The sequence below is a fragment of the Hyaena hyaena genome, unplaced genomic scaffold (genome assembly GCF_003009895.1).
Source record: "Hyaena hyaena isolate Hyena2069 unplaced genomic scaffold, ASM300989v1 scaffold_1691, whole genome shotgun sequence".
Taxonomy (NCBI): domain Eukaryota; kingdom Metazoa; phylum Chordata; class Mammalia; order Carnivora; family Hyaenidae; genus Hyaena; species Hyaena hyaena.
In genome coordinates, this window is record NW_024082325.1 from 9,143 (window position 1) to 81,231 (window position 72,089).

The 72,089-nt window shown below is 37.5% G+C and overlaps 1 protein-coding gene across 2 annotated transcripts; it reads right to left on the reverse strand.

The window, feature by feature from the left end:
• Nucleotides 1–17,452: 17,452 nt before the first annotated feature.
• On the reverse strand, nt 17,453–34,152 carry PEX2 (peroxisomal biogenesis factor 2). Of its 2 annotated transcripts, XM_039224612.1 has the most exons (3): nt 34,034–34,123; nt 31,610–31,640; nt 17,453–19,285 (listed from the first exon to the last, which is right to left on the reverse strand). In XM_039224612.1, the coding sequence occupies exon 3, from the start codon at nt 19,266–19,268 to the stop codon at nt 18,351–18,353; it is 918 nt and encodes a 305-aa protein (XP_039080543.1). In that variant the 5' UTR covers nt 19,269–19,285; nt 31,610–31,640; nt 34,034–34,123; the 3' UTR covers nt 17,453–18,350. The 2 variants fall into 2 exon arrangements, with proteins under 2 accessions (XP_039080543.1, XP_039080544.1); XM_039224613.1 differs by lacking the exon at nt 31,610–31,640 and having other exon boundaries at nt 34,034–34,152.
• Between the last annotated feature and the right edge of the window lie 37,937 nt (nt 34,153–72,089).

Here is a 72,089-nt window from a genome sequence, read left to right on the forward strand (position 1 = left end):
ATGAGACAATATGATCACTGATCAGAGAAAGATTTATCTTGAAAATAATATTATGGGTTATTACTAATATTTTTAACGTGCTTTTTATAGCCAATATGGCTGGCTGTGGGTTGCATTCAACCCAAAATGACTCATAAATATTTTATGGCCTTATGCTTTGACGACAGTCAATCTAATTTAAATAAAGCACTTGTTTTAACATGGCATATTTAAAACTTCAGCTACAAGGTTTTCTTTCAGCATTAGAATGGCATTATGCTCTCTTTAGGGAAGCTAATTGCACCAGGAAACAAATATGAATCATTCTTAATTTTATTAATCTATTTATATTTGCTGCCTGTCTGAATCATCAAAATATGATGATGATCAGGCTTTTCAGAAGCCTGATGTTTTGCTCTTCTTTGTTTTGCAATAGTTTAGTAAATTAATATTATATATTACTTGGGAGTGCCTACTATGAGTGGGAAAAGTAATTAAAGACTTGTGATGGCAAACATTTCTGAGCCTGATAATATGAAACCAATGGATTTAAGCAATTTAACAAAGGATTTAATTTGTTATTTTGTAGTAATAAATATGATGAAAAAGAGAATCAGATTAATTTTAAAAGGAAAGCAGAACAAATTTGTTTATAACTAATTAAATTGATTCATTAGCTATGCTATTATAACTAGTCCACTAAGGAAAGCATTGTTAAATAATTAAATATAGAGTCACTCAATATTATAATATTGCATTGTTTTAATCAAGGTGTCAAGTCCAATAATGTAGATAGATGACAATGGGTTAAGGACCTAGGACACAGAAAGCTGATAGGATTGAAGGGGCAGCGATGGTGGAAAAGCAGAGAAGTAAGTAATGATTCAGTGGGGAAAGTGAAGCTGGAATCAAGTCCATAAGTTTGGTAAGGATACAGGAAAAGGGATGATGGGAGGGTTGTAAATGAACATTAAATGAAAATGTGCCTTGGAAATTAACATACATTGCAAATCTTAATTCAACTGACCGCTTACAGCAAGAACTCGGGGTAATACCAGAGCTGTTTTCTTGTTTGCAAAATGGAATTAATGTTTGCCTCTTATAATTATTTCATGTTTACCCACCATTAGGCATTATCTTTGGACTGATCTTTCTTCTCCAGGAACATGCATTTTAGTAGATGAGAGAAGGTGTGCACAATTAGTAATGATAGAGTGTGATGTAGGCAGTGTGTATGCAAGCTCCTCTAGCAACAAAAAGATGGGAGGAATGGACTCAGCTTGGATAGGTGAGGGGAAACTGCACAGAGGAGACACTTGACACTTATGTGCCATTATTGACTATCCAAGATTGGCACCTGTTTTAGTCTGTTTGGGTGGCCATAAGCATAGCATAGACTAAGTGGCTTAAGCAACATAAATGCCTTTTCTTACAGTTCTGGGAGCTGGAAGTTCTAGATGAGGGTGCCAGCTTGGTCAGGGTCTGGTGAGAGCTCTCCTCCTAGCTCAAAGACTGTTTTTTTCCCCCTGTGTGCTCCCATGGTCTTTCCTTTATATGTACTTGCTGAGGGACAATGCTCCCTGGTGTCTCTTCCTTTTTTAATAAGGGCACCAGTCTTATTGAATTAGGGCCCCACCCTTATGACCTCATTTAATCTTAATTGCTTCCTAAAATCCCTATCTCCAAATACAGTCACATTGGGGGTTAGGACTTCAACATATGAATTGGAGGTGGGGAGTGGACCAATTCAGTCCATAGCAGCACCTAATTAGAGGTAGGTACCAAGGCTGTGAAGACTAACGGACAGTGGATAAAGAGTCCACAGAGGTTGAGCATAAGGGATATAAAGCTCAGGCAAGTTCTCTCTAGTGCAACAGGAATTCTTTACCAGAAAAAATAAAATCACAATAAGGTGATAATTTTTCTCTGACTAGGAACTTTTGTGCATTTCCATTTTTTTAGGGCAAAAGACTTCTTTGCTCCTGGAGGCAACACCCTAACTTGGAGACCACATGCCGCATATTTGGAAGCCCTAAGACAGAGGAGGCTCATTTAACCTAAGCTGGCTTTGTATGAGGGATAGGGAAGTCTTCTATTGTGTTAAAGGCACTTAGATATGACTATAGGTTATCTTATCCTGACTAATACATTGCCGTTTCCATGTGTGAGGCAAGTTGTTTTCCATTCTTCTTAATATTATCTGATTTTAGTTTTCAAAAATATGGGTCCCAAGCTATTAAACTGATTTAATGACCCCCTAATGGGTCTTCATCTGTAGTTTGAAAAGCACTCATTGAAAGAATGTAAGAGTTCAGACAAGGTAATGGGATGCTTGCATTAAAATGATTGAATCGCATGCTTAAAGACTTAGACTTTGGGGCTATGGTTCAGATTAATCACAATTGGGTGGTTCCATTGTCTTCCTAGGTAGCTAAAAGCCTACCCCAGACTTCTCATCGATTGGTAACAATGGAAACCAACTCTAGAGAATTGTCTTTTTCAAAATAATGCAAATACTATAAAAACATCATAAATATTAATGAGATACTCCGTAGAAAGGACAAAGAAAATGAGATACCAATTTTGAAATGATTGTACTGTTTTCTTCTTAATCTGTGATGGCTCAGACTGCCTTACCAGGTTCTATTTCCAAGCATGGTCTTCTTCAATCTAGGGTTCTCAGCCTTTCACTTCGTATTTCCAGATTTCTGGAGCAGTCTGGCTGTGACCCATCCCTAGGAGTTAACCTGTCCAGCAGCTTTTCCTCCTTGAGGCTTGACTCCTTCAGAATAAACAGGAAGCCAGTTAGGTGCTAATCTTTTGATTAACCCAAATACTATAGTTCTCTCTAAGAAAGTTTCCTCACTCTTGAGATAATCTGTCACTGTGTAGCAAAAGCTTTTCTCCCTATGTTCATGGAACTCACCATGAAACTGTTTTCATGAAACCTTGAAACTGCTCTCAAAGACAGCATTGACATGTTGTCAATGTACACCTTCACCCCCTTTTGGTTGTTTCGATTCTTTGTTTATTTTTAAGTACTATGTTGATCAAGCAAGGGGGTATTGGGCTTAGAGAGGGCAGATCCCCATCCCTTCTGAAAAATGTAGGAAGCTTGGACATTCTTGTGTTTTCTAGGTTTGGATCTGACTCAGCCCACCCTCCTAACTGTGGGGTTCAAATTATTTTAAACCCTAAAGAGATTTTTTTGTTTATCCTCTATCTACTTCAACTGTCAGGAAGGTTTGATGACAAGGAGCCAAGTAAGCTTTCTGCTGATAAGAACTTTTTTTAAAAAATTGTTTTCATTAAGCTATCTCAATATTTCAAAATAACATATTAGGAGCAAATTTAAAACAGATTCTGGCCTAACTTCTTCACAGGTTAAAATCCTCTGAAGTTACTTAGTTTGGGGGTTGGAGGGAAATGATTAATAACTATTTTTGCTGACATAGTTAAAAGCATGTGGTCCTGCTGGTTTTTTTTTTTTTAATGTTTATTTATTTATTTTGAGAGAGAGTGTGCATGTGAGCATGGACATGGGCGTGGGGAGCAGAGAAGAGAGAGAGAGAGGAGAGAGAGAGAGAGAGAGAGAGAGAGAGAGAGAGAGAGAATCCCAAGCAGGCTCCACACTGTCAGCACAGAGCCCAATGAAGAGCTCAAACTAATGACCACGACATCATGACTTGAGCCAAAATCAAGAGTCCAACTCTTAAGCAACAGAACCACCCAGCCCTCCTCTCCCCCCGCCCCTGCAACGTGAAGGTTTCATATTCTGTGGATTTGCAGTGAAGGAAGAGAAATGTAAGAAAAATATATGAAAGTATATAAAAAATCACAAAATGAAAGATAACAAGTAATGGTACAAATAACTAATATTCAAATATGACATTACCATTTATAACAAGGCACAGTCTACTAAGAGTGGAAGTAATAGATTTATACCAGACATTTAAGGACAGAATAACAGTAGAAAACATGTCAAAATCTTACATGTCATTCTGAGGGGATTTATTCTCATCACAATAAATTAATCCCTACTATTAATTCCTAATTTGATTATTAAGAACAATTATTATTTAAGGCTGCTGCTAACTGGCATGCACTAGAACAAAGATAATCAGACTCTTGTAGCCTTGATGGCTGCTGGCATTTGTGAAGAATTAGGAAGCACTAGTAATTAAGGAGAGCTGGAATTATTTGAAGTGCACAACCATGGAAGTTGATGGTGCTTCCATAGTGGGCAGCAAATGCGGGATAGAATCAAAGATTCTTCAATGCAGTGCCAAATTAATTATTTTTCCTTTTACAAAAAAGAAAAACCATCAAAGCCTTGAAAGCAGTGTGGAGGCCTGATGAATTTGAAATTTGGATACAATCCTCATTGTAAAGGCTGAATTGGATGACTGGAGGGAAGAAAATCAGAGAGAACAATCTAAACTCAAGGAGGGAATAGAAAAGGTAGTGGGTAGAAAGGACTTGTAAGAAGGCAAAAGTAGAATTCCCCCAGCCTAGGGAGCCTATTGAATGTGAGAGTGAAGGAGGAGCAGAAATGGAGAGAGATCCCAAGCTTCTTTTTCTGGTGTCTGGATAGATGGTGATACAGTGAAAAGAACATAGTAAAGAAGTGGGTTTTTAGGATAATGATAGTTCAGTTTTGAACCTGTCAGAGTTAAATTTTCAAATTAGACCCAATTTATGATGGTCTTTGAAGAGCAGGTCAAAGAGTTCAAGTTTGATGCAGTAATTAGACAAGAGCTAGTGAAGAGCTAAATTATGGAATACTAAAGAGGATGTTAAAGTACAATTTACTGTATATACATACCTAACTTTAAAGAAGAAAAAATAGATTAAGAAAAATCCATCTTGGAGAAGCTGGTGATATAGTCATGATGATAGCAACAGAAATATTTGGCAATAGAAAAATCTTTCACAGCGGGGAGATTTGATGTCATGTCATATAAGGAACACAGATGCCCCAACTACACATCTGTGTCTGAAGAAGAAGGTAACTTCTGCAGACAAACTAAGTTCTGAAAGTGGCTTGACCGGTGAACCTGATAGTGGTGTCTTTGTAAAAATTATAAAAGGCACCCCTCCTATGGGAGGCTACAGCCCCATGTTTGGGGTTCAACACTTAGTACTGAGAGGGTGGCCTGAACTTTGGCTCCCATTTATACCTTTTGACTCAGCTTCCCTTTGCAGTGTGGGTGTGTTGGTGCCAGAAGGAGGGTAGATAAGCCTAGAGGCATCTGACTAGATAAGAGAAAAAGAAGGGAGCCATGTTTTGTTTTTACTTTAAGGAGATAAATGATTTTCTTGGGGAAAGAAGATTAGACTTTTTCTAATGATTTTAGAAGGCGGAATTCTGACCAGCAGGCACCTATTTCAAGATAGCAGGTAAATTTTTTAAGCAAATAAAACTGCCCCAAAGCATGATTGGTACTTTCCTGGGAGACAGTGAGCCCAATCATTGGAAGAAACAAAATGGAGTCTAGCTATCTGACTGATAAAAGTTTTATGAGGGGGGCGCCTGGGTGGCTTAGTCGGTTAAGCGTCCGACTTTCGCCTAGGTCATGATCTCGCGGTTCGTGGGTTCGAGCCCCGCGTCGGGCTCTGTGCTGACTGCCAGCTCAGAGCCTGGAGCCTGTTTCAGTCTGTGACTCCCTCTCTCTCTGACCCTTCCCTGCTCACGCTGTCTCTCTCTCTCTCCTAGAAATAAATAAAACATTAAAAAAAAAAGTTTTATGAGGAATTCTTGCAAAACTTTTTCAAGCCTGTGATGTGATGATTACTTGCCAAATGAGCATTATGGCCAGTAAACCTATGACTGGAATGGGGCAGGCAGGACTTGATTTGGTTCTTATAACAGGAATATTTTCTCAAATAAAAAGATTTGGAAAAATATAAAAGCCTCAGAGAACACTTAACTTTTAATTTTTGCATGGCCGTATAATATTTGCTTTGCAATTGACTATGATTCTGCTAAATGTACCAGATCTACTTTGGCCTTAAAGTCCTACCTGAATGGAGTGATTACTCCAGCACAAGTTGTGGTAGATGAAGCCCTGATTTAACTTTGGCTAGATTATTTGTCTGTATCCCCCAACTTTTCTAACGTAAATAATTGGATACCTGGTGTTTGTTGTTTGTGTTTCTGAATTCAGTTGCTTTGATTTGATATACTTTTCACCTCCAACATCAATTTTATCTCAAAATGGAGGTGTTTGGTATGCTGAAAGAGGACTTCAGCTGCCTCTCTTTTGACCTCAAACTTTCTAGGTGGGTTCTTCTGAACCAGCTTATCTTTCCATTCAAGCAGAAGACCCAAAGGGCAAAGCATTCCCTAATGGGAACCCAAACTACTCTCTCAGTCAGGATTGCCCTGAGCCAGCAAGACCCCACACTTGAATGACTCCAAGACAATGATCCATTTAATCTTCACAGTCTACCCACTCACATTTGCCCCACATTTTCCTTATGTAAATCTGGAAGTATTTTCAACACTTCGGAGACAGTCTTTCAGACACTAGTCTATTGTGTGTTCCCAGTGTTGCCTCACTGAAAGAAATTCCTTTCTTGTTTCACCACCACTCATTTCTCTGTCTTTGGATTTTGTCAGCAGCAGGTGACCCAACCTGGTCTGTTCTGGACCCCTTGGAACCAGGTGCTCTTGATCCCCTGTACCCTGGCCACATGGCCTGACTGTAAATAAGTATTGGGGTATATGAAAGTAACGAAACTAAATATCAAAGATCTTGTTTTAATTTAATGTTAAATTAATCAATCCAACAAATTTAAGGAAAATAAACTTTGTTTGAAAAAGAATGTAAGCTGATAAAAATCAAGTTTCTTTTCAAAGACTTTTGCAGTGGAGAAAGTTGAAAGAAAATGAAGAAAGTATAACAGCTTACTAAGAGAGACAAGAGGAAGTTGAGCCAGCAGGTTAGTTACACAGCTAATGTGACTTCTGCCTTTTCAAAGGATAAATGGAAGGTCAAGGAGATAAAAATCCAGTTTCCTGGTTCAGGAAGTTGCTGCTCATCTTGGAACATATTCTATCTCCCTGCTAATTAGTCTTCATTGGAGACTAGAAACACATTCTAACAGATAGGAGTGTCTAGGAGTTAATGTTTTCAGCAAAGTAAAATATTGGGTCTGCAATTTCATAAAGCAATACAGGTTGCTCTGCTATCTGGAAGTAGAGCATTCCCATGAAATCCTTCATAAGCCAAAATGGCATAACATGAAGATATTGTTACCATTAATTTATATGGAAAAATTTTTGAGCCTTCCCAGACCCCCAAAATAACCTCTCTTAGGCTTTTCTGAGACTTTAGGACATATCTTGCTAGAAAATCCACAACATAAATCAAGATAAAACATAGATACTCACAGGCACACTTCAAAGCTATGGTTGGCTGGATGCTGAGATGCAGCAGGTAGTTAGTTCCCAGCCAGGTAAGGAGCTTGGCGGTGCCACCCTTGTTTGAGGTGCACGATGCCTTCACACTGGTTTGCTTCAAAACAAATGCTGAATGCTATTTTTTTCATCTTTTTCTCATAAGAGCAAAAACTATCTTTGGATTTATCGAGCTTAGCAAAAACAGGTACTAATGGAGTTCTTTCCCAAAAGCAACTGAAATGGGCGTCATGTGAACTTTAGAAAATCCAGGAATGCCTTAGACTTATTTTTAATGATAGCTGTGTAATCAGCATTATAATAAAGGACAATACATATTCAAAAGATCAGTGGCCAACTACCCCGTGAACTCAGTGAAACTCAATACTTTATCATTTAAACAAATGAATTCTTATTTAATTTATGGGAAACCCATTCACCCATATTCAGTTATAGAATGCCTACCATGTGACAGGTACTCAAGATGGAAACAGCAATAGCAGCAAGAACAACCACCCAATGCCTTTTTTCTCTTAAATCAGTCATTGTCATTAATTTGATGTAACAAGCTAACTGCTTAAAACAATATTTCAATCCAAGCAGCTTTAAGTGACTAGAAACATGCATCTTTATGGTGTACCATATATTACTGAATTTAGGATACTATCACTGCTACTTAATTAAAAGTATCTTATTTCAACAGGCAGAAGAAAAATCAAATATTTACTCTGTCTTATGTGGCAACCTTTCATAGTTTATTGCCATTTGGCATGAGTATAGTATAAAATCAGGTTCAGAATTGTAAAGTATTATTGTATTAGTTATCTATACTGTGTAACAAATTACTGCTTGAAGATTGGGCCTGGAGGGCCAGTTCCCAGAGCTGCAAATGCCTGAGGTGACAAAACTGTGTCTATTCTTTAAGTATTCATTGTATCAGACCATTGTTATGTTTTCCTTAATGACTAGAAAAAAAGCCCCTCTCAGAGACACATTGCTCTCGTGCCTATGTCTAATGAGGATCCTCCAAAGAACATTTCCTTGATCTTCTGCTGACAGCCCCTCCATCAGGAGAATGTGTTTGTTAAAAATATGTGTCAACTTGGCTGGCACCATGGGGTGCTCAGATATTTGGTGAAAGACTATCACCTAGTGAGGGTGTTTGGATGAGATTGGCAGACTGTGAGTAAAGCAGACTGTCCTCCATTCTGTGGCTGGGCCTCATCTGATCACTTAAAGGCCTGAGTAGAACAAAAAGACAAGCCTCCTCCAAGCAAGAGAGAACTCACCAGTCTGCTGGCCTTCAGACTGGAACTGAAGCTTTGAGTCTCCTGGGTCTCCAGACCAATGGCCTACTTTGTGGATTTAGGATTTTCCAGCCTTTATAATCATGTAAGCCAATTCCTCATAATAAATTTCCATCTCTCTTTGTCTCTTTTTCTCTCTCTCTCTCTCGCTCTCCACACATACAAGCATGCATGTGCACACACACACACACATATTTCTCATGAAAAAGGAGGCATATTTTAAAGCTTTTGATACATAAAACCGATCTGTTCCCCAAAACAATTTACAATGCTACAGTAATATAAGAAGATGCTCATTTCTCTATACTCCCAACAATACTTGGTATGATTATTAAAAAGAGCACCACGGGAAAATGACTTTGACAATTTGTAGGTTAAAATAAACATCTGTGATGCTTTATCTTTTGACATTTATTCTTCTATTTATTGAAATAATTATTGATTACCACCAGGCACAATGTGGAGCTCTGAGAAAACAGTAATAACCCCTCCTTCCTGAATCATCTCCATTTCTTGGGTGAAAAGAGATTCTTGACATAGGCTTCTTGAGATTCAGTACCCAAGTATCTCAGGAATACATTGTACCTTCTCTATTTCTAAATTACAGTATGGTTATTCAAATAGGACATTCTAACCAGTGTCTGCTCTATGAAGGCCAATACTCTAAAGGGTAGTTTGATCTGAGTAATATTTTTTTTCTTTCTGATACATTCCTGATTTTTGTTGAGATTGAAGGAATGCAGAAAGTATGGACAAGCCAGTTGTACAATGAGCCTCTGGGAGCAATTGTGAAATAAAACTGAAAAGAGTTTGATATTGTAGAAAGGGGTGGGTTTTGTAGTCAGAATGATCTCAGGTCTCACACTTGCACAGCAACCTGGGACAAATTACTGAGTTTCTTCTTTTGTGAAGTGTGACTTATACAACACTTTTCTCACTGAATAAAAATTTCCAGAAGAGTATGAGCCACTGAGCAGAGCTTAAGATTTTGGGGTTCAGTCAAACCTACTCAGTCTATCTCCTGTCACCAATCTTATCTCTCATTTTGCCACTTCTGTCTTCACAGGCATCCTTAGCTTTCCTGCCAGCCCTGGAAAACATGGCTCTCCACTTGAGATGACCAATGTGTGCTTTCTTTTTGAAATGATGCCTTATGTTATGAACCTGTCTTCACCCTGCCTATGTACAAACCCTTCCTCTGACCAGACTTTATTTTCCACAGTGGTAACTAATTTTCAGGAGAACTGTGAGCTCCTTATTTTCAGGAAAACTGTGAGCTCCTTCTAAGCAGAAAACATATCCTCTGGTTTATCTCTCTTTCCATCCACAGTGCTTACCTGGCAGTGTCATGTACTCTGTAGCTCTTTGATGATCATCTATTGAATGACTATTCATCTGAACTTGGATTTAAGAATTCATGTGTTAACTCACAAGAGTGCTTTGTTTTGTTACATTTCAATGCTCTTCTTCTGTTTCACCTGAAGATGTCTTGTGTTCCTATCAAGGCTTTCTATAGGTCCCCCATGGAATAAACTATTCACATCTCAAGGTTCTCCAGGCATTTTGTCTACTCACTCTTAGCATCATCTCCTTTGGTAGACCCTGATCTCTTACTTATCTTTGGATTCCTAGTGCTCAACATACTAGAGAAAATGTTCAAATATCATTTTTCTGAATTGAATGGAGGGGAAGGCTATGTTAATCATTCCCATCAATTTAAATTTCAGTTTGTATAAAGGAGAAGCCAGTTTAAAATGTACTTGAAGAAGAGTAAGTAAAAGATGAAATGTGAATTGAGGAGTTCAGGGGATGAGAAGACAGAACTGGGTTTTTTGTTTTTAATGTTTTATTTATTATTTTTGACAGTCAGAGAGAGACACAGCATGAGTAGGGAAAGGACAGAGAGAGAGGGAGACAGAGAATCTGAAGCAGGCTCCAGGCTTTGAGCTGTCAGCACAGAGCCCAACACAGGGCTTGAACTCACCAACTGTGAGATCATGATCGGAGCCGAAGAAGTCACTCAACCAACTGAGACACCTAGGCGCCCCAAGACAGAATAGGTTTTAACTGATGTCTCCATAGTTTATGGTTGCATGTATAGTGGCCAGCTTTGCCCTTTCTCTGGCTAACTCTAGTCTCTGCTTGGTGCCAGCAGGAAACGCACTAGAGGTGGCAGAACATTCCATGTGATTTAGTGTATTAGATATTAGGGATGATGCTCTTCCCTTATAACACACTACTCTCCATTGCTGATGGCGTTCTAGGGACCATGGCAGACTCATGGGCAGATATTTATGCTTTGCAAAACACAAAACACACTCAGCGGCCTCTGCAGAAAATGGCCCCGCTGAGACAAGTCCATGGGCCTTCCTTATGTAACTCATTAAAAGAACTATGTGGGTAACCAAAGCTGCAGTGCAAGCAGAGAGGTGAATAAGGATCAGCTTCAGAATCTAATTGGTAGTTTTGAAAATCAGTCGCTTCACCCTTGCAATACCTTATCACTTTGTGTTGTTAGTAAATTTAATTATTATGCTTTTGATTCCAACTCTCAACTTAAAGAATGAGGTGTTTTTAAAAAGACTGCACTTTAATTTTCTAAGCCTCTTAGAAAATATTTAACCTTTTCCTTGTCAGCATTTCTGAGAAATTTTTACTTATCGTATATGGCCTTAGACTATCATGGAATCTATAGGCATATCTTCCCTCTCAACTCCCTATTTAATATTTGAATGCCCATTTTCTGTTTATCAACTTTGAAATACTGGACCGAACTAAACTCAAGCGAATCTTGGTGGAGTGTAATTTTCCCAAGGATATCTCTTAGGGGTTGTATTGTTAATAGAAAGGTGGACATATCCTCAGTTTTTCATAGCCCTTGCGTTTCTCATTCACTATGGGCTTGAAAGAAAAAAAGTAAACATCGAGAAAAACAAGAGAATTTAGACTTGGGAAAAATTTTGTTCCTTGTATATTTCTAGTTTGACTTTGGGATCAGGAGTGAATGTTACTGTTTTCAGACATTAAGTCATTTGGGGGTTTTGGGTCTTCTTCCAGGTATCCATCCATGTGTGGAATCAACATAGGCAAGAAAGGAAAGAATAGGGGGCCTGATTACTTAATTTTTAAAAATAAAACTGATGAGACAGCAAATGATATTCAATCCTATTAAAGAGGCTAAGCACAGACCTTAAAAAAAAATCTTTACATCCCTTGCATTGGGATTGTGTGATATGGTTCCACAATTCAGGGAGATTGGAAATTACAGAACATCTGCAATGAAATTGGTTTTCTGTGGAAAACTGATGAATCACTTACTGCCAATGACTAGAAGGAAAAGCACTTGTTTATGCCCTTATGTAATGAATTTTTATGAGGTGAAGTTTGCTGTTTATAAAAAATACACTTTAAGCTGCTGTAGATGTAAAATAATAGAATTCAGAATTCAGAGCAATGCATTACTGCAAAGACAGTCACTAGCAGAATATTATCTGCTTACAAAACACCAAAACAGGGCTATTACTTCTATAATGGAATTAAAAAAAATCTCATCTACCCAGTTGGATTCTAGAAGAAAAAGTATTTAAAGAGACATAGCTGAAATTGACAGCTCCAAAATTGCATGTATTTTCAATGAAAAGTTATTAATTCTCTTATTGTGCTCCTGAGTTCCAACTGTGTTTTCCCTCAAAGCAGGAATGCCACAGAACATTTTAAATTAAAATGGCACTCCTAAGATACACGACAAAAGACAAACTGGGAGTGCTGTCCTCTCTACACTGTTAAAGAAGTGCTTGTGGAAATTTTCCCACAATAATCCATCAGTGGCTCTGCTCGATATTTGGGAGGGGCTTCATGATCAAACTCCCAAACCTCTTGCCTTCTTCACTTACTAAGCAACTGGATTGTGTTAGTCACTGTTTTTGGTTGCCCTGTCAGGAAAGAGAGAGAAGAGATGAGAGGTGGGGGAGGGGGGCATAGAAAGAGGCAGAGAGAGAGAGAGAGAGAGAGAGAGAGAGAGAGAGTCTGTCCTTACTGAGCTCATAGTCAATTCTGCTGTGTGAGAAAAGAGTTATCTAGTTGAAACTAAAGAATATTCTAGTAGGTTTGAGAAGGGCACTAAGAAATATCACATGCAATATTGGTTTAGGGGTGCTTGCTCTCAAAGAATATATTTGTTCTTTGTATTTGGTCTGGAGCAAAGCATTTTTAAAGCAATTGACTATACTGTAGTGTTTTATAATTTTTGTTGAATTCAAAGGCACTCTTAGAATTTGATGTGGATTTAAAACAATAGAGGCTGTCAGGACAGGCATACTATTTCCTGAATGCTTAGTGAGAGATGGTTGGTTATGAAGGAACCCTCCTGGACATTTCTCAGAACAGTAAAGTCTCTGGTTCCACTAATTCAGAATTTTGACTATTAAGTCTCAGCTGAAGTTCAAGTTTGCAATGTCTTAACAATCAACCTCTAAAAATACCTCAGAAGTATCAGCATTTTTGTGTCCATGTCTGGAAGGAATATAGAATCTTGGGTCAGATCCTGGGTCTTGACTCTTAGTTGAGGAAATATAGGCATCTTACAGGCTTAGGCAAATTAATATATTCATGTCAATTGTTTTGATCCAGTATGTGAGTTCTAGATATTTTAAGATAAGTAAACTACACTTATTTAAAAATGCCATATATTTATATAAAAATACCAAATGCTTCTGGAAAAGGGGGTGAGCACTTGTTACCTTTTTCTTGCCTATATACTTCTACCTGTTTAAGAAATGTATGCATTATATGGAATCAAGTTTAATATTTAATTTAAAATGTATGAAATAATTCAGACTCTTTCAACAGTTATGGTTGGCCAAAAAGGCAGGATTTTATTGTCATGCAAAAAAAAAATGGGTACTCTCAGGTTTTTTAGGATCTTTTATCTCCTAAATTCACATTTACTTGTTTACTAGCTGTGCAGATGTCTTACCTTTGAATTGAATGAAATGAAACTGGCCATGAGATTTTAAAGAAATAACTGGTTTTGGTGTGCCTGGGTGGCTCAGTCGGTTAAGCATCCAACTCTTGATTTTGGCTCAGGCCATGATCTCACTGTTTCTGACTTCAAGCCCCTCATCGGGCTCTATTCTAACCATGAGAACCCTGCTTGAGATTCTCTCTCCCTCCCTCCCTCTCTCTCAAAAATAAATAAATAAACCTAAAAAAAAAAAATAACTGGTTTTGGTGTGATCAAGAAATATTATATGCTCAATGTAGAAAAAAAAGTTTTTTTTCTATTTAGGAAATAAAAGAAAATGTAAAGAAGATTAAAGTTGAATTACCCAAAGACATTTACTGCCAAAGACATTACACATATTTGCCTGCTTAGCTCATGGTAAGTGCCTGTTTGTCTCATTTCAAGATACAGATGTGGCTGTTGAGATCATATTGTATTTAATATCTAACTTTCATTTTAATATTATATTGTGTTTACTTTTCCCATTCACTATATATTTGCACAAAATTTTTCATGGTATTTATATATAACATGGAGTCATTAAACAGATATGCTATTTTATTTATTTCCCTATTATTAAGCATTTGTGTTGCTTCACATTTTTATTATGAATAGTGCTATAGTTATATTCATTTCAATAAATCTATATCCAAATTCTTATCATTTCCTTGGGATAAATTCTAAGGTCAATGCATATAAACATGTCCACACCCATTTGATTTTAAAATCAGTTTCACATAACTAAACAGATTTAGATTTTAATGGCTCTGGAATATTATCAATAAATGGGTTGAATTTGTTAGTGAGGAAAAATTACTCCTAATGAGAAGGAAAGTGAACTACCTATTGAATACCATGCTTTTGGATGTTCTGGCCTCAGGAGTGACTTGTATTAATCTTGTCTGAATTGTCCTAACATCCAGAAAACAACTCAAGGCAGTATTCGATGACGGCCAGTGGACAAAATGATAATGATGCTTACTTTTAAGAAAAATATATTTTAAAATCATCAGCTTTTTCTTGCAAATATAAAGAGAAAATAAGTGACTACTTGGGAACATGAAAACGTATTGTCTTATTTCATGATTTAATGCTTTTTGAAGGAATACAAACCCCAGACATACCAGCGAAATACTGGTCAACTGACTTGTGATGAATATAAATGTGTTCTATCTACTAGTTTTAGCTGCCGAGAACCATGGAGCATCAGTTCTATAGATACTATGGCCAACTGGTTTGGCTAAAAAATGTGTTGGGAATTGTTCCGTTGCTGAAAAGATCTTAATTCAGTAACACTTCACTTGTTAAGTGCCTGCTAGGAGAAAATAGCTTTTTGTTAAAAGCAAATGTTCTGAGTGAATTAAATTTTTGCCTGTAGGTGCCAACATAATTTGAAGGCGTCCTCCAATATAATAATACTAATGCCCCTGCCTTCTTAACCAAATTATACAGAACATAAGGTAAACTTTATTGATGATCCAAGGTCATTTTTTAAGACTATTTGAATTATTCATTCGGTCCTCAGAGCCTATGTGTCCCTGCTCTGTCACCAGATTGTAGGGTTTTTTTGTTGTTGTTGTTCATTGTTCAAGAATTTTTTTTATTATTTATTACTGTAAACATGCTCGCTTTCATCAGTTTTCTCCCTCCCTTTTAACTGTTATTTTCAGTCATTTGTTGGAAGTTCACTAGGATTCTATTCAAAATAAAGCAGCTTCTACGTGGGGACTCAAGGAAGTATGTTGAGTAGAGCTCTGCTGTGTGGAATCCATGAAAATCTATTTTGGTTTCCTACAGCTTTGTTAACTTCCAGGTTCCTGACCATTTCAGAGTGACACAGTTACTGTACCACAAACCTAATGGAAATAATAATAACTATTGTTCATACCAAATGATTATTTGCTATAAGACTTTTGATGAGGTTTTCTGGCTTTTACTCATATGTTAAATCACAGGGATCCTTTAAAAATCTGAACTTGTAGCTCCTCTACTTAAAATCTTTCAGTGACTTCCTTGTACTTAGAATACATACAGACCTTCATGGTCTGTCCCTGGGTCCCCTCACCCCACTCATCTCCTACCTCTCTCTCTTGTCACTCTATTTCTTACTGTTCCTCAACCAGGAATGGACTCTCATCTAGGAGCTGGGGCACCTGCCATATCTTTTTCCTGGCACTTCTCCTCCACTTGACTTTTTCTCTCAGCTCATTCCAATGTCTTTCCAAACTTCAACCCCTCAGAGAGGCCTTACATGAGTATTCAGTTTAAAACAGCATCCCTTGTCACTCTCCGTTCCCTTAGCCTGCTTCCTTTTATTCTTCAGAGTACTTCCAACAACTGAAATGATCTTCCATATGTATTTATTGTCTATTATTCCTCCATGAATGTAAACTCTATGAGAGCAGGAGTTTTTATTTATGAGTAAATTTCTGAGTATAGAAGAATGCCCATAGGGGTTTAATAAGTAATTTTTAAAAGAATGATCTTATTTAATTCCCAGCATAGTCCTAAAAGGTAGATACTACTGAATGTCCATTTCACAGGGTGATCAAGCTGAATCTTAGGACTTAAAGAGCTGAGTTCTGAGGTGGGGCTGTTGGGAGCAAGGGAGCAGGACATGCCATGGGTTAGCTTTGACTGGTATGTATTTTACATATGATCACTGAAGCAACTGGATACATTATATACAGAAGGAGCAACTATGATTTGACAACAAGTTACATGGGGGAGGAAAAACAATGTTAGCATAAAAGTTTTTATTTTTCCAGAGGGAAGATACTCACAGCTGATAGTTAGGTTCTTGAGGCTAAAGCAGAAATATATCACGCCGCTAAATATGACCCAGTTATACTGGGTGCAGTTATACTGTACCATGAGCCTTGAGACCGCCGGGGAGCAGGAAGAGAAATGTTAAAGCAAGTCTCGTGGCAGTGCACAGCGAGGCAGGGACTGAATGGGGTCTGGGACTGTCACAGCAGCTTAGCCAGCAGGCTTAGGTCTCTGCGGTGAGCTGGAGTTCCCTGAAGCAGCGCTGGAGTACACAAGTCAGTCATAAACCCAATGGTTTTAAGTTGAACACTGCTAGTGTGATGTCTGTATGCTTGCAAGCAAGAAAAACAAAAACGAAAACTATAAGGAAAAACAATGGAGAGACAGTGTTAGATGCGGTGAACACTAGGCTGGATGCCCAGCTCCTCCTAGGATGATCTGTTGCCCTGCTGGGGGGTGGGGTCAGCAGGCTACCTGCAGGAGTCAGCTCCGTTAGGGTCTGCCTCACCTAAAGAGAGGCGCCATGCCCCAGGTCACACCATTCCCAGAGAAGCCCATGGCCAGTGACTGAGAGGTGCAGGTAAGATGGCCTGACTACTTTGGCCCGGATCGGGCTACTTAAAAACCCTTGCAGCATCTGCTTCTGCAAAACCCAATCTGTGATTATTAGGTGTGGCTGTTCAACTAACAGAATGTCTCTACTGGCACACTGGCACTAGGAGAGGAAGGTTCTGGGTATCCAGTGATGAGCAAAATGGTCATACTCTCTGACCTCATGTGGGTAATCACTTAGTGAGGTGGAAGATGTTAAAGAACAATAAAAAAATTAAATAAATTGTACTGCCTTTAGTGTCTGTGGAAAAACATAAAACCCCCATAATATTGACAACTCTATTAGTTAGCATATATGTAAAATACTATTTTCATGTTAAAATTACGATAGTATGGGCATCTACTCAGAATGCACTTTACCAAAATAACACTGCAACAAAATTGTTGATAACAAAATGTGTTGACTTTATTTATTTAATCCTCTCAAATCAGCAGTCTAGTAAGTTAATCATTCAGTTATATCCTTATCAACTTAGATCGCTGGTAAAATTAAAGACTGCATGCAGGCTTTTGGTAAAAAAGGCAAATGTAGACTCTAATAGGGATCTGTTGTTTTTACCTACCCAACATCCACTATTCTTTCAAAGGCACCTCAGTTTCCTGTGGTGAACTGCCTACTCTCCTACTATGGGTCCGTGTGGCACACATGAGGTTGTCACCTACATCTGAGTAATCAAGAGCAGTAGTTTTCCTTCCTGGTTCACAAATGTGGACATAGTCCCAGGCAGACCAAGGACTGTGAGTCCTAGACTTAGCCAGAACTATTAGGCAGGAAACTCTTACTCCAGCCAGATCAGAACACCAAGCAAACCCCTTACAATCAGGTTTTAGTGAAAAGCTTAAAATTACAACAGGGGCATCAGATCTTAAGGTTTAAAACAACAGGGCTTTATCTTTGTAAGATTAAGATGTTACAATGCCATCTCTGAAAATAAATACACACTCACCCCAGAGTCTCCAAAATTATTTTAGAATCTAACCTCTTTCCAGGAAGGAGCAAAATGAAAGCCTTTTTAGTACTCTGACAAAAACTGCCCATTCCTCTCAACATTAAAAATTGAAGGCAATGGTTTAAAGAAAGTAATACATTACTGTTTACATAATATATTTAGAATCATGTGGTTTCTAGTGATTAGAATTTAGTCGTGCCTGGAAAGGAAGAGATGACGGTGGCTGAGAAGCACCTCCCCTCATAAAAATACCTAAATGGTATGCTTAGCATGACTAATATTAAGGACTTAAACACAATACAGTTTTCCTCAGAGGACAGTCTTAGTTTCTAAAGAGCATTCACTTCTGACATCTCAATTCCAGATTTCAGTGGCTGCAGACTGTGTACCTCTGTGCCGCACTTAGGGCACGTAAAGTACATGTCAAATAAGAAACTACTCTTAACACAGTAGTAACAGAAGATATGCTCACATCCTATGGTGTGAGGCATGGTGGGCCACTCTCCGCACAGTGAACACTGTTTGCCGCTGGTGGCTAAAGTACCGTCACTGCTAGGCGTGCCAGTCAGAGGAATATGCCATGAGGATAACTTAGCTTTCAACTTCTGGATATTAATAAGTGGTAAGAGAAAAATCAGAAACTCCGCAAAACCATGCCAGAGAAGTTCCCTATTCATATACTCAAAGCCAACCTCACGTACGTTTTGGGGCTTGCAAAATACAGAATGAATGCCTAGGAGGCGTTCTGTCAAGGTTGCAAACTTGCCCCTCTGAAGGAAAATCAGGAAATTGATCAGCCCACCTAATTTCAAAAGTCCAACCATGATGTTCACACACTGCCTGGCTTTCCCAAATGACGCCAGATGGCGGTTTCGAAACAGGTCGTAGCAGCGCTCCTCCAACCACGTGCCGCCGATTGTACACACAGCATACCACAGCTTCTGATTCTTGCTTGGCGGCTGGTACCGCAGCTTTGGGGAAAAATCATTTTTGTATTGTATATTCAAAACGGATTGTCCCACGGTGGCGTTTTTAGAGTAGATGGTGAAGCGCCACAAGAAGAGCCACAGGAATGCTTTCGCCTCTGGTTCAAAGTGGGCTAACAGCCCTGGCTTAAATCCATGAAAGCACTGAGTAAACTGGGACCAAACCAGCTGCTCCAGGGCCTTGTTCAGTTCAAGTGCATCCAACTGACTTATTCTTAGCACTCTGTTTGTCCTCTTCGTGTTCTCTTCTCCGGAAGCCATGTCTTCTCTGAAGGTCTCTAGGGTAAAGTACAATTAGGGAACATCAGATGTTTGCAAACTCATACCATATCCTCAACTTGCACGTCTGCAGGTGCGGTATACCAAGGACCCAGGGTATGTAGATGGGCTGGCCGGTGTCAAACGGCAGTGAGCGATCACCTCTTACTGCAACTTTCTTCCCTCTCTCCTTTCTTTTACTTTCTCCTTTTATTCTTTTCCTCGCTATTTCTTTTCTTTTTTTTTTTCTTTTTGGACCCTCCTCATCAAAGGAATACCTGATGTAGCAAGTTGCACCTTTTCTCCACAAATTATCTCCAAGTATTCTCCTTGGTCAGATATTTTAGGAGGGAGATCATAAAATCCTGCTAACAGTGATGAAGCTAGATAATAACATGAGTAATGGAGAAATACATGAACTTAATAAATACAGTGAATTCTATGGAATATTCCAACAGACTGTAAGTCAAGACCTCCATTTAACTGCCAGCACTTCTACCTCCAAAGGTCTATTTTTTACAAAGTCATTTAATCTTTCTGAAATATGTTTTATATCCATAAAGGAAGTTAGGAGACAAAATTAAACGCACAATCAAGGCTTATTATGCTACCAGACTATTGTAGAAAATAAATACTAGCACAAAGCAACATAAATGCAAAGATGCTGGTAAGATATTAAGAAGGTACACATCATACCATTTTTTTTAACATTTATTTTTGAGAGAGAGAGAAAGAGAGAGTGTGCGAGCAGGGGAGGGGTAGAGAGAAAGGGGGAAGAGGATCGGAAGCAGGTTCTGCTGAAAGTAGTGAGCCTAATGTGGGGTTCTAAATCATGAACCATGAGATCATGCCCTGAGCCAAAGTCCGACCCTCAACCAACTGAGCCACCCAGGCACCCCCATACAGGTTACTAAGAAAACTATGATGTAAAAATATATACTAGGACCATTTTACAAATACACTAAAGAATATATAGGTGCTAAGGGGTCAAAAATCCCTTAAAGAAACAGAAAAAGATGATTAGTAGTTAGCTAGGTATGACTGACTTATTAAATGACTATTATGTACAAGCCACTCAGTGGCTGCTGTTGTCAAGGAGTGTACAGACCAGTTTAGACATTTTACTTACTATTAAAGAACTGGGAAATCAACTATGACAAGCAATCTATTTCTAAAACGGGCCCTGAACACACGGAGCTTGATCATGCATGATCACATGTCCTTCAAAAGGCCTGGTGTACTAACAGAACACTAGGTTACAGAGAGAGGCAGGTGTCCCACTGAAGTCCACTGTCACCAATGGTGTGACAGTGATCTTGGACAAGTCACTTTACCTAATCTCTGCTTTATTTTTTTTACTTACAAAACTAGGGCCCAGATACACTGACCTCCAATGCCCTTTCAAATTCTGAGTTTTACTAAAAAAAATTAAATGTAATTTGCTAGGAGTTAAAGGACTGAAAGGTACATCCTAAAATAGAGTTTGTAACTCTCGAAAGGGAATATCTTTGACAATTAAAGAGGTTTGCTTGTTTGTTTTGATAATTAAAGAGGTTTTTAAGAGGGATTTTTTTAAATGTTTTTTATTTATTTCTAGGAGAGAGAGAGAGAGAGAGAGAGAGAGAGAGAGACAGCGTGAGCAGGGGAGGATCAGAGAGAGAGGGAGTCACAGACTGAAACAGGCTCCAGGCTCTAAACTGGCAGTCAGCAGAGAGCCCGATGCGGGGCTCGAACCCACGAACCGTGAGGTCATGACCTAAGCGAAAGTCAGACGCTTAACCGACTAAGCCACCCAGGCGCCCCTAAGAGGGATTTTTTAAATTATTCATGGATCCTAGATGACTCAGTGGCAGAGGACTCCATGCTTTAAAAGTTCAGGTACAGAAAGCAAAAGTGCATATGAAATAACAAAATAACAGTTTGTTTAGGGCTGCTTTCCTCTCAAACTAGATATTTGACAAGGAAACTTCAATCCCATGTCATCTGCCTTCTGGGGTGATCTCACCTTTGCCCCATTCCTGCAGCTCCCTCAAAATTCCACATCCTAGAGCTATGGCAGTGGGGGGTTTGCTGCAAGTTCTAGAAAAACCTTGCCTCATACTAGCCAGAAACTACAGGAAAAGAGGGGGTTAGGCCAGAGTTCCTTTTTCTTGTCTCTACAGATTGAATCAATCCTCTTTGCCCCAAATATCTTTCTAATCCATTCACTTCTCTTCCTCTTGCAAGCCTCCTCCTAAATTCTGGCTGCCCTTATCTCTCTGCTGGATTACATCTGATAGGTCCATCCTACCTTTTAGCTTTTTCAGTGCATTACCCACACTGAAGTCTTTTGAACACACAATCTTATGACCCGCAGTCGTTAAGATGCCCCCTTCTCTAGTTCCCTAGTAAACATTTATGGTCTGTTCTCTCCATCTGGAACAGTATGTTCGTGTTCTTTAACAGAAAAACTCAGTTTTCAGTTTTTAAGTACTAAATTTTCAAGGAATGGCTTAGGCATCAATTCCTCTTGACTCCTCAAATTTGGATTGGTGCCTCTTCTAGCTGTTCCCTTAGCACTCTGTTCTTCCACTTTCTGGGCCTTTATGTACTACACACACACACTACTTTTAAATCGTCTATTTCCTCCACTAGAGGATAAAGCCTGTCGCAAAGACGGAGTCTTGTCACAGGTGAACCTTCACAACTCGCACAGTGCCTGGTACACAGAATGTGAGCTACACATATGAGATGAATGGGATAAAGTCAGGGGTAGGTGAAGGATAGAAAAGACAAATTCCTAGCCATCAGCCTTCAAAAGGATTTCAAATGACCGTGTCCAGATGGCTGATTATTACCTATGTCAACATGTTTGTTGAACATCTGCTATTTTCCAGTTTTTGTGTCAGAGCTCGTGATGTAATGGTAGAACCGACAACCGTCTCAATCCTTGCGGAGACTATGATGTAGTGTGGTGGGTGGGGGGCGAGAAAGTATGTGCTAATATAAACTAATAAACAGGCAATAACAGTAAGGTACAATGAGTGATATGCAAGGAGCAATTTGGCATTATTCTTAACACTAGACATCGAAGGTGAGCGAAGGCTTCGTGGAGAGGTACTATGTAAGCAGCTACCTGAAAGCAGTCAGCCTGGGAGAGGAAGGTGAGAAGGCCATTCCAAGGAAAGGGTGAGCAGGTAACAAGGCCTGAAGGTGCAAGGACAATACGCTGGAAAGGAAAGCAGGAGACCAGTGGTAAAGGCCCTCACAGCCAAGTTGGGGAGGCTGTATTTTATCAAGATGTTAATGGGGAGCCACCGGATAGTTTTAAGAAAAGAACTAATCAAATCTGCGTTTTTGACAGCCTGTTCTGGCCATATTCACAATGGATTTGAGGGTGAAAAGACTTGAGGCATAGACACCAGTTACAATGGCTGTTAAATGATTATTAAAGTGATCAATGAGAAAATAATGATGGCCTAAATTATAAAGATATCAGCAGGGCTGGGGAAAAATAGGTATCCTTAAAGCTATAAAGAGGTAGAATTGACACGATTTAGGGAGAAATAAGCCAAGAATAACTGACTTGAGTAATTGGGTGGATGGTAGTCCGATTCTCTGAAATAGGAAACACATGCAGTGATACATACAGGTTTGAAGGGAAAGGTTTTAGCGATCTGACGCTCCCAGGAGACAGCTAGAGTTTGGTAGGCAGTTGTGTGGAGACAGGAGAGAAAATCTGAGTGTAGATTTTGAGTGTGGGAGATTTTGAGTCTCCTAATCTATTTTAAATCTACGCGCTCTAAGTACATGCTAAGATCAGGAAGGCAGTGAACTAAACAAGATCGGTAGATCCTGTCCATTTACCACACACTCAGCTTTCTTTGTAACAATATAATCTAGTTTTCCTGTTCCAGCTACCATGGCTGTTCAATGGTTATGTTCACTGACATCACATCCATCCTTGGGCTTCCAGTCTTCATAGGCTGCAGTCCTCACTTCAGTCCTGTGGTCTCACTGCTCTTCTCCGCTAGTGGTTTCCACACTTGAGCATTTATCGTGATCAGTTGTACTTCTTAGAATGCAATATTTTAGTTTCAGAGTTTCAAATTCAGTAGGCCTGGAATGGGAGCCAAAAATTTGCATTTCTAACAAGTTTCCTGGTGATGTTGAGAATGACTGGGCTGGTCCATTCCAAAGCAAACTTCATAATTTCTTTGGCATATCTATTATCTATATAGCTTCTTGCTGTATGCCAGCTCTCTCACTCATTTCTGTTTAGTTCTCATCCCTATATCCACAGTGGATGCTACAAGTCTTGCACAGGTTCTGGCTTTCCCTTTCTTCGGTTAAAGTAGACCTTGGTGAGATGAGAGACCACTCACTCTATGACCACTGATACATCTTAGACCTGCTAGGTGCTTGGGATGCAGAGATAACAAAACATCCTAGGGCGTCTGGGCGGCACAGTCCAGACTTGATTTCGGCTGAGGTCATGATCTCATGGTTCATGCGTTCAAGCCCACGTTGGGCTCTGTGCTGACAGTGAGGAGCCTGCTTGGGAGTCTCTCTCTCTCACTCTCAAAATAAAAAAATAAACTTAAAAATTTTTTTAAAAAAATTCCTTGTTCTCACTTCAGGACCCTAAACAAGGTCTAGCAAGGGTGACAGGCAAGTAAACAGACAACAAGGGTAGTAACAGTGGTATATGGTATCAAAGGTTCTCAAAGACAATGTATATAACATTTTGAAATTATCTCAGTAGAAAAAGAATTGCAAATCCATGCAAAAAAATCATAAGATTTTTTCCACTTTTTTCTGCCATTTACAAATTTTCTCTAACTTACATCAATTTTGTAATTGAGGAAAAAAACTAGAATAAAAAAAAAACATAAGCAAACCAAAATCCACAAAATTATTTGCCTACACTTACCAAATCACCTGTTTCTTACCTCATCATTACCTCTGGGATGATGTACAAACTTCTCAGACCTAACTTAGTCCAATTCTGTCTCCGGCTCTTTAATTCCGTGCCATCCTTCAATCCTGACTCTGTGCCTTTTCTCATAAACCTAAACCACTTACCTTCCCACCCAACTATCCTCACTGCCCTCAACCTTCTGCCCTTCACATTCTAACTCTATTTCAACTTTTTTTGTGAAAGCTTCATAACTATCTCCAACTCCTATCAATCACCACCTTTAACTCTGGCAGCAATGGTATGTGCCACTCACTTGGGCCCTCAACCACCTGTACTGTGATTTCAGTCACGTCAGTGTGTCTTTTTTCCTTAAACCAGCTAAGGAAAAGTGCCTTATCTTATACTTTTTGCTCAAAGCACCAGCCACCTACATAAGTGACTGATTTCTAGCTCAGTTTTCCTCATGCAAAATTCTACAATCATTCATGGTACATGGGCATATGGCAAATGTGACTTCTCTACTCTACTGTAAGAGTGGCTACAACACTGTACCTTCCCCAGATTTCACATTCTGTGGTCAGCAAGATGATGGAAGCTCTCTGACTATCAAATTAGCCTTGAAAAGCTCTGACCTTACTGCACATGGATGGGAGTCCAACACTACCAGTTCCCTCCTCTTATGTCTCTCACACTCCCAAAATTGGACTGGATAGATCATTTTTTTTTCAGTTGAGTATCAGATGAAATCTATGGCTTATGTTAGAGAACCAGTTGTGCCAATTTATGTATCTTTAAATACTAGAGTCATCGTCAGTTCTGCACTGTGGTTGATGAGTATGTTAATTACAGAGTTTACCTCGAAGATGGGCTCACTGTGGCTGCTCAATAAATCTTTGTTGGATCTATGTGCAATGGAATGAGTAGTTTGGTAGTTAATCAGTGTACTGACTGAATACTGTTGGACAGCATCTAGATGAACTGGATGGTGAGGGAAACCTTCTCTTTTCAGCTTCCTTATATTTAGTGAAAACTGGTCACAGGGAGTGGTTTCTCATAAGAATCATCTATTTCAAATACCTCATTTCTGGAGGAATCACACTTAACATTTAGCAAACACAGGAATTTTTAAAGGCTGCCAGAAAAGGAGACTTAACACACTCTCTAACCAATCCAATATTTAACAATCCTTATTATCGAAAAATTCTTTATCCCTTCTGTTACAGTTTAACTTTTTTTCCCCGTTTCCTCTTTTTCTCCCCAGGCCTGGCCTCAGTGTAGATTAAGAACAGCTGGGCTCGATCTCCTCCCTATGTAATGGACCAAAAGACTATCATTAAACTGTTCTTCAGCCTTTGCTTTTCCAGATGAATAATTTTTCTATTTTTTGTTTTAGGTTTTACTTTCCAACATTTTAGTCATTTTTGTGACTTCTTTTAGTTGTAAACATAGAACAGACACTGTCCATTACACACCAGTTAGTTCAAGTGGAATACCCCTCCTATGCTCTACATTCCTATTTAGGCAACTGTGATAGAGTAGAAAAAAAGCAGACTTAAAACCAATCAGACCCGAGCTCAAGTTCCAGCTTTGTCACTTATTTGCTATGTGTTCTTAAAAAAAGTCATTACCCTCAGATTCTTCAAAAAGTTGGAAATAACAGCTACCACACAAAGTTGTTGAGATTAAACCAGATAATGTTATGAAAGTGGTTTGGAAACTGGAAAGTATTATTATTACTATATTATTGCTTCTTTGGCTAGGGACGGGCATAAGAAGAAAAAGACTGAGTTGTTTTTGGCAAATTTATTTCAAAAGACTGAAACTTTCATTATTACTCATACTAATGCCTCAATAAACCTGTGGTCAAGGAATTTTTTTTCCAGGAAACACTGACTACAAAATCAAAATATAATTGTGGCAGTTAAATAGTGAACATGACATCACTATGATTTGTGCATGTATGGGGACTAGGCAGGGGCAGGGACATGGTTCAGTGGAACTCATCACACTCTTGTATCTTACCTGAAAGGAGATGATGGAGGGGGAATTCTGAGAAAATGGGGATGGGTCCCAGGAGGACGCTATCCCTTGGTTATTTAACCCTTATCAATATGATGATGCCTGTCATCTGGAAGCAAGGACACTTCAGGAATGCATACTGACATCTGACTCAAGGGTACTTTGCTGAACAGGACATGGTACAGACAGTCCAGATGGGCATTCAACCTTGGTTCATCACCAACATGTGACGTTCCATTCCTCTTCCTTTTCTGTCTCCTCTATTGCACACTTATTCTAGAAATGTTGGCTTTACAGAAGGGCAAGGCCCTGAAGAAACTGATAAAACAGAAATAACTAGAAATCCTATCAGTATGATTATATAATCCTCTTCCCTTCACTGCTAAACAACAATAAGTGTCCATAACAGGTGTGAAGCATTGAAAAATGTCATAAACACCTCTGAAAGTCACATTAAGTTATTCTCAATATAATGTAATGAGAGTGTTTTAGTGAATCCTAATTCTCTGACAAGTGGCTCAATTTGACCAACATTTTTTGAGCACTTACCAAATGCCAGGCAATTTCCTAGGTACCAGGAAATCAATCCAAAAACTTAACTCTCAGTTAACTTCCTTTTATTCAAGCATTTTAAAACAAATAGGGTTTATTATGATTAGGACTAGACATTGATCTCTGAAGCAAAGAATGAATCTTGAAATGTGAAGACACTATGAAGGATCACAAAACTCTCCAGGCAGAAAACAAAACAAAACAAAAATGGCATTTAAGACACAAGAACAGGTTGTGTAAATCCCAGAAATGTGCAAGCCATGAAACCTGGCCATTGTTTACGTGGGAGTTACTGGGATGGGTTCCAACATGAGCTGCATCCTTTATTTACTTCCCATCGGTGTGGCTGTACTTGTTACCTACAGGTAAAGAATCAAGTCATCTGCTATGACTAAGCAGAACAAGCTAGCAGGAGAGACTGGCTGAAGACTTAACCCACTGCAAAAAGCCCACCTCAAGGAAATGGCAATGATTTCATAAATGTGAATAATCACTGAAGATAAAAGACAAAACAAGATATATTTTTAAAAGATTAATCTGATAGCAGAATTCAGTAAGACTGAAGAAAATGAAGGCTGCAGTTCATGGAAAACAGTTCTAGGATTCTTGCAACAATGCAAGGCCCTTCACTGAGGTGCTAATAACTTTCTGAACAAGTTAAAGTGATGTAAGAAGTAATCAAAATCAAAAGAAGATTATGGCGCCCTTACATTTTTGAATCAAAAAACGAATCCTTTTTTGGTAAACCAGTACCTTCCTGGCTCTGGCATAATGACTGCCATCCATTCCCAACTAATAGCCAGTCTACTTCTACTTACTTTCAGAAATTCAAGTAAGGTTTAATAATCCCCATGTTATCAGTTTTTGTAGTTTAGTATCTAGATTCACAAAAGTAGGCTCCAATTTGAATAGTTAAAAAAAATTACAATCTTTTTTTTTTTAAGCTGGGATTTTTCAGCATTAAAACAAACACCATCAGATTTAATTCAAATTGATTTTTCCAAATGCCAAAAACAGGCATTACCTTTTCCTATTGTACCATGAAATCTCATTCTTTTAATACACAATTCTATAACTCTTTCCCTTCCCAATCCCCATTTCCCAAACTATACTAGTTTAAGATCTGAAAGGCCAACTCAGGGGGATACATTTATGGCCATGCAAAGGGACTTATAAAAATAATTAAAAGTATAATTGGCACTAAACAATATGTGTTTAGTGAAGGACACTACTATGTTAAAAGTATGTGAAGAAGATGCTCAAGGCAAAGGATAGCATCTACAGGTTAGTGTGATTAACCTGTCACATAAATATGTTTAAGACAAAATGATATAGCACTAAAAACTATTAAAAAGGTCTCCTGCTGACATTTTATCACTAGACATGTCACACTGCTTTTCTTTCATAGAAAAGAAAAAAGAACCCGGATCTCTTAAATAACTTGTCCTTTCCTTTTATGCTTTCCATTCCCCCAAATATAATTTTGTCATCTATATCACATTCCAAAACCAAAACAAATGACTGCATCTCACTAAAGAAGGAAGAGTTTCCACAATATATTTCAGAGCTTTTATTGAGTATAGTACAAATTATGAATGAATATATTTTATTTAAAACATGTTATTGACAGAAACCTATCAATAATAATGTGGGTATTGTCAAGGGCTTGTCAATATTAATGTAATTATGATTAAGGGGATCACATGGATTTTTAGCTATAATACCAAGTAACATCTCCTACATTGCTGCTATCAATATACACATTATTATTGACCTGTTCCGAGACTCTCAGTACTAGATGTATTACCATTAGGCATATTTGTCAATGCATGCTGCCTACAAAAATCCTACATTTAAATTTACTGTAAACTCTGTCAGCAGATACATGTGATTCCCAAGTGATCTCTAAGGTATCAAACCATCTATGCACCCACTGCTAGGCTATCCTTTTTCAGATCCAGAATAACCAACTAATTTTTAGTATGACAATGTTACTGCCACACTATCCTAAAGGTTCTAATAATCAAAACGGATGAGACAATAACATTCATTTTTTCCTTTTAGGTATGAAAACATTTTAAAAGAATGGTTTCATATTATGAGGTTATGTGAATAAACTTCTATAACTGGAGATCGTAAGCTTTGAACCTACACCTTACTATTTTATTTCCTTTGTGTAGCCAGATAGATTTACTGTCCATTGTATTGAAATCAATACTAATAAATGAGACATGCATCAAAGAGGGATTTAACAGGACACCGATTCCCAGAGCACATTTCAAACATGAGCAAAAGGGAAAAAGCTATGACTGCGATCCATTAGGACACCGCGACCTCTGGCACTGTGAATAGGCCTAGAAATCAACAACAAGAAGTTCAAATCCCACTTCTGCCACAGGCTTGCTAAATGACTTGTCACTATTCCATTGTTCCTCACTTTCATCAAATATAAACGAAGTTTCAATAGTTTATAGATAGCCAATGCTATAAATCCCAATTGTGATCTTTGGGGTACAGACAAGACGTGTGAAATTTTAAAATTCTGTTGTGGACACTAGACTTCTAAATTCCTCTTAAATGTAATCCTCATCAAAATCCACACAGGGCTTTTCTTTTGGGAGTAGTAGTGAGTACTCAACAATATGTTTCTAAAGTGTATCTGAACGATAAACTCCAAAATAGCACAAATTGTTCAAAAAGATGAACAATGATAAGTAACTTGTCGTAACAAATGAGGTATATATATAAAAAATATATATATAAATATATAATATATATTTAAAATTAAATATGTAAAATATATAAATTTAATATATATTTTATATATTATTATATTTAGTTAATTATTAAATTATTAAATATATGTTATATATTTAATATATAAAATTTATATATTTATATAAATTTTTTAAATTTGGAAAGGGGAACTCAACTCAAATACTACAATCTTCAAGACTATAGTGAGTCTTACACAATTAAGCACTTTCCCTATTACATTTATAATGTACTTATTCAAGTATCTAAAACTAACAGAAAAGTTTCCCTCTGGTTTTTTCAAACCTTAAAACAGAATTTCCAATACCTTGGCCTAGCTTTACAAATACATTTTTAAGAGAAAAGCATGGCAATCATAATCTTTTCTTTCAGAAAGTTGATACTTTAGAGTCTTTAAGAGAGAAAGCATGTTGTGAAAATAAAGAGCAGATGTTTGAGTGAATATGGGGAAAGAGAGTTCAACTGGTTCTGATTAGTTCTGTATTTTAGTCCACGTTCATCAACAGGCTGTGTGCCTCTGGACAAGTCATTGTACCACACGATACTCTCTAGCAGATAAAAGATATAAAAAATCAATTAAAAAAAATCAACTATGAAAAGTCTACCTACCTAGAATCCTCAAAGAAACTGTTTTAGGAAAGCTGAGAAGAGGAAGAAAAAAATAAAAGAACAGCCATTTCCAACTGTAGAAATGGTAATGTTGAACACGAGTTTGAAAAAGGCTAGAGAAAGTAGAGAAATCAGAACAGAACATGTAAGACAAAGACATAATCATAGAAAAAAAATAGCAAAGCATTATGGAAGATACTCCCTACCAATTTATGAGTTTAAAACTGTGGCAAATATATACCATTTACCAGTTATCAAGTTCTACTAAGGAACTATCATAGCTAAGTATCCTTTGCAAAATTAAATATTAAATCATTTAATCCTTACAATATGAATCAAAGAAGTACTTTTATCATTTATGTTTTAAAACAAGGAAACTGAAGCACAGAGAGAGAGCTTTGCTGACTTGTGTAAAATCACACAACTAGAAGGGGCAGAGCCATGCTCTCAATTAGTGTCTTCTACTGACAAGGTGGTGACAGGCCTAAAAGATGAACATAAACACTTTAGGAGCACAACACGACATCAAGTAGGGCTATTTTAAAGGCTAAGAACTATTAAGAGCACAGGCATGAACTATGGCAGAAATTACAATCCAAGGATGAACAAAGAACCACATGAAACTCATGAAACAACTAGATCTTTAAGTACTGTATAAATTTAGAAAAAGGCTTTAGAACCTAAGAAGAGAATTTTAAATGACTTTCAAGTTACTGGCATACACGTTTAATTGCATATTTTATGGCATTCAAGACAATATGGAAATATCCACAAACGAACAGAGGTATTGTTAGCAATGGAAAAGGAGGAAGTATCATGGGATACATTATTATGTGCAAGGCATTATGTTTTCTTTACATTCTTTATCTTATTTAATCCTCATCACACAGTAAATACTATCATGTCCATTTTAAGAAGACAAAAGTTAGGTTAAGAAGATTAACCACCTGTTTAAGGTCAGACTGACCATCAGTAACTTTCTGGTAAACACCAGAGGAACTGGGGAACACACAAGGGAAGTTAGTAAGTAGTCTGGATGTGCGGTAAACTTGGAACAAATTCAATCCCGCAGAGCTCAAAGCAAATTTTTTCTCCTCATGATCATTCGCAAGACCAGACTGCCGGTCAAGCTCTCAGGACTGTTAAATGGGGAAAGAAAATAAAGGAATGTGGTAAAGTTGCCCGTGTTGCCTGGGATGCATCTCGTCTACAATCTCTCTCCCTGACTCTACACATGTGGACAGAGAACCAAAGGGACTGAATGTCAAATCTGAACAAAGGAAATATGTGGGTGAAAAAAATGAGGCGCGAACATTCATTTACCTGTTATGAACACACACTGCATGCAAAGCAGAGGCAATGCCGATTCATCTATTACTAGAAGGGAGCGGTTACGCATAATCAAAACAGAACTACTCTTCAGTTCTTGGGTTTTTTTGTTTTAATAATAGTAAGGGGGAAAGACAACTTGAATGACATTTTATCTCACCTTATTGACAGGCAGTTAAGAAGGGAGAGCTCTGGAAAAAAAAGGAAAATATATTAAATAGAGTAAAAAGCAATACAGAAAAGGGTGTTTTAATTTTATAGACGGTAAAAGGTTGAAAAGTTGATGATCAGTGCACAATGGAAGGGCAGAGTGTGCTACCCGTCTTTTCCCGGCCTCCCCTTCCACGCAGAGAAATGACGGTGCTGGTATTTGCATGGGGCAAATGGAGCAGGACAGAGCTTTTCTCCAGAGGTTTCTTCCACATTCCAAAGGAACTGAAGAGGAACATGGAATGTTTAGAAACTGCTATCATTTCACAGGAAGGAGATAAAGGGGACATCCAATTTGCTTCTAAGTTGCCCAAGATAATCAGGGAGGAAAAAAAGGAGCAAGTGATTCAGAGCATAACTTTTGTCCAGAAATCAAGATTGTGCATATGCCACACATTTTCCTTATGCTACAGGAACTTGAGCACAGTGGAGTGCAAAAGAGAAAGACAATTTAAAATTACTTGATGCTCTGAGGAAAACACGGGGCTAGGACTCAAAACGTAAATTTACTCGTGATGTCATGTTGGCCAAGACTGTTAACATCTTTAAGATTTGGGTACTGAATATGTAAAGTGGAAAATACCCACCCTCCCCTATTGCAAAGAGTCTGATGAGCTTCAAAATTGAGCAAAAATTTTGTATTAAAATACAACAACAGTAGGAGGAAGAGAGAAAAATAAAGAATTATGATTCTGATCATGACGAATTACATTTGAAATTTGTACTTATTAAACAATGAGACAATACAGACGTTTGTGGCTTTTAGTAACGAATTAATCATGAATTTATCTTTTAGTATTTAAAAAACTGTACAAATCGAATGAATGCACATTGGATACAAATGAATAATTACCCTAAGAAACAGAATCTTAATGCTAGAAGGAAAGGCAGCTCATCTCCTCTAAGATACAACTGAATTTAATTTTCTTAACTGAAACATTGTTTTTCAAACAGAACACATAAAAATAGCTGCTCTTGTAAAATACAGCTGAGAGTCGGCTTGCTTTGTACTGTCCCCTGCGTGGCTCCAGGAAATTTCTACAGGAATTCTTCTACAGAAGAGATTTAAAACCACGGATTGACTGATACCCATAATTTCTAAAAATGAATAGAATAAGGCCAGAAGGTAGGGCTGGTCAAACGAAACCAGAGTCAGAACTAGCGTTTAATTCTCTTGACTTAGTCTAACATTCTCTTTACTATGTCCTGTTACTTCCATTTTCTTCCTTTTTTTCTTTTTAAGGGGGGAGGACATATACATATGTGTATATATATGTATATATATAACATATCATACGTAATATATGATATAGAAATGATATGTTACATATATGTGTAATATAGAATATGTGTATATAAAAGTTCTTTTTATTGACTTTGTAAGTAATTCCATTATCTCTTTTCTTTCCAATCTCCTTCCGACTCAAGACCATTAAACTCTAATATTTCTGGATACAAGTAATTGGTAATATGGGCATATCAGACAGAAGATAAAGTGAAAAAGAAGTCAGCCATCCCAAGTTTATTTTGTTCAGGTTTAACTAAAGTTAATACATTAGGGGAAGATGTTTAGACTGCAAATTGTAGTGTGGATACAGTTTCATCTCCCTGTAATTACCTGAAATTGTTAAGCTAAACAATTCTCAAGGGGCATCGCAGGCTACCAGAACGTGTTAGATGTGAACATTCAACAACTTGGTTTTGTGAAAAGCCCTTTCATTAAATGTGATGTTTTGGAAAATGGGACCTAAAGAAATAAAGAAACAATGACTTCTACTTTACGTACCAGGAAAAAATGTCAATTATTCTCACAGTTACCAGAAATCAGCGTTATATATAACAAACTCATTGCAAGCAATTACTCAAGAACATTCGCGACAGCTCTTCCTCCCCAAGAAAATTAAAATTACTTCGAAGTTCACAGGCTTCCAAAAATGTCAGAAACAAACATACTCAACTTACTTTAGTACCAAATACAACACTTTACATGAGCCATCCGATATAAGCAGTTTGAACAGTGCATAAACCTTAAGCCATTCGTAAGGAGTTAAATCTCACCACCGCCAACTGAGCGGAAGATTTCGAAGTGTCTTAGAAAGTCACCTCGTGGAAGGCGCAGGAACTCAAGCCTAGCTGTGCTTGTCTTTTTTCTTTTTCATGGTGCGATTCTAAGATTATTTTTAGGAGCTCGGGCTTGCTTCATTGCTTTTCCCAAAAGTCACCCTTTGATTTGCTTTTTCCCGAAAGACAGGGAGCCAACAATCAGGGAAACTGAAGCTAAGGGCGACAGAGACGAGGTCGTGCAACTCCACGCCCTCCCGGCTGGAACCAAGACCTCAGGTTTGCGCTCCGGTTCTCTCCGGCAGACACTGACCTTGCGAGTCTGCGAAACGCCCCGGTTCCACGTAACTTTTTCTGAAACATTCTCTGAGAAGCCTGACTTCTGGCAGAACCTGGATTACCCAGGCTTCCGGAACTCGCGGGCTTCCGGAGCGACGCAGGACCCGGAAGTGTCTGAGAAAAAAGAGGAAATTAAACCAAGGAGAACTAAGCTTTACAGCCCCGCGGAAGGCCGGGGAGGGCCCAGCGAGGCGAACGCCGGCGACCCGAAGGGCCGAAGGGCCGAAGGGCCGAAGGGCCGAAGAGCCGAAGGAGACACCCGCGCGCGGTGATTGGTCGGCGCGCCATTCGGAGGAAAACGTATCTGATTGGCAGGACAGTCGCGAACCCGTCAGCCCCGGGTCGGAGCCGCGCGCGTGAAGAGGCCTCTGTGTCGAGAGGCCGCGGGGAAGCCGGGGCTCTCGGAGGGCAGGATTTTTCCCTGCCCTCGGACGCCGCGGCGTGCCGCCCGACAAGCGCCGCCGAGTGGCCGCGGGGCTCCTCGGCGCCTGTCGGGCTCTGCAAGCCCAGGTGGAGGGCTCGCTGCGGGACGGCCTCGGGGGTGGGGGGTCGGGCTCTGCAAGCCCAGGTGGAGGGCTCGCTGCGGGACGGCCTCGGGGGTGGGGGGTGGGGGGGGAAGCCCCGCGGCGGGGGGCGGGGCGGCACTTTCGGGGCTGGGGCAGTTTTGTGGCGCGTGCGTGCCGAGGGCGGGTAGCGCGGGGAAGGCTGGCAGCCCCGTCTGGTTGGCCGTCGGTCTGCGCAGCCGCGGCCCGAGAGGCCCGGCCGGCCGGCTGGACGCGCTCGCACCTTGAGGGGAACCTGCCCTGGGCGCCGGGTCCGTCTGAATCTTCCAGGAGCTCCACTAAACACTGACGAGCCAGGTCGCCCGCCCCTGAGTAACTGAGTCAGAATTTCCAAGACTGGGGCCTGAGGGGAGGTATTTTTTTGAGCTTCACCAGACAATTATGTAGCTGCGTGAATTTCCACTGCCTACTGATTCTGTGGTGTGGATAGCAGAGTTTGCTGGAGGGTTTGCTCTACCTGAAGACAGGTAGGTAAACCTTCCTGCACGTAGTAGGTCTTAAGAACGTCGTAGTTGTTGCCTCACCCCTCCGACCCCGGAGCACACGGTCCCCCGACGGCTCTATCTGTACATGTTCGAGAGTGTATCCTGCCTGTAGAAGCAGTGTTAAAAGAAAGCTTTTCATTTCATCTTAAATAACTTTTCTGTGGAACAGTTAGTCACTCAGTAGGAAACATGAACAAAAGAACATTTATTAATGAATTTTAATACCGTTCAAGTGCACTTTTACATTCAAGGGATACAATTTAACATCAAGTATGCCTGCAATATGGTCTTCCATACGCTAAGGAAATCTTGGAAAAAACAGCCCCAAGGAGGAGGCGTTGACGGTGTCCTGAATGAGTTAAAAGGGAAAAAAAAAAGTCCTTCCCGGGGCGCCTGGGTGGCTTGGTCGGTTGAGCGTCTGACTTTCGCTTGGGTCATGATCTCGCGGTTCGTGGGTTCGAGCCCCGCGTCGGGCTCTGTGCTGACTGCCAGCTCGGAGCCTGGAGCCTGTTTCAGTCTGTGACTCCCCCTCTCTCTCTGACCCTCCCCTGCTCACGCTGTCTCTCTCTCTCTCTCCTAGAAATAAATAAAAAATATTTAAAAAAAAAAAAAAGTCCTTCCCATCACAGAAACCCACAGTACTGATGAGGAAGAGTAGGAACTGCAAGTTCATAGGGAATGCAGTTCACTTAGGCATAGGAGGGGAGGCTTCTAGAGCTGCAGTTGCCCTATGTAGTAGCCCCTAGCCACCGCAAATGTAGGGAGGTGGAATCGAGGTCTGTGTAAAATGCACACGGGATTAGGAAAGGAGGTAAACCATGTCAATTGATACTGATTACATGTTGAAATGAGAGTGTGAAAATTTAAAATTACGTATATTGCCTGTGTTATATTTATGTTCAATAGTGCTGTTCTGGGGGATAAGAAAATCTTTTTGAAGAAGACCAAGGGTTTCATTAGCAATTGTGAAGGTTCGAGGCAGCCAGGTTGTACTTCTCAGGTAGACCAGCAGAAAACACTGCATTGAATTTTTATGGAGGTGGGAAAAGAGAACCCTCCAAAAGAATACTATAGATGACATGGTGGGAAAGCAAGTTCTAATTCATGGAACTGTATGTCTGTCATGTGAACATCACAATAGCTGTTGATAAGAACACATGTACCACGCTGTCAAGATATTTGAATTATGTTTAATGAATCCCACTAAGGATGTGAAACTGTAGAACATTTGAGGTTTTTGTTGAAAATGCTTAAGCCCCAAGTTTTGTCATTTAACCTCTAGATAAAGTATACTTCTTTGGTTTGCCGGGGATCTAGTAAGCTGAGGTTTCAGGGAAGCTTTATTTCCAGGTTTCTATACGTACTTTAAAAATATATTTGTTTTTCACTCATTTATTTAACAGAAGCCTGCTGGGGGCCAGGAGTATTGCTCATCAGTGTTCATATCAAGGTGAACACCCAGACCTGGCCCTTATGTTCTTGGAGCTAATAAGTAGCGATTCAGAGACAGTGAAAAAGTAGATAACCCAGGCATAGTGTATTTGGCATGTAAGTATTTTACCTCTGTAAATTCAGCATGTTAATTGTTTAAACCTAGAATTTATAAATCCCTGCCAACATGTTAATGAAGAGTCTTATTAGGACTTGGCCTTGGGCTTAAAAACGTATCAGTAAAAAATCAGAGTATAGTTAATCCATCCATTAATTATGAGAACTTGAAGAAAAAAAGAGAATATTTCTTTAAATATGAAGAGAAGGTGAGAAGAATTATAATAGCATCTTATTTATGACTTCTAGCCTTTCAGCAACTTTTATGTTCTAAAGAATTTAATAATAGAAATGTAAAGGAGACATTGATTTATGCCCCTAACATAGTTTAAAATTGCTGACTTTAAAAAGTTAAATCCATTTTAGCATATTACATAGTTCTTAAATCAATATATTTGAGTCTTTTAGGAAAAAGTTAAGCATAGATCTTATGTTTTCTACTGCTGCTGTAACAAATTACCACAAAGTTAGCAGCTCAAAACCACACCAATGTATGGTCATACAGTTCTGTAGTCATAGGTCAACTCAGATCTCACTGGGCCAGAATCAGTGTATCTACAGGTCTGTGTTTCTTCCTACAAGGTAGAGGGAAGAATTTGGTGTTTTGTTCATTCAGGATGGCCAAATTCAGTTCCTTGCTCTGGTAGGTCCCTGGTTCCTTGCTGGCTGTCAGCTGAGGGCATGTTCCCAGCTTCTACAAGCTATCCATGTTCTTTGGCTTGTGGCCCTTTCTCTCCTTCTTCAAAACCAGCACTGCTTGTTTGGAAGCTTCTCATCCTTCTGATTTCTGTTACCTTTTCTTGAGTTGCTTTCTCTCTAATTGCAGTCTTTTAAGAATCTAATTAGATTGGGCTACCTAGATAATCTTGGATAATCTTTCCATCTCAAAGTACATAACCTTAATTACAGGGGGCAAGTCCCTTTTGCCATTGTATGATGGCATGTTTATGGGTTCCAGGGGTTAGGGCATGGACATTTTGGTGACCATTATTCTGCTTACTGCAGGTCTTAACTGAGGCCATGTGGTATATATGCCATTACGTACCAGTATTCTCAGCATCTAGGATAGAATAATGTTAATAATAACAGGTACATTTTATGGGATGTGTAATATGTTCTAGGTACTACTCTAAACTTTTTCTACATTTACGCATTTAGTCCTCAGAAATGCCCTAGGAGACATGTATTATTATTATCTCCATTTTTAATTAGGAAAACAGTTGTGGAGTAGGGAAGTCACTTGCCTAACATCTCATCTCACAGCTATTAAGTGGGGAAATGAGGATTTGAACTTACACGGTCTGGTCCAGAGCCTCTTCATGCTTTGTACTACAACATAGTAAAAATAATTTCTGAATGTCTGGATTTACTAAGCATGCTTAATGATATAGTGATGAGTGCAGGATTTCGTGTCATAATGTCTGGACTCAAATTCTACCCTTACCAGTTACTGGATGACCCTGGACAAGTACTCAACCTCTGCGCATCTCACTTAACAATAAACTGAATTAATAAAAACCCTTGAGGATTAAATCAGACCCTATATGTGTATACTTAGAACAGTGCCTCCATGTAGTAAGCTATTGCTAGCTATAATTATTGTTGACAATTCAACTTTTTTTTTTTAAGTTTATTTGAGAGAGGGGGGATGCATGCACTTGTACGTGCACATGAATGGAGGAGAGGCAAAGATAGAGGGAGAGAGAGATAACCCTAAGCAGGCTCCACACTATCAGCACGGAGCCCCATGCAGGGCTTGATCTCACAAACTGTATCTTCTTTGTCTGTAAAACAGGGATGGCAATAGTAACCTCTTTTAGGGCTAACAGATCAAATGATTTAATGTTTCTAAGGTGTCTATAATAGTGTCTACCATATAGCAAATATTCTAGAAATGTCTGCAGAATAAATACCATTATTTATATTCTCATTGCTTTTGATAATAGCTAATCTCTTTAAATACAGTGATTGTAAAAAAGTGGCCCAGAGTTTTATGATTGTGATATTTAGATATTTTTAACTTTCAATGATTTTTAATATCTTACCTTATAGAATGACCATATATATTCATTAACCATTTAGAGAGCACTGTGTATGACTCCTCTCATGAGTAACTCACATACTTTCTCTTTGTATTATTTTTCTATGACCTGATATAATATAACAAATTAACACAAACTTACTGCTTAAAATAATATACATTTGTTACCTTATGATTCTGTAGACCCAAAGTCCAACACTGATCTCACCAGGCTAAGATCAAGTTGTCAGCAGAACTACATTCCTTCCTTGAGACTCTCAGATAGAATCCATTTTCTGGTCTTTTCCAGTTACTAGGAGGTGTCCGCATTCCTTAGCGAGTGGTCCTTTTTCTCCATCTTCAAAGCCAGCAGTGTTGTATCTGTCTGACCAATCTGCAGTTGTACCTCTTTCTCTGACTGCAGGCAGGGAAGGCCTTCTGCTTGTAAGGATTTCTATGATAAGAATTAGGTCCACATGGATAATCTAGGGCAATCTCCCATCTCAAGGTCTTTAAGTATATTTGCAAAGTTCTGTGTTTGCCATGTAATTTATTCACAGGTTCTGGAGAGAGGGTTGGTTCAGGTAAGGGCATTTTTAGGGGACCATTATTCTGCCTACTGTACCCTTGTACTGTAAAATGAATTACTGCTAAAGGGTATACAGGTTGTGTTTCCCGAAAATGGAGACAGTATTAACTAACGTGAGCAGATGTGTGGGTATCATTTATCATTTATTCCTCAATGATTGGTGAGAGCCATATACACTTAGCAGAGTTTTAAGGCACTGCAGGGCTCACTGATCAATGTCCTTGTTTTTAAGGACTTTTATATAGTAAGTAAATTCAAACCGTTGAATATTTGTTAGAGGCTAATATAGATTTAAAACTCTATACTGCATTTCAGATACATTAGTCTCATTTAATTTCTGCCATAACTTTATAACATGTGGTAGGCAGCCTAAAGATGACCCGCAATGATTCTGACTGCTAGCATTCATGACCTTATGCAGTCTGTTTCTTTGAATGTGGGCTGGACCTGGTGACTCTCCCAATAAATGGAGCAGGACAATGGCAATAAGATACTGTTTCTGGGATTAGGTTATAGAAGACAGTGACTTCTGTCTTGCTGATAGTCTGTTTCCCTTTTACCAGCGTGTTTTGATGAGTAAAGTTACAATGTGGTGTATTGCCTTATTCAGAGGCTGACATGTCAGGGAACTGAGGGTGCCCTTCAGCCAATAGCCACGAAGTAACTAAGGCCTTTGGTCCAATAGCAGATGAGTAACTGAATCCTACCGAGTACCAAAGCATACACTTAGAAGTGGACCTTCTTTAATTGAGCCTTGAGATGATGGCAACTCCAGTGAATACTTTGTTTGCAGGCTTGTGAGCTATCCGGCGCCAGAGAGCACTGCTACGCCATCCCCAGATTCCTGACCTGGGGAACTTAGGATATAAGAAACATTTCTTTAAGCCATTATGTTCTGGGGTAATTTGTTATGTATCAATACATAGCTAATACTAAGATATTAACACTGATCTAGTACAGATGAAGAAAAAAGAATTGGCATGATAAGGCAACTTTGTAGATCTCCTTGTTGTTAGTGAAAGCTCTTTCTATCACAAATAATGATGATGATAATAACATTAAAATTAGAGTATTGGTAGTAACTTGCATTTATTGAGCACTCACTAGGTGTTAGCACTTTTCAAATAATTTTTTGTAGGTCATCTTAGATTTTACATCAACTCTATGAGGTAGGCACTATAATGATTTCATAACTATTGACATTGGAGCATGGAGGGGTTAAAGTATATTCCCAAGATCCCCAGTTAACGTTTTGGTGGAATGTGAACCCAGGTTGTATGACTCTAGAGTTTTCACTCTTTTTTTTTTTTTTTTTTAAATTTATTTCTAGGAGAGAGAGAGAGAGAGACAGCGTGAGCAGGGGAGGGCCAGAGAGAGAGGGAGTGACAGACCCTGAAACAGGCTCCAGGCTCTGAGCCGGCAGTCAGCACAGAGCCCGATGTGGGGCTCGAACCCACGAACCACGAGATCACGACCTAAGCGAAAGTCGGACGCTTAAGCGACTAAGCCACCCAGGCGCCCCTTAGAGTTTTCACTCTTAACCAGTTGTACTACAGATATTCCTCAACTTCCGTTAGGGTTCTGTTCTGATAAACTCATTGTAAGTTGAAATTATCCTAATTCAAAGATGCATTTAATCCATGTAACCTAGCAAACATCATAGCTTTGCCTAGCCTGCCTTAAATGTGTCCAGAACATTTATATTAGTCCACTGTTAGGCAAAATCATCCAACACAAAGCCTGATTGATAGTGAAGTATGGATGTTTCATGTAATTTATTGAATACTGTCTTGCAAGTGAACAACAGAATGGTTGGGTGGGTGTAGAATGGTTGCAAACATGTTGGCTGTCTACCCTGGTGATTGCCTGCCTGACTGCAAGCTGTGGCTCACTGCTGCTGCCCAGCTTCATGAGATGTTGCTAGCTCAGGGAAGTTCCAAATTCAAAATTTGAAGTACAGTTTCTACTGAATGTTTAATGTTCTCCCACCATCATGAAGTCAAAAAATTTTAAGTTTGAACTGTAGTGAGTCAGGGACTATTTATTAATTATTCCTTCAAGATCTGTGTTATAAGGCAAAAGGCTATGGATGTAGCAAGAAGAAAGGGGAAGACTCCAAGAGTTTATCAGCAGCAGGGTTATCCTGATCAGGGTGCTAGGGAGTGCTAGGGTGCTCGGGGCCATCTGATCTGACTCCCGTAGGCTGGGTAGGATTTAGGCTTGTGGCTGTTAGAGGAAGGAGTGTATCAAATGAGCAGAAGAGGTGGAAAAGCATGAGACACAGATGAGAAAACACCACCTCACAGTGTCTAGAGCTGGGGCAAGATGAGGAACAGTGGGAGATAAAATTAGAACGGTAACTTGGAGCCTGCTTACAGTTATGTAAAAGATTATGAATATTTTTTGTAAAAAAATGATTCTTGAGTTTTTTGATTAGTAGTTGAAATCAACTACACTTTAGTTTAAACTATACAACCTAACTATTATAGAGATAATATGCTGGAGTTTGAAATATGGAGAAATCTGATTGCATTGTATGAAAATAATGAAATTCAGTTCCAGTGAAATGAAAAAAAAATATAGGAATGCACATAGAACATTTTGTGTGATTAAATTTCTTCACACTTTCAAATATGTGTTCAGTTTGTATTTAGTTTCAGTAAAACTGCATGAATATCAAAATTTGCAAACCTTTTTTATTTCCTTGGAAAAATAAAACTATTAGTGGTTACATTCAAAGCACGTTAAGTATTTCACTAAAAATAGAGCACATAGAAATAAAAAAGAGTCATTATGATTGTGTTTTCAATTACCTGGGAGTGGACTTTAAAAACAGTACTATGGAAGAAAGTCATATAAAACACGGCTGAAAATATTATCCTCTCTTTTCCTCAAAACATCATTCAAGTTCACTAGATGGAAATTTAATTTTGTGAGACGTCTGTACTGTTCAAATTTGTTTATGGTGTGAGCTTTCAATTTAGACAATTTATCATTACTTGGAGAGAAACTTTTTCTCTTAAGCCAGATTGAGTTTCCTTTCCAGGGAATAGATGAATCCAGGAAAAATGTTTCCATAGCTCATACCTAGCCAAAAGCAGTGGCCATGGAGGAACGGACTGCTCATTGAATAATGACAAAAGGAAAATATGTGTTCTCTTTCCCCATAGTGTCTCTGTGTCCTTGACATGTCTCAGAAATCTCAAATCCATAGTTTCAAGAAGATTACATTTTTATTCTTAAATTTTGGGTTTGAACTTCTGTTTCACAACAGTATTAAGCAGGTGATTGCACGTATGAAATACATAGAGAGGCCTGACTTTGATTTGTCTCTGACAGTTGTGTGACCTTTGGATGGTCTCTTAACTGTCATGAGTCTCAGTTTGTTAATCTCTCATCTGTTTGATGTGTCCTCTAAGATTTCTTTTTGTTTTAATGGATTAGGATTCTGAAGGACAATTCTGTATGACTGCAGTTTCAAGCAAATTCTATACTTACACATGTGAGCCTCTATGCTGCTCCATGTATTTTTTGAAGCCCTCCTTTCTATGTCTGCACATTTTCTGCAATAACATAATTACATCCATGAGAGAGGCTAAGTCCTAAATACTTAGCCTAGCCCCAGTTTGGCTCCTCTTCTTGTTATTTTTGATCTCATAATTTAGGAGAGGATACTCCCTCCACCTCTCAGGCAGACAAATTCTATAGCAGCCCTAGAGGAATAAGCTTGAAGTCATTTCCATGTAAAATCTCTCCCTTTTCTTCATGTATTTAAGTATTTGTACTGTATATCTTACTGCTATAACAGAGGAAGTCAGAGAGTAAAAGAAAAAATATGGCAATAATTCAACCTGACACCATTAAACTTTGCAACCTCAGCATCTAGTGCATCGCCTCATCCCCAGCTCAACTCCCAGCCCAGAAGGATTGGAGTGACTCTTAGAGGCAGGGAATTTCTTCAAAAAGAAGCCTTGGAAACCATGATAAGGTGTTCCAAACAAGAGCTATTCACTCATTACATCAGAGTTTCAGGACCGGTCTGCAGTCAATATTCTTCTATACCTCAAAAATGTAGGAAGTAGAATAAAGATTTATGTAGGTGTGTGGGGATTTCACATGATTTCTAAACAGTCTGGGAAGCATCCAGAAGTCCTGATTCTCTTGGATTTCTGAATTTGTGCATTGTTTCTCCCATGACTCATTTTAGAAGGATCTAATAACTAAACATTGCTCTTGATTATCTCTGGGTCATAGAAATCCCCTGAAGGTTGGATAAGGCAAAGCTGTTGGGTTAAAAGAGCTGGCCTGGAGTTAAGGAGACTTGATCTCTTGTATCTACCTTCTCTGTTGAGCTGAATGCCCTTGGGGAAAATGATAGAAGTCCCAAGGGCCTCACTACCACATGTGAAAATGAAAAGCATGGGCTGGACAAGTTTTGAGAACCTTTCTAGTTTTAAATGCATGCCATTCTAAACGTCAGTTGCCACATGCCTATAGATACTTTGGATTAGACCCAGATACCGAGGTGAGTGAATGTCAAAGGGTGGTGTGCTTAGGTAGGCTTTGACATTTTCCAGAGTTATAGAAACCCAGCTTTAATCCACTTTGATTCCAGAAACTTCTGTGGAGAAAGGTAGGTCTGAGAATTGGCAAGCAAGTTAGGCCTGCTATTGCTATGCCATTTTCAAAGTGTTTTATTTTATAATATTCAAGTTACAGAGATTTAATAACTTCGAAGTCTTTCTAGCCATTATTACAGAAAAATAGTATAAAATCTGCTTTTTGTATTTACTCCTTTCAGATTTTGTCATTTTAAAAGTATCTTTGTTAGCAAATATTAAAATTCACTTATCCAATGATAATGAAATGAGAATTTTACTGCTTATATGATGCTATATTAATCACTTTGGAAGGTTATAAACTCTTAAGAGAAAGTGCTTGCCCTTAAATGCTTATATCTATGTAGTTTGTATCCTAGGAGAGGAGAAAAGCACAAAGAAATAAAAATATGAAAAATGAAAAAAATATGAAAACATGAAAAGTAAAAGTATGAACAACAGCAAAAGAATCAAAATGTCTGGCACATTTTGCAGGGGAGAATGGAATTAACTTCAAAGGGAAAATGAACGCTTTGGTTTTTTAAATAAAATAATTGTGTGAATACTTTGTTAAAGATGATTTTGCTTAGTAATCAGGTTGAGATCTTTGTTTCCCCAGCATGCAACTCTCTCTTTTAAGACAAATGTTGCAGTGGTATTTTTAATTATTGAGCCTGGGCACTTATTTCCCTCTTACATTCACGTACTTCCAAAGGGATTTGGAACATGGAAGAGTTTCATAGCTGTTTAGAGAAATGAGAATTTAGGTCTCTCTAATTACAAACATTACTTCCCAGTTCTAGCTAAATTCAGGCTCTAGTCTCTGTAGTACTGAACCTTCCAAGTTGTGTTAGTTCGATATAATGTATGATGTGTGTGTACTGAAACATCCAGACATTGGGGAGTCTCTAGGATACATTAAGGCCAGTTTGTTTCAGCTGGCTTTGTTGTGAGTTATTTTTTTCTATGCGCTTAGTGAATTATCAGATAAACATTTAAAATTTCATAAATTTCTCCTCATTTCCAAGTAATTATAGCTCAGACACAATGCAGCAGTAACACAGTCAGTCTAGTTATCTGCAGGCTGACTACCTGAAGCAGTCTGAACACTACTCATAAGCTTAATATGACCAGATACATTTTGGCATAATCATCATGGATTTCTGCCCACCTATCAAAATCTTATACCATATTCATGTATGTTTAAGTAATATTAGTGAAGGAAAATATTTCTAAAGTATATATTTTTTAAATAATGCTAACCTATATAATACATTGGTGGCTCATAGTTCTGCTTAAGGTTAGGTTATTTCCCTATATTTTGTGAAATAATATTAATGACTAATATTTATACAGTACCCACTATCTGTCAGACAGTATTCTAAGTGTTTTACATATATTAGCTCACTTAATATTCATAACTGTATGTAGTAGGCATCATTATAATCACAATCCCATTTTACAGACGGAAATAATGAGGCACAAAGAGATTAGGTAAATTGCCCCAGATCATAAAGGCAATAGGTCAGAATTTGCACTGGCTTCCCCAACTCTGGCATGTGCGTTCTTAATTACTATGATATGCTTCCTCCCAGCAAATCAACCTGGACATCAGTTCCACTCATTTTGAGGCCTGGAGCTGCATTTTGGGACCTGAGTACCTGCGGCCAGAACCTGTTTTTCACTTAATCAGTCAATAATAAGTAAGTGAGGTAGGGGGAAGCCAAATAACTAGCTGCTGGCTAGGGCTGGTTACATAATTTGCAGAGTTCAGTTCAAAATGAAACTGAACTCTGAACTACTGAACTACTCTTATTAAAAAGTAGGGGAAAAAGTATCATTAACGTTACGAAAATATGAAGCCTTTACCTTTCCTTCATGATCTCTCTTGTCATGGTATATTTTTAATTTGCCATTTAATGTTCTAAGTAAAAGAAAATTAAAAGCTTAAATTACTAGCATGAGTTTTGCCATTCATCTTTGTATTGTGCAACATCTCTTTTAAATGCAAATATAAGAGCATATGACTTGTATGCGGAATCACCAAAGTTGTACTTTGTTTGTAGCTTGTATTTGAATATCTTTTTTTTCCCTTTATCAGAACAGTTGACAATGCACAAAACTAGCTCAACTGTTTTTATTTTATTTCTTGACACACACACACATTTTACCAACACTTTCCACCTCTGGCTCACTGAAGAGTAAGGAAGGACTAAAAAGAGAAGGAAATATGGGTTGTCCTGTTTTTCCTTTCCTTCTGTTATCATCATTTTTAACGTAAAATAGTTTACTAATACAGGGAACTGATGTGAGTAAGAAAGAATATGATAACGTTTCTTGGTTGTTCACATTTCTTAAAACACAATTGTTTTCTTTCTGTGTTTGAAGCAATTCTGGTTTGAACAGAAAGCATAGCCACTTGGGGGTATTGGTGTCCTTGCTTACTCAGTTGTAGACATAACATACTTACTGTGCACGTGATTTGAGTCTCTTTAAACTTTAACTTATTGTGGGTACACTGGAATCCTGTGCTCATGAACCTTATGAGCATACATCCGAATTGGGAGGTAAGAAAGAAAACAGGGTGACATACATTTTGCTTTATCTCCTCTCCTCACATGTATGTTCCATTGTCTCACTGGACTTTACTTACAAAACACAAGTTCCAATATGAAATCACTGAGAATTTCATGATGTAAATAGCAGAGCCCTTCTGAGTGCAAGGCTCTGTACGGGTCACATAGATGGAAGCTGAACTAAACTGAAATTATTTTTCCAGTCAACCACAAACATCTCAGACATTGTACTAAAGACATAAGTCATTGGCCTAGGAGAGTTAGGTATGGCCACAGGTGACCCGAACAGGCAGCCATGCCTACAAAGACAGTGGAGTTGGCTGGCTGCTTGCTACATTGAAATGAGGTGGTAGAGAAGGGTAATGGAAGTTTGCCTGCCATTCACAAATGGTTAACGACTAAGTGTGAAAACTAGGGAGCAGGGGTGATTGTCACATATTGAAAGGCAGATACAGTCAAATGTCAGGGAGGAGAATTAATTGTGAGATTTGCGGAAGTGTGGAGATGTTGAAGCTCAGCCAAGGTAGATCTGTTATGGGAAGGTGAGAGGCCTAGTAGGGAAAGCATGGGGATCCTAAGAAGTGGTATAGAGATCCCTGGATACCCCTGAGAATGTTCGCTCTACAATCCCCCTGGACCTTCTAGATGTGTGGAGATGACCACCCTTCCCTTCCGTAGAAAGGGCTGGCACTTCGGCTATGCTGGATGATGCTGCAGAACCCTCTCCCTACAGGACACTAGTTGCCCTGTTCAAATTTACCCTCCTCACCTCTCCTGGCTGCCAGACCAGTAACTAGGGATGGGATTTTTTAGGAGTACTTGGTCAAGGGGCCAGAGTGTAAGTCTGAATACATAAGGATATATTAACTTGGGAACACTTTCTTGGGAAATAAGGGTGACCTGAGGCATGGGACAATTGCTACTGTGGTGGCTCTTAGAAACTTGGAAAAATAATGGCCAACTCTCAGCAAGTTAGGAATGCCTGAGTTGGCCTGGCAGAGAAAGGGGCAACAATGCTTGAGAAAAGTAAGCATGTTAGTAAGGGCAGAAAAATCCAAAACAAGATTATGTCCCATGAAAAGGGAGATGTAGGCCAGCGATGATGGTAGGCGATCACAGAGCTGTGCTCATTTTGTGAATTGATGTCCTATGGGTCCCCTCAGTGGTAGAGGCCAGGTGGTGGTGCTTAACCACCAGAAGCCAGGGGCCACAATTATTTTAAAATCTAGCAAGGTCACTGGGAGGTGCAGAGATGGTAAATAAAGCACATGTCCCCAAGGGCAAGTAATAGTGCTGCCTAACATCAATAAATAATAAAGAAAGAGAGGGAGAAAAGAAGAGGGAGCGGGAGGAAGAGAGAGAGAAAGGAGGGAGAATTAGAAAAGAGAATGATAGAGGAGCAAGAGGCTGAAAATCGTCCCACACAATAAGAAACCAAGATGCCTTGCTCAGTTCTCAGAGACAGTCAATTTTCAGATCTGGAACTCACTGACTAAACCAGTGCCTGGGTCCCTAAGAGGACAGGCTCTTCAATCCCATAGCAAATATATACCATGACAATTCTGTCCTTCCCCAAGGAGACTCACAGTCGTTTACCTGGGTAAGAGTGCACTAAGGAGAGGAGAACAAGAGTTAGGAGGACTACTGGACTCAGATTCAGAGTTGACATTGATAACCAGAGACGAACATGTCCTTCTGGACCCCTGTTGGAGTGGGCCTATGGGGACCAGATACTGAATAAAGTCCTGACTAAAATCCAGCTCACAGTGTGTCCACTTGCTCCATGAACCCACCCAATGGTCATTTCCCCAGGCCCGAGTACATAATCAGAATTGATATATACTTAGAATAGGATTAACTGCCACAGCAGGTCCTTGGCCTATGGAGAAACTGATATCATAATGGGGAAGGCCAAATGGAAACCTCTAAAACTAATCCCCACTAACCCCCAGCCAAGATAGAAAATCAAAACAGTATTTAATCTCAGTGGGGATGGTGGAGATTAGTGTCACTGTTTAAGACCTAGATGATGCAGGGGTGGTGGTCTCTATTGTGTATAAAGTTATTTGCCCAGCCTGGCCTCTGCAGAGACCAGAAGGATCCAGGAAAATAGCTATAAACTACTGTAGGTCTAACCAAGTAGTAACCCCAATTGAATCTGCTGTGCCAGGTATGGGATTGTTGCTAAAATATTTCAATAAGGCCTCAGGTATAGAGATATGGCTGCTGACTTGTGAAATGCATTATTTTCCATTCCAATGATAAAAGAAGATGAGAACAGTTCACATTCATATGGAACAAATGACAGTATTTATACATGGAAGAAGGAAGGAAACGTCCACATTTAAATTTTGAGTGGGTTGACTTGGTAGTATCCACTCCCTTGTGGCTTTGTTAGACTTGACTTCAACTGCACAGCAGTCTAGAATCCTTCCCAATGTTCTCCTTTTCTCCCTTTCAGTCATGGACAGACTTTTACCATGGTCTGATGGCTCTCTCAGCTCTATCTGGTTCCCTCCCTTTTTACATAGTATTTTTCCCTAATAAAATTGTTCCATGTTTAATCTTGTCTTGGCATCTGGCAGACCTAGACTTACATAACCCTCTACCCTAGGTATGCAGAAATGTTCTTTGATTCCTTTCCAATTTTCTACTCTTTTCCATGACCCTTAGTTCTGTCCCCTTCCATCTGTGGAATCCTCTTTGACTACACTTGAAGAAGACATTAGAAACTATGCTTTCTCTGGGTACTGAGTAATTGTCTCAGCATCTGCTTCCTGCTACCAGTGGAGACCAGTGGACATATTAAGTAACAAATGGTCACAATCCTCTTTTAGTCCAGACTGGAGGCAGTATGACTGTCTCAAAAACATAGCTTTGCATCTTTAATTCTGGTTAGCTCTCTTGGCCAATAGTCTATGGCTCTTTTTCAGGCAAGTCTCTTTCTCTAGACTTAATTGCTGATACTTAAGTGTACATTCTTCTAGGGGAGAGCCACTTTTATTTAGATGTCTTTCTCTGAGCCATTTTGACCAACTGAAAGATTTTACTTCATTCTTCCACAGAGCATTTGCTCACATGATCCTGTACAGACCCTCATCCTGTTCACTTGGTTTTTCATTTTCTAGTTCTCCGGCTCCTTTTGGCCTTGACCTCCTCCTTGCAATATCATTACTAGATCATTTTGTGTGTTAGAAGTACCATGTTGCACACAGTCCTGTTAATTGAACATTCAGACATTTTTAGGTTCCATATCTTTATTTTTCCTCTCCTGCATTTTCAAAATTTCCACAAAGAAGCCGGATATCTAGGTCAGGTCTGCTAGAAACTCACTTATGTTTTTGCTGTTGTTTTTGTTTCTGCCATAACACATAGAAAAGTCGAGAAAGGACTAGCCTTGAGACACTCTAACATTTAAGTATCAGGAAGAAGAGGAAGATGGAGTTGGGGAGAAGGATAAGGAGAAAAGAATTAGGGAGGAGAAAAAGCAAGAAAAGGGATGCCAGGTGGAAAATAGCAATTGTGCTCAGTGCTATTGAAAAGTCAAGCCAGATGTAGACTGAAAATTGACCATTTGCTTTAGCCACAGAGGTAACTGGTGACTAACAACCACCTCAGTTGGAATAAACCAAACCAGTAGCCAGAGTTATCTTTCCTTCTCAGAAAGTGGGATAATGGGAATAACTACATGTATTTTAGTACTGTGTCCCCCTCTCATCCATAAGTCTGGTCCATTTGTAGAATCCCCGAGACCACGCCTGTATTTCACCTCACCACTAGGCATGAATGTTAGCCCTCAGTAGTTTTAGTGATTTAACAGTTTGTCCTATCCTTTCAATTCAGTGGGTTTGTTTTCCTATTGTATCAAATGGGTGCTCAGACCAATATTCAAGGTGCAGAAATTATCCAGCTCCATTTCAAGGTGGTTGGGAAAAGAGTATAGTTGGTTGGGCAGTTAGGTTATAGCCTTGATTCTAAAATAGTTGTGTTATTCAGCAGAGGATCTTAGGTGCAAGAATATCTGGGCAGATCGCTTAAGAAAATGTAATCTCTACAAAGAGCTTATGGTTTCCTCCCATCAGTAGAAGTCTATACCAGCTCTCAACTCTTCACACATTTTTTTTTTTTTTAAATCGACTTATTCTTCCCAAATGCCTGAAGGGGTAGGATAGTATTCATGCTTTAGAGAACAGAATAGGGGGGAAAAAAAAAAAAAAAAAAAGCTAAGAGAGTCTAGGTGCTTTGTGTTTTAAAGTTGATAAGAAAGAGAACAATTTAGTGTTGTAAGCCATGAAGCTGAGTAACCTCTGTTTGAATGTGCAGCTGTGTGACCTTGGACAATAACATAGAAGTCCTGATACTTAGTTACTTTAACTGCAAAATGGGGCTAAAGCCAATACTTGAATTATAAATTGTGGGGAATGTTACTTGTGATAATCCAAGTGAAGGGCATCGATGTTCCTCAGTGTGAAGTATGTTTTCAATAAGTGCTAAGTGTTAATAAAATGCACTTCCTTTACCTTTAGTGTGGGGCTTGCCACTGCCTCTAAAGCATATACCAATTGCCTGTCTGGTCTTTCAAACCCTATTTTTATTTTAGAATTCTAGGTACTGGAAGAGAAGACAAACTATAACTGTTTTTTTTTTTCTTTTAGGAACAAATTAGTATAAAAGTAAGAGGAATTTTATCATTTTCTATCAATTTCCAATATCAAAATTGACAAATCAAGGCAGGCTAAGTTTGAAAATGTGCAGAGAGGAAGATCACCACTAAATCACCTCATTTATTTTCTCTTTCAAAAATATATTTTTTAAAACAGCAGGATAAAAAAGGAAAATTGTATTAGAAAAAGGGCTGTTACCCTACCACATTTCCTCAGTGATTGATTGTATTTTCTCCCAGAAATTGAAGAAAAGGAGAAGAGAACATGAGGGTTGATTGCATCAAAAGTGTGACACGAATAAAAGAATCAAGAAATCACATATGTCTGCACAGAAGTCAACTAATAAATCAAAAGCATGTTCTTAGCTAAGTCAGATGTTTTTTTGAAACAGCATATGGTGCAATTCCAATATACTCTATATTCAGCTACCTAACAGGCTGTCTCGTTGCTTTCAACTAGTGAAAAATCTAGGAGTGCAAATGTTTATAAGACTGGGAAAACATTTTAACTTTATTTTATGCCCTGATTAGCTATTACTGGCCTGATGATTACATTGTAAAACCTAAAATCATAAATGGAGAAAATAACCTGTTGGCAGGAGTGAACACTAATTGTTACAACCTCCTATATTACATGTGTTCATAGTTTTTTTAAGCAGTTATTTTGATGTAAAATTTAATAAGTTTTCCTTCATCATATATCAAGTCTGTATTTTTAAAATAGTGCAGATTTAAATTTCTAGTTGAGGGTCATGAAATTAACATATGTCATAATAATTTCAACCAAATCAAATCCCTAGTTAGGAAAGAAACAATATTGCTTTTAAAAATGTTAGGATGACTGCATCTTACTAGAAAGGATAAGTACAACCCAATATAATTGAAGAAAACTAGTTCACATGGATTTTTTAACTTTCAAATACTAAAAATTCTATAACTATGTGAAGATTACTGTGGGTGAATATAACTTTGTAGCAAGGGAGAGACTTGTTAGGCTAGAATTAATTGACAAGGGTAGGAGGAGTTTGTTTCAGTAGATCATTATTCTCTCTATTTTTCAGAATTATACTTAATTGCCATTATATTGCAATGTCAATGTTAGTCAGTGTCAGATCTGAAAACTATAGTTTGTCTACCCCCATACATCTCTCAACCAAAAAATGCAAGTGCTCATATTTATTGGGCACTGATACTAAGTAATGAAAGAGGAAATTATTTAGTGCTCTATTTTATCAGATCTAAAAAGGGAGGGAAGTTAGTAGGGTTTTGGTGCAAAAATTTTGGAATAGAATAGTCATAAAGGAGACACTGGGATAATTTTCTAACCAGTTCTTTTACTCTCTTTATCTATGTACGTCAGCAAGTAATTTTGAATGAAAACCAGTCTTTCGTTTCCAATAACCACACTCAGCAGCCATTGTGGAGTTTATGAGAAGTAATGATGGGCTCCTTCCTATGAGATCCTTAATGTACTGAGAGGGCCTGGAGCTACTTTACCAGGATCTTTTTTTTTTTTTTTTAATGTTTATTTATTTTTGAGAGAGACAGAGTATAAGCAGGGGAGGGACAGAGAGAGGGAGACACAGAATCTGAAGCAGGCTTCAGGCTCTGAGCTGTCAGCACAGAGCCTGACTCGGGGGTCGAACCCATGAACCACGAGATCATGACCTGAGCTGAAGTCAGATGCTTAACCCACTGAGCCATTCAGGTGCCCCTCTACTTTGCCAGGATTCCAAAATCCAGGTACTCTTGCTTATTTCTTCCTTGCATTAACTCAATTCACAGCACATACTATTTCATAAGAGCATAGTGCTATCAGTAGCAGTAAAACAAATAATGGAAATGCTATGCTAAGAATACAGGTCTTCAGGTGTTGATGGGACTGAGTATACATTGCAGAAGTATAGTAAGTGTTTTAGTTGTGTGATTTTTCTGTTTCTGGCCCCAAAATAAGATAATTGAAAGAAAATAAAAAAGGAAACGGTGTTAGTGAAGTGTTTCTTTTCTGTTCGACACTTGGCATACACTATCTCAATTTACTGTTGGTCCAGGCCCAATACCAATTCAATTCATAGTTAAGAAATATTAATGGGCCTTGATACAGTAACTTGCTGAGTCAACATCAGACTCTCCCTTTATAAGATGCCCCTTGCTTATGCCCCAGTTGTAATAAGTGGTGCTATCAAGACTTTGACCAAAAATGTGACATTTCCCTGTCTTCTACTTAATTTCTACATGACTTGATCTCCTGAACCCTGAATCTTACCCAATTTTACCTAACACCAGGCTCCTAGATGCCTTTGTACCCTCTCCTGTTTGCTTGCTTATTCAGACTTCTTATTGACTACCGTTGCTCCCCATTGATGATTCAATGGGAAGATGTCCCACCTTCAGGATCATCTGCTCTATACTGGAATCTTCCAGATATTATTTGTCTGCCTGACTGCTTAGATTTCTCTATATGTTGCAATTCTCTAACATACCACATGTGGATTCAGAATTATCCCCGTTTCCATTTTTGGGGTCCATCTCGGTTGCTTTCTCTTTTCATTCGGGTTGCTTAGTTTTACTGTCTGATCTTCCCTGTGTGTTCTGGTTTTTTGATTATGGGAAATATGTAGAAAAATGTGGGTGGCCATGAGAAATCTTAACCTGAAGTTGTTTCTGCTTTGGAGCTCTCCTACCTTCCATCTTTCTGAATTGTATGGAGAAGAGATTTGTCAAGTCTTGATTAATTTGAAGCTAGTGTGTATGTCAGCTCACAGGTAGTGATGTTAGTAGCTATTTTGAGTTTATCCACATGTCAGTAACTGTAATTGCAAGCTTCTTTCTTGTTAATTTCTGGAGTTGCTTCTCTTCTTCCCCTGCTGTGAAATTTTGTCCCTCTCCAAAACAGAAGACATTTTTTTTTTCCTGATGCTCAAAGCATACTCATTAATTTCTCACTTAGTGATGATTCATTAATCATGGGAGGGCATGTGAGCTGCAGTAAAAGCAACTCCTTTAATTTAATTTACAAACATTTATTGAGTGTTTAATGTGCAGAGCAAAGCGCTAAGCATGAGACCCAAAGAGACCCAGTTTGGGTGATATGTAAATTATTTTTTTCATTGGGATAAGTGTTTAATAAACTTTTCTGAATCAAATCTAATTAGTATAGACTTTATTATGGTTTTAAGTTTAGATAATAAGTTCTAATATAAACTATTTAGTAATAAACATAAAGAAACACATTTGGATTGTTTTCAAAGAGAATGAATAACTTTTATTTAAGTAACTTACCTATAATTCATATTCTCATGAAAACAGTGCCAAATCAAAAATTAAACCCTGCAAAACACCACTGGTTATGCTTTCTTTGTACACTCTCTTTTCTGTCAGTTCCACTATGTAGGAATAATATAAAGTAGGAATCAGAGAAATGGCTATAGAAGGAATGATATATGAGTAAAACTAGGATAGAGTGTGAAAGAGTCATTTTAATTTAATAGTATCTTTGGTCATAGAATCATGGAAAATTAGAACAAGGACCAAGGAATTAAGTTTATATCAATCATTAGGTAAGGAGTCTCACACCCAGGGGGAAAAAATAAACCGCAACGTGATTTCCCCAAGATTGACCAATTAGTTGTAATTAGAAACCAGCTTTTGATCTAAATCTATAGTGTTAGCCATGACCTATTGAATACTAAGAAACAGAAAACAATCCAGGATTTCATGGCATTAATAAGTGGGTAGATTGAAATCAATGCTTGATCTGTGAAAATGAATGGTTTTAGTTTCATTGAATTGTCTCTCCATCTCCTGAATCTTCTTCTCTCTTTGGTGGCCTCTTTTACTCCTATGGAAATAGCCCTCATTCACGCTGCTGATAAAGATGTTCATAAGCAACCACAGAATCATGTGTTCCTGGCTTACCAACTTAATGAAAAACCTGAAAATAAAGCAATTTCTTAATATTTGTATACTATGTTGTCAGTTAGCCAAAAAGTTTAGGGAGTCATGATTGGCCAGGCCTGGCTTACATGTCCAATTTCTTTAACCAAGAAAGCCCATCTGCTACCAGAATAAGGGCAATGTTGGGAAATTGTTCTAGATAGACAAAAACAATGGCTTTGTAGCCCACTACATTAGATAAAACACCTAAAAGGATCTTTAAAAGGCTCATGTAATTAAAAGAAAATAGATACAGTTGAAACCTGATTTTCCATCTTTAGAATGATGAAAAAAATGAGCTATTGATTGGACATCGTTTGTTATATTGGATCTTGTTACAAACATGGAATAATTTTTATCAGCACAGTTACTCTCCCTTTTCCATAACTCTTCTTCCATGATGTAGAAATATCCACTAACAATTAGCAAGCTCAACTTTCACATTCTCTCTTTATTCTACTTATTGTCAGCCATAATACTCCAGATAAATAGTAGAGAAAATTCTTATGAAAAAAGCTCAGGGGTCCTTATTATTCATATTGATTGATTCTTGGGCAATTTTAATGTTAATTATAGTAAAATGAATAGTAATGAGTTAATGAAGTGATGGATAATCTGCTTAGAACTTTGCTCGATACATAAAAAGTGCTGTTTTTTTGAATAAAATATTTTTGAAGGTTTATCTTTCTGAATATAATCAATTTTGTGCCTATGCATTATCAAAGTCAGTCACTCTAGTTCAATGTACTACATAGTCATTGAACACTTATGGGGTTTCTTCTGAATGAGCTGGCAAATAAATGACTACATAAAAACATAAACATATGCACACGTTCATAAACAAATCTGACCTCCACGTAGAGAGTTAACTCAACCACTTTGAATCTCTACTTTTAATCTTTTATTCTATCTCCATGAGGTTGATGTTATTACTATTTAAATGATTAACTAATTAGCCCAGGATAATACTAAGAATGGAGGCTTTGTCAGATAGTATAGATTTTAGTCACAGTTCTGCTTCTTACTAATTTATTTAAGCTTGCTAAGTCTTAGTTTCCTTACCAGAAAAACAGTGATAATAATTAGATCTAAACCTGTTACTGGCAAATAATGAACACTATGTTTGCTGATTGCAAATGCTACCCTTTTGTCTTCTATCCATACTTTGTATATCTCAAGCTAGAGCATGCCACCACTCTTACACACACACATGCACACATACATGCACTTGCACACATACATGTACATATACACACAAGGGATGTGACAATTTGTCATAAGTGACAAGTAAAAAGATAAATAAGGCACATCATCCTCCAGCATCGATGTTATCTAAAAATGCCTGGGGAAGGTTAAAGGATTTAACTAGTAAATAATTTGCAATATTTTAAAAGTCAGAAGAAGCATAGGTAGGTAGGTTATGGCTTCCTATTTCCCTTTTGTCCAGCTCCTACTATTAAATTGGGTATTTGAACCATATCTTAGACTCTCAATTTCTTGAGCTCCTCATTTCCAGTAACTGTCACTCCCATTTTATCAGGGTTATCTCACTCCACAGAAATTCCCTAAGTCTGGAAGAATTTTGAATTTCTCTACTTCTGAAAGTCTACTTATACTATCACATTCTCACCACTGTCTCTGTTTCCTAACTCACTCATGGAGAACTCTGTGTCTAGAAATCTCTTCTTTCACCCTATTAGCCTCCCTTCTTTACCGCCTGTGGTTTAGGCTTATTTCCTCTCAGAGTAGACACTGTCAATATCCCCAATTCTCTTCTCCTATTATCCGTTACTCTCTGTGCGCCGTGACCTTCAGTCTCTCTCCGTCTCCCCAAACTCTATACTCCAACAGAACTAAAAGTACTGGAAGTTCCCTGAATGTGCCCTGCTGTTATGGGTTTTTGTTCCTTTGCTTGTGACACTCTTTACTTGAAATACCTGTCATACAAAGATACATTTAATTTTAAAATCTTTCTGGGAAAAGTCTCTGTGAAAACTTTTATGGTCACCCCCCCTAGATTAAATATATTACTCACTCGTTTGGTGCCCCACAGTGTTCCACATCCTTTACATCAAGGCACATATTATACTTATTTCTACTTATTTGATTTTTATATCCACCTTCCACGGCTGCTTAATTTCTGTATGCTCAGCTTCAGTGTAGTGCCCAACATATAGTAGGCAATTAATCAATATTTACTGGATGAATTTATTAAGTGAATTAAGCAGGAGAAAATACTCTCTCTGGAAAAATTAAAAATTTAATTTTTTCAGTAGTAAGGCACATACAACATTTATGCCCTCTCCCTGCCTTTTTCTTTGGCTGTTGGGAAGGGCAGGGTCAAGTATGGAACAAGTTATTCACTATACTAATCCTCATTGTTGGTGTATTTGAAGTATTTATATTTCTCTATCTAGAGAAATGTAATGTAACATAAGTTACATCATTAACTTTAGATTATGTGACTTTTAAAAATAAATTGTGTGTGTGTGCGTGTGTGCGTTGTGATCTAAATGTTCAGATCAAATATATAAATCTAATGTGCTAAACTCTGAAGTCTAAGGTCTGTGAACTAGACCACTGAGGAACTTGGGAAAAATGAGATATACAAATTCATTACCATAAAGAAAAAAAAAAGAAACTTGTGCCAAACCAGTCACATAAGTCCTAAGGTTTGATAAATTTGGTTTTCACACCTAAGACAACTAGCTATTTATGTTAAATATTAGGATGTGTTTCAAAGTTTTATAAATAATTATAAAACAAGTCTATAATGTTAATTATCATAATTAAGATATGTATCAATTATAGTAGAATTTACAGTGGTCAAACTAATAAAATGTATGGTGTACACATGTAATTTTTTGGAACTCTTAGAATGAGTTAATTTCATAGTTTATTGTATATTTCACATTTATCATTAGCAGCATAATTCAGTTACTGATAGGACATTATTAATATGTATTGGATAATGAACAGTACTATGCTGGTAAATGTTTAATAACAAACTTTCTGGGGAAAAAAAGTTTTGATTTTAAAGTTTCCCAATTCTCATGATGTAAATGCTCCCCCATCCTACCACAATGTGGGATTACCGAATACAGTTGGGAAGAGAAATGAACAGTTGGCTCTTGAGAGCTATACAAGTCAGCTCTAGCACACCATTGCCAAACTCTTATGCTTCTATAGATTTCCAGGAGAAGGCTACTGTTTGATTTCGATACTTTTAATAAAATGATACGTGAGACAGATTGCCTTAAATATATATACTCTCTTGTTTTGCCCTTCTGAATTTCCTCAAGCAATTATAAGCAATGGAGTTCAAGATTATTTATTGCTAATGAAGTGTGAGGTTGTAATAATTTTATAAAAATAATAAAATTCCCAAATTCAGGAAGGCTTTACCCATCCATCCTGTTTCTTGACTGCTTAAGCATAGCTCTTAAATTGGGGCTCATATTCTGTTTTCCTCAGTAGGTCTCAGAAAAGGAGGAAGTACCAGTCTCTGAGCATGCTCTGTTTGAATGTACATCTATAATTGAAAAAGTGTAGTCAGTCACACATTAGTGCTTACTTTTCTTTCTTCAACTTTTTGAAATTTTTCCAGATCTCATTGTAGGCTTGTTCCTAAAGATCAAATCTCTGAAGAGTTGCACAAAGGCTTTGCTTAAGTAGAACAAGACATTTCTTCAACTGTAAGTTGGAGACAGTATAACATGGTGGAAACAACCTTGATTTAATGGCCAATATCTATGACATATAAAATATTTGCTGCTTAAATAAATATTATTTTAGTTAATATACATAAAATTGTGCAGAATCTCTCATTACTTAAGCTAAGTTTATTTGAATATTTAAAAATATTGAAATAGTTACAGCTTCATCTTTTACATAATATTTAAGGTCTTCAGAATTTCTCAGAGTGCCTTGCAAGCAAAGGTATGACCATGGAAAATGTTTGAGTCAAATAAAACCTAGAGTCTTTCTGAGCCATTGAAGTTTATATAATTTTATTGTATTGTTTTGAGTTTTCTATAAGGGACTGTATTCCAGAACATTCTAGTCTCATCAGTCCTGAAAACATTTCTACAATAATAAACTTGTTATTTAGATTTCTTTAGACTTCTTTCCCAAAGTGTGACCAAAGAACACAAGTCTCATGAGATTCTCTTTGAAAGAAAGGAGGTGGGGGGAGTTACACGGTTAAGTAACCACAGTGTTGTATACATTATGCCCAATCCCTCCTTTAAAAAGACAATGCTTATAAGAATATTAAGGACTCTGAGAAGTCCTACAGAAAAGAAGTCTTTAAAATTTGTTTTAAGGCATTTCCCAGTTATATTGATGATGGATCCCCTTTTTATATTATTCTATTAACATCTTTGAAACATACTTTTGAGAATATCTTTTTTATAAAACCTTTTGGAAAAAATATTGAATTTCTATTTTTTATACCAATATTACACAATATGTAGCCAACTTAAAACTTCAGGAACACATTTCTAAATTTTCTAAAAAATAGCAAATAACCAAAATTGACTCAAAAGATATAGACATACTAAGTAATACAATGATCATGGAAGGAATTAATTATGTTGTTAAATTAGGGCCTTGCATACAAAAATATCAAAGAATTTCATGGGTGAATGTTTTCAAACCTTCAAAGAACAGGTAATTCCTATGCAATTTAAATTGTTTCAGGCATAGAATATAAAGCATTCCAATTCTTAATAAAATAAACCCAATCTAATATGATATTAACTCCAAAATCTGACAAAGATACCACAAAGTAGAAAATGATCAATCATCTCACTTATGAATATTAATGCAAAACAGTAAATAAAATCCAGCACATACTAAAATATGCCATGACCAAGTGGGGTTTATTTCAAGAATGCAAGAATGTTTAACAATATGAAATCTCTTGTACAACTGAGTACATGTCAAAGAAGAAAAATATGTTATAAAATAGGAAGAGAATAATACTACTGTAAGTAAAATTATATCCATTTCTTAAACCAGTTGATAGCATCATTCTTGGCAATGAAACACTTTAAGCATCTCCACTAAACTCAGGAATAAGGCAGATGTGCCTAATTTCCCCATTACTATTTAATATTTTCTAGAAATGCTATGGATAATTAAATTAGACAAAGGAGTGAAATAATGATTATATACATTAGACAGGGAGGGGCAATATTATCATTTTTTATAGATGATGTGATTGCATAATTGAAAAACCCAAGAGAATCCATAGGAAAAAGTACTATTAGAAAGAATAGAAGAATCCCAGTAGTATGACTGGTCATGAAATCTGTAAAGCAGCTTTGATAAATCCATAATAAAAAATGTGATATAGTGGAAAGTATTGCAATTATCATTACAAATAATAAAAACATAACAATAAACCCAAATGCCTCAGAATAAATGTAACAAGAAATATGCAGTTCCTAAATGCAGAATGTGATTTTAATAAATGGATATGTGTACCTTATTCTGGATGACCATCTTTAGTGTTATAACTATAACACTATATTCTAATTAATGTATCTATTAATTGCAATTCTAATTAAAATCCTAACAGAATGATTCTGAAGATCACCTAGAATAATAACCCATGAGAGAACAGGCAGTATATCTTTGTATTTTTAAAATTTATACCTTAAATAATATGATGGAAAATAGTGTTAGCCAAGTAACAGAACATCCCTAAGATCTCACTGGCTTAATATAATAGAAATTTCATATCTCATTTAAGTCATAGTCCAGTGAGGTGAACCTTGCTGGATGTGCGTCTTTTGTGATCATTCAGGGATGCAGGCTCCACCTTCACTGAAGTCTTCTGAGCTCAGTCCATTAGTGTTGCCTCCTAATGCATTTGCCCATACCATAACCATGCATCATCCTCAGGCCAGATCTCAGACACATAATCTCACAACTGTTTGTGGAGCTAGGAAATGAAATCTAGCTGTGTACACTGGAAGAGTATTTAATGTGTTTTGACAAAACAGAGCAATCTAGCAACAGTGTTATAATTTGAAACAAAAAACCAGATGCTAAATATATCATGTGTATCACTGTTTTAAAGAAAAATTAACAATAAAATTAACTAGGGTGTATCAATACTTTTTATTTTATTTTTTTTAATATTTTTTTAAATTTATTTCTAGGAGAGAGAGACAGCGTGAGCAGGGGAGGGTCAGAGAGAGAGGGAGTCACAGACTGAAACAGGCTCCAGGCTCTGAGCTGGCAGTCAGCACAGAGCCCGACGCGGGGCTCAAACCCACGAACTGCGAGATCATGACCTAAGCGAAAGTCGGACGCTTAACTGACTAAGCCACCCAGGCGCCCCTATCAATGCTTTTTAAAACATAGAGAGGTTTTCCCTTGGTAGATCTAATTGTTTTTAGCCTAATGTGTGGAAACATGTGTTAGCATTTGCACACAGTGGGCTAATTGGAGGAGCTAAGTGGGTGGATTTTTCTAGTAGTTGCCAGTGCTTTATCCTGTTTAGGAAACAAGACTTCACTGAAAGTTTATGTGAGCTTGGTGCTTACTCCTACATCTGGAACATAGAATAAACAAGGCTCATGGAACTCAATCTGGTGAGTATATGGTACTGAAGCCATCTTGACAGCAAGGGTGTCTTTCAGCAATTACAGTCTGTGAACACTGCTTTTCTGTTGTTTGAACTAGTAGCTGGAGAAAGTGTAGGTGGATGTTTCTTAAACATGTATGCTAACTGCAGCCACTTCATAGTACTTCTCTGAGAATTGCAATGTTACATGTAAAATTACTACTTTGTATAGAATTTATACTTTGTATAAAACATTATGTAAAATTTGGTGGATCTTTATTTTTTCCTTAAATATAAATTGAGTACCTAGAGCACCCAGACGCTTCTCAAGATACTGTGGAGGGTGCATTGCTGAAAATGGACGCACTCGCTGCTTTCAAAGAGCTTCTGGTTGGATGTAGATGGCAGACAGGGGATAGAAAATAAACATATAAACAAGTAGATAAGATAATTTCAGACAGTTATAAGTGCTATGAAGGACATTAAACAGGCTAATGAGCTAGAGACGGCAAGGGGGCAGGGCTGATGATATTAACTCAGCAGACACGGTATATTTGAAGAGCAACCCTTGACATGACACTGCATGATGAGAGGGGCAAGTTATGCAGAGAACATTCAATACATGTTTACTGAATGAATGGGTTTGCTTACTTACTTATTTTTTGATTCCTCTTTAAATTAATTTTACGCCAAAAAGTCAAAAGTAAAACATTTTCAAGAGCTTAAATCACTCCAAATCTGTATACAAAGGGTTTTTATGATCAAATCAAGTTATATGGTTGGACATCAGGCAGAATGATAGCTCAATCTGTCAGCTTTTTAAATGAACTAGGCATTTAAAAAAGTAGAGTTTCGTCATAAACAAAACACTTAAAATTAGCCACAGATGTAAGTGCTGTGGCTTCTACTTCTGGCCACTCTTCCCCAGTCTGTCTGCTTTAGCCGCCTCCCTGTTCCCTTCCTTTCCAACACTATTAGTGTTATCATTCTCGCTGACCTCATCTGTGTAGCTCACCCCTACATACTAACAATTAAACATCTCTACCTACTCCTCATTTATAAATTTGGACAACTCCTTCCTAGTCACTCAGAGCACCAATATACAAAACAGCTTCCATGATTTATATGAAAATATTATATTATCACAAAGCATTATTTTATCTTTCTCTAGGTTTGTAGAACATTTTAATGCACTGGTGCCATAATCTATTAAATGGGAATGTTGGCATTCTTCAGTGTTCCTACTGCTGGTTAATTCAGTGCATATCTAACATTAAACAAAGACTATTTGCTAGCATTCTTTTGCTAGTAGTTTGTGAGTGAATAGAAGTAATAATTCTCAGATTTTTGTCTCCTTAGCTGATTGTCATCACTTTGGCTGCCTGTGTCTTCCTTGGAAGTGTTTTGAAATGTTTGATGATTATCATCCACTTTATGAAAATGAATTCTTGGGGTTGAAAAGATCACAGAGCAAATAAAAACAAGCTCCTTCCCCTTAAAAAGTGGCTTCTTTTTGTATTACAAATTCTCTGATAGGAGAGAATAAGCCGATCAAAGAGTGCCCTGAAATATTGTTCCATATACAGGTTACATAACTTGATTTCAGAGATAAAGCATTCGACAAGCTGAATGATAAGAATCTTGGCTACCTTCTAAAGGCTTTGCAAAGATGTTCTTGGCTGGTGTTTAGTATACTGTACAGTGCATTTCAACCAGGTAACAGAAGTTACTGTTGGTAAAGTCTTTTTGGCAGAGTGAATGGCAACTTTGTTAAGCAAAAGTGAACTCCCCAACTCCACACTCAGTTATACCAGAAATCACTATGCTTTTCCACCAAAAGTTATAATTAAGAACCACTTGTGAAGGATTCTACCACAGATAGAGAACTCTTAGCCAAAATTAAGATCCATGTCAAACATTAATATGGACTTTTTTTAAAAGTAGGGTTTCTTATTTCCTAAAAAAAATAAGACTGTACTCTCTTGCATTCTTGCCAAGTGGGTGTCAATTTTGGAGCTGTAAGCATAAATTCAGGCCAATACCTGGATGTGCTGTCGGTAAAGTACCTGTATGTCAACAGCCTTCTCGAATAGTGGTTCAGTTTCCCCAAAAGAAGCATTCTTTTTGGGGAGAAAATTTATGTTGATGATTTTCAAACTATTGGAACTCCTCAGGCAGTTTTCCAGCTGGCCAGCCCCTATACACTGACTTCAGAAGTGCCAATTTTGGATTTTTGGCAGTTGCTAGCATGACCTGGTCAACTTCAAGAGGCAGCTCAGGGAGAGATTTCAGCATCTACATTTTAACACAATTACCAGTTTGCTTCTGGATGAAATCCAGCACTTTATTTTTAATATATGAGGCTCAATATCTCTTTAAAATCACTTTCTTTTTATGTTCTATTTGTAAGAAACTGAAGAGGCTCTAAGTTAGGAAAAATCTGAAACCAAGTGTTCTTTGATTTATGAATGCTAAAAATAATTTCTCTGATGGCTTGACCTGCTTGTTTATTCTTGTAGGTTTAGATATTCTTTATTCAGGCTGTTAATTGTCATCTTAGAATGTTAATGTTCAATGTTTAGAATACTGAAGATGGGATTACATATTATTTCCATATATTTATAAAAAATGTGGAATAAAGTTTAAATGTCTACTAATTTTTAAAAATGCTAATTCATATTAAATGTTTCCATTCATTGGGTGATCATTTTGTATTCTCAGTGGAGTTAATTTACTTACAGACTTGGAGTAATAACAATGATTATCTTTAAACTCTTGAGTAGTCTATAAATAGTGTTACAAAGGAATGAGACTAAGTGTTCCTGTGTTTGTTTGTTTGTTTTATAGTCCTACATGGTACCACAGTGCCTAGCTTTTGAAATATATACATACACACACACACACACACACATACATAACTTACACACACATGTATCAGCACACACACACAAAAATATTCATAATGCATATCCAACCTCTGGGGACAGTAAGTGTTTATTATTAACAATGATAAAATGTAGGTGGGCTTGAAATACTAAAAGTTGCTGGGGAATATTTTACTGATGTCAAAGAAAAGAGAGATATGACCTATCTAAGACAGTTTCCATAGCTGCAAAACTGGTTTAATATATTCAATTTATATAATTATGTGTATTAATCAAGCACAGTGCCTAGTACATAGTAAATATTTAACAAATGGTGACAGTCATGAGAATCAACATGGGCTTTGGCATTGAATTGTCCTGGGTTTGAATTCTGGTTCTATCATTTACTAGCTGTGTGACGATTGGGCAAATTAATGAACTGGACCTCATTTTCCATCTAGTGTTAGATGAATAAATGAAGTAAAGTATATAAAGTGTGGAGCCCAGATGTCGATAAATGTTGCTTTTATGATTAATAATACATCATCAATTTGAGGATTCCCCAGTGGTAGGATTGGGTGGCACCAGCTGGTTCAGCACTTTTCAATTTGCCTCCCATGGTGCTTGATTATTGGATGGACACTTTCTCTGCTTTATTTGTTTATGGGCATGTAAAATATATTGCTTTTCCACACGAATTTTCATTTTGAGACAGGATTGTGTTGCTAAGAGAAGCTTGAAAAACATCCTCTTGGTCCAAAGTCATTAATTTACAGATGCAGTAATTGAAGCTCAGGAAAGTTAATAATGAAGTAGTTTGGACTGGACTTCAGGTCAGCAGAATCCCAGCTACATGTTACATGATATTTCCACTCTTCCTTTCTCAACTGCATCTCAACTTTCACTTGAGTTAAATGACTTCAGGAATTGAGGCAATGTTAGCAACTTTTCCTGAACTATACACTAATCAAGGAGACATTTCTTTAAAATTTCTTTTAAAGAATTCCTAAAACAGTAATGAGGGGAAATGGTATTACTAGGTGTCTTAGTCTGGATTCTTCAGAGAAACAGAACCAAAAGGAGATATATAGCTTGCTCTGTCGATCAATCAATCGATCTATCATCTATCATCTATCTATGTATCTATCCATCCATCTATCATCTATCTATCTATCTATCTATCTATCTATCTATCATCTATCTATCTATCTATCATCTATCTATCATCTATCTATCATCTATCTATCAATCATCTATCTATCTATCTATCTATCTATCTATCTATCTATCATCTATCTATCTACTATTTAGAGAGATTTATAATAAGGAATTGGCGCATGTTTTTATGAGGCTAAGAAGTCTCAGAAGCCACAGTTGGCAAGCTGGAATACCAGAGAGCTGATGGTATAGTTCCAGCCCAAGTCTGGAGGTCCAAGAACCCAGAGAGCATGTGTGTAAATTTCAGTCCGAGTTTGAGTCCAAAGGCAAAATAAGAGGTCTAGTTTGAAGACCACCAGGTACAGAGAGTAAATACTCTCTTGCTCAGCCTTTTATTTATTTAGGTTTTCAGTGGACTGAATGAGGCCCACCCACTTAGGGAAGGGCATTCCTCTTTATACAGTAGACTTCTTTATAGAGTAAGCATTCTTCTTTATTTAAAAAAAAAAATTTTTTTTTATTTATTTCTAGGAGAGAGAGAAAGAGAGAGACAGTGTGAGCAAGGGAGGGTCAGAGTGAGAGGGAGTCACAGACTCCGAAACAGGCTCAAGGCTCTGAGCTGGCAGTCAGCACAGAGCCCGACACCGGGCTCGAACCCACGAACCGTGAGATCATGACCTAAGCGAAAGTTGGACGCTTAACCGACTAAGCCACCCAGGCGCCCCATAAGCATTCTTCTTTAAAAGGTCAGTAGACTTAAAAGTTAATCTCATATAGAAACAACCTTACAGATTTGCCCAGAATAATATTTAATATTCTAATATATTAGATATGATATATTAAAATGATATGATGATTAATAATAATATCTGGATACTCCATGGCTCAGTGAAGGTGACACATAAAATTAGCCATCACACTAAGTGAAATACATTTTTATCACTGATTCCAAATATACATTTTTAAGATGTACATATATTATCTAATAACAATACTCATTCTCATTAAACATACAATTTTCTTTATAAATGAAAACTTTGTTTTTCATAAGTCTAAAATAAATTATCTGCATAGACTAATGTGTTTTCTCCATAATACAGCAATTATATGTCATTTTCTGAATCTTTTTTTAATGATAATTGCTTAAGTAACTTGTTTAGCAACTTGGTCAGAGGGTGGCCATTATTTATTCTTTATAGAATTATTTTTATTGTGATATTAGTTCATGGCATTTGATAATAGTTTACCTAATTTTAAACATCTTTCCCTTAAATCTTTCTTGGTATACACTAAGTATTCTGAAGTAAAGAAATCAAGTAACCCATATGGATTTATTTTGAACCCATAAGAAAAATAATACAGTGGCACTTGAAAGAAAAAAAATAATGGCAAAGATTTTCTGTGGTCATTCATATATAACAAAAGAGAAAAGTGTGAATTAATCAGATTATTTATTTGCGTTATCCAACTTTCTTAAGATTATTATACTGTCCTTTGGCAGAACAAGGGGGAAAACCAATGCTTCTCTTTCTCCATTCTGCAGTTTATGAAATTATGTGAACTTTGTGAAATTATAAAGACAATTAGGAAATATGTCATTCAGTTTTACGTTGATGGGATTTGACAGCATATTCCATCTTATAGTTAATATATTCTGACATCTATTTATTAAGATGTATGTAAAATGTTCCAAAACATTGAAAGGTAACATGCTAATAGATGCATTTCTATCTTTAAAATACCAGTCTTAGTAACTGTCTAAATATTGAAATTGTTATTCAGTTAAAACTCCACTGAAGCCATGCTATTACACTTCTATTTGAGCAAATTATCATTAATTTCTACTTCATCAATTCAGCATTTTTGTTTATTTGACTAGGACTTAGATGAAGTTCACAAGTTTTGTAAATCACAAAAATTGCATCCTGATGGAAACATTAAGCTAAATAATAGAACAAACTTGAAATAATCTGGAAACACTTTTCTATATATAATAATTTTACTTAGAATGGTCACCAATAGGCTATCTTCCTCCATTTCCTTAAGTCTTTAGCACTGCTAAACACTGTCTCTTTCTTAAATACTTACCTTTTCTGGATTCTATGACACTTCATTCTCTCTGGCAACATTAAAACTCCACTCTGACTTCTCAATAGGAATTCTCACAACCATGCCTCAAAACTATCTTATAGTGACTTGCCTCCTCCAGTTTATCAAGTTGCTTATGGCTTTTGCATTTGATCACATAGTAGTTGACTTCTAGACTGGTCTCAAAAACTTTGTTATGAAGTGCTCCAGAAGCTATCTAGTACGCTGGACCCTTTCTACCCTCATGCCCTGGCTTGAAAGGGGCCACGGTGAAATATGTCTTTCTGTTTTATTCCTTCTTTGGAGTGTTCTGCCCCCTCCATTGGCTCTACTTCCCATTTCATAAGCTTGACTAATGCACTTCTTATTCCCCTCCTTCATCATATCACCATGGCTCACAGTTTCAGTTGCTGCTTTACAATGGAATCTGTATCAGCTTTGGTCTTTCTTCTGACCTTCCAAGCCACATTTAAAACTACTTGCCTGACTTGTTTTTTGGGTGATATCCCACCATCACCTTAAATTACTAGGTTTTACCTATTGCCCATTCTTCTGTATCATTGCTAATGACAACAGGGTTTTCTTCATAATCACTCTGTAGTGTCCTCTATTTCACATTAAAGCTGTTACTAGAGGTGCCTGAGGGGCTCAGTTAGTTAAATGTTCAACTCTTGATTTTGGCTCAGATCATGATCTTGTGGTCCAGTCCATGAGGTTGAGCCCTGTGTCAGGCCCTATACCAGCAGTGTAGAGTCTGCTTAGGATTCTCTCTCTCTCCTTCTCTATCTTCCCCTCCTCCTCTCACTCTCTCTGTCTCAAAATAAACAAACTTAGGAAAAATAAAAGAATTTCTTGAATAAAAAAAGCTGTTATTAGATTTAGATTGCTACTTTTACAATTTATCTTAGATATGTCAGTTCCTTTTTTTGAATTTAAATTTTAGTTAACATGTCAGGCAACATTGATTTCTGGAGTAGATTTCAGTGATTCATCACTTACATACAACACCCAGTGCTCATCTCAACAGGTGCCCTCCTTAGTACCCATCACACATCTAGCTCATCTCCCACCTCCCTCCCTCTGTCAATCCATAGCAAGATGTGTCAGTTATTCACACTCTTTGCTTATTTCACTTGTCCATTGACTTAATTCTCACTCACCAACAAACAGGCCAACCGAAATCTCTTCTTTTTGTTGTTGTTGTTTTTTCTTTAAAGTTTACTCATTTATTTTGAGAGAGAGAGGGTGCAAGAGAGACCAGGGGAGGGCAGAGAGAGAGAGAGAAAATGAATCCCCAGTGGGCTCTTCACTGTCAGCATGGAGCCTGACCCCGGGCTTGATCTCATGAACTGTGAGATTATTACCTGAGCCAAAACTAAGAGTTGGACACTTAGTCACCCAGGCATCCCTGAAATCTCTCTTTTATAATTGCTTTTGTTCTTTTGCTTTGTTCAGTTTCGGTTACCCATGGTCAACCACCACCAGAAGTAGACTATCGGTGCTCTTTCTGATGAATTGCCAAAAGTCAAGAGTAACCTAACTCTACCTCATAATTCCTATGTCATTGCCCTCTCTTCACTTCACAGTAGGCATTTTATCATCCACATCATCACAATAAAAAGGGGGAGTACATTAAAATAAGATATTTTGAGAGAGAGAGAGACTACATTCACATAACTTTTATTATAGTATATTGTTATAATTGTTCTATTTTTAGTCATTATTGTTAAATTATTGTTAAAATTTTATGTGCCTAATTTATAAATTAACCTTTATCATAGGTATATATGTATAGGAAAAGCATAGTATATATATATATTTCAGTTTATATATATATAGTTTATATATATATAGTTTATATATATATAGTTTATATATATATAGTCTATATGTATAGGAATACATATAGGTATATATATAGGTATATATATACATATAGGTATATATGTATAGGAAAAGCATAGTATATATATATATTTCAGTTTATATATATATATAGTTTATATATATATATAGTTTATATATATATATATTTTGGTATTATTCATGATTTTAGGCATCCACAGGGGTCTTGTACTGTACTCCTAAAGATAAGGAGGGACTATAGGAATACTTTGTTTTTGGAACTTTTACTATGCTTTGCAGATACGGTGTTTTTTCCTATTTTTTTTTTAATTGAAGGTTTGTGGTAACCCTGCATCAAGCATGTCTATCAGTCCTACTTTTCCTACAGCGTTTGCTCACCTCTTTTCTCTGTGTTACATTTTGGTAATTCTCACAATATTTCAGTTTTCTTTCATCATTGTTACATTTGTTATGGTGTTCTTTGATTGTTATTTGCTGAAGTTTCAGATGATGGTTAGCATTTTTAGCAATAAAGAAAGTTTTAATTAAGGTATGTACATATTTTTAGACATAGTGGTATGGCACACTTTGTAGCCTACGGTGTAGTGTAAATATAACTTTTATATGCAGTGGGAAGCCAAAAAAACTCATGTGACTCACTTTATTGTGATATTCTTTATTGTATGGAACCAAATATGCAGTATCTGTGAGGTGGGCCTGTCCTTCAGCTAGATTATGCCTGTTAAAACATTGCTGTATGCTTATCACTGTATAGATCAAAACCACCAATGACTGTCTGTGGTCAATAGATTGGAGACCACACTCCTTACTCATCTTTAAAAACTCATATATTCTGGCCCCAGCCCGTCTTTTCTCACGTATCACACACTAGTCCCTCTTTCCAAATACAGTAATTCATTTGTGTTTACCAGAGTGCTTTACACGTTTCTTTGACCTTTGCACACAGGATTTGCTTCACCTCAAATGATAACCTTCATCATCAACATTGATCTGAATTTTAGTCATTCTTTAGTTCAACTTAAGTTCCACTGCTTTCTTTTTTAACTCTCTAAAGACCTCCTTTTACTTGTTTGGCAAAATCATCAATGCATAATTTTAATATACATGGTCTTATACAAATATTCTTTTTTCTCAAAAGCCATGTAAGCTTCTTGAGGGAAGTGTCTTAGGAATTTTGTATTCCCATTGTATGTATTAATTTACATATAATATGGGTTGATGTAATAGGTAAACCTGCTATGTTTTAGTTTCATATCAGTTTCATATTTTAGGTCCAGATTTTATCCTAACAAACACTATTTTTCAAAAATTTGCCTTCTCTTTTCTGAAATACTACACAATGGTTCAAGATTGGAGGCTGGGGCTTCCAGTAGGGAAATGTCAACTGGTGAAATACCTGCCCCTCAATTTTTTATTTCAAAAGTTTATATCCATAGGTTTTATTATATTATTTTATCAGTGTAAAACCATTGGATAGTGAAACTCAAAGTCACATGGATATTTACTACTGCTTATTTTAACATTATCTTTATTAAATAGAATTAGTATTTTTGGAATGTTTTACTTAATAAACAACATTTTATAAAATAACTTGAGGGGACCTCATTAACTGAGAGCTCAAAAAAGTCAGCTGTATTATGTATGTAACAGAAAATGATAGTGTAATTTTTATTGCATTTTGGAAATCTAGTATTTAGAACAATTCTGTCAGGTTAAATACTTTTCCAGTTTCAAGCATATTATTTTCAGAAACACTGGCAGAACATAACAGATTTAGAGGTAGGTGCAGAGTATGTTGAGGGGAGTCAAAACCATAACTCTGAGAAATGACTGAAAGTACTGGGGGTACTTTAGCTCAAAAAAGAGAAATCCTCACAGAAATATGATACATATTTCGAAGGACAGTCTTATGGATGAAATGTCAACTTGTTTCCTGTGATTTCCAAAGGTAGAACCAGAAACACGGAGAGGTATAGAGGCATATTTTAGCCCTGTATCAAAAAATCACATTCTATTAAAGGGTCTAAAAGATGAAACAATATAATATTATATGGATACACCCATGTTGTGGAAATATTTAAAAATAAATGATTATTTCTTTATCTTTATCCATGTTCTTTTGCACTGAAATCATACTTCTTTTATGACAATTATCATATTCTACTTTGCTTAATAGTGTAAGCAATATTAAAAGTTGTGTGTGTGTGTATGTGTTGTCTTGGAACTCATTCTTTCTTAGAATTAGCTAGGGCTCCAGAGAGTAAGAACTCTCTAATCCTTGACAAATAGCCTTACCTTCATACATATCCTAGACAAGCTAAGAATTTGGGAAAGCAGTCATGCTAATGTTTGTAATCAGCCATTTCTAATTTATTGGATGGAGTTGAAGGATTGGCAGAGGTTACCTTCAGCAAGATTTATTTTTCAGTAAGGAAAAAGAGTACGATGTTTTACTCTTACTGAGGCCAGTAAGTACAACTTCAAGGTTTATTTGCATCT

Bases quoted from the DNA above. Each gene is read 5' to 3' on its own strand.
- PEX2 (XM_039224613.1), bottom strand. From the start codon at position 19,268: ATGGCTTCCGGAGAAGAGAACACGAAGAGGACAAACAGAGTGCTAAGA.